This window comes from Mauremys reevesii, linkage group 14 (assembly GCF_016161935.1).
Source record: "Mauremys reevesii isolate NIE-2019 linkage group 14, ASM1616193v1, whole genome shotgun sequence".
Lineage (NCBI taxonomy): Eukaryota > Metazoa > Chordata > Testudines > Geoemydidae > Mauremys > Mauremys reevesii.
The window spans coordinates 42,256,068-42,327,468 of NC_052636.1; the positions used below are offsets into that span (position 1 = coordinate 42,256,068).

A 71,401-nucleotide genomic window follows, 5' to 3' on the forward strand; every position below is an offset into this window, starting at 1 on the left:
GGAACCCACCAGCAACCCCCCGATAATCTCTACCTGAGTTGGCTCCACTGCAGCCATTTCTCTTCCCTGTCCCACGCCAGGCTGGGATGCGCTGGAGCAAAACATAGACGTCATTCTGCAGCCTGTCTGGGGGAGAAGGGCAGTTGTGGGTGTTTCAGAACCGGTTTTAGTTAATTTCACATCATAATTCCCCCAGGCCCTTTCCCTGCAGACAGACACGCTAGATTCTGCCATGCTGGGAAATGCTCAATCTGTTTATTACAATGTAGACCTGGCCCCTGTTGCCAGGCTAAGCCCACAGAGACATTTTTAATCTCCCTTCTCCCTCCCCTCACCCCACCGGCCAGAGAACCCCCACCAGATCTTCATTGCCAGGTTGGGAGTCCCAAAGTGTTTTCCCCCTCCCCCCAAGAGACCCCAAAAGCCAGCGACCCCCCCAAAAGAGACCCCCACTGGGAACTCAGTCCCTCACTGCCTGCCTAGGACCCCCTCCGCCCCTGCCCTCCAGCAGGATCTGCCCTGCCTTTTGCCTGGCACCCCCTCCTCCCCCCTGCGGGATCCCCTGATGCTTTACAGGGGCACCCCCTGGTAGCACCAGGGATTCTCCACACACACTCTGCGCACTGGGCACGGCAGCAATCCCAGGAGTCTGCGGGGAAGCCCAGACAGAGCCCTGGCTCAGCACCAGGCTCCTCTAACCCCTGTCCCGCCTCCCGAAGAGACGCCCACCCCAGCTGGTCTGAAGCCCCCAGCGATACCCACCTCCAGGACCCACAGCCTCAGGGCTGGGCACATCACAACCACCCTCTGAAACCCCAAATCTCCAGAACCCACCAACCTCACTAGGGTCCCCCCTGCCCAGCCACCCAGAGGCCTCCCCACCACAATCCCCTTCAGCTGCTATCTCCCCACAGCTCCACCCCCCCCCCCCCCCCCACACAGTTACCTCACCGAGCCTGAGAAGGGGCTAGAAAGTTACCACCCCCCCCAGCTGGCCAGTCACACAGGCAGAGGGAGCCCGGGGGGATGCCACATTAACTGGAGAATGGAAGACCTGGAGGGACAAAATAGATAAGAAATGTCCATGGCCTGTCACTGCAAATAATGGCCACCATGGATCCACCCCAGAGGTGGCTGCATCTTAGCACTGCGGGAAGCAACCCCTCACCAAGGCCATTTGCCATGGGGTTTGGGATACTTCTCAACTCACACTGCACTCAGAGTGACCTCATCATCCCGTGCCAGCTGGTGAAAAGGGTCCAGCCAACTCTTCTGTAACTGGTTGGGAACCACTGACCCCCCAAACAGGGGGAGGCCTCTGGCTTTGATGTGTATTAAATATCTGGCTGGTCTCTTTCTTTGGCAAACATTTTAACAGAGGTAAAGGAGGGACCAAATGATTCACAAAGGAGTCGGGAAAGATGATCTCTGGGCAATTTCACCCCCTGCAACCTCCAGGATGGAGAAGAACTCAGGGCAACGGGTTCCCTCGAAGGAAGAAGTTGCTGGGATTTAGAAACACGGGGAACAGCCCCAAACCCGATAGGATTTTTAACTGACATTTGATAATGACACAGAAAGAGGCAAAACCTGAGCTTTGAGAGCAACGTTCAGAAATGAAAGAGTTCCCAATCTGAGAGATTTTGGATCCATTTTGCAAATTATAGAGAGGAAAGTGGAAAATCAGAGGGATTTTATATCAGTTGTTGATAGGAGGTAAAATCTGAGTGTTTCACATCAATATTTGATAAATGAATAAAGAGGAAATTGGCAACATTTGCAAACATTTTATATCCATGTTCAAGAATCTGAGAAAAGGTGTAAATCTGAGATTTTCTTAGTATTTTATAATTAGAGAGACAGGGGAAAAATCTCAGGGCATATTCAATTAGAAATAGACAACTAGAGAGCAGTGGGGCAAATGTTTAGGGTATTTTATATGAATCTTTGAGATTTGCAAAGCAAATGTGTCACAAACTGCATATTTGATAACATGAGAGAAAAACACCAAGATCTGAGGGGATTTTATATTGCTGTTAATGAACTAGTGGAAAAGGGGGACTGTTGGACTGGATTTTATACGACTGTCCAATACATAAACACAAAGTAATGGTTCCCCCCACCCCCACCATTCCCATGGGCAGCAGGGAGCCCTTTGAGGAGCTGATTAAAAGGGCAAGGGAGGGGGAGCTGGAAGGTCCCTGGATAAAGGAAGGGGGCAGCAGTGGGGGATGGGCGGGTGACTGGCAACTGATGGTTGGGGGCAACTGTGCTGGTAGTTAGGGGGCAACAACTGGGATTGGGAAACTGGGGTATGGGCAGTCCCCATGGGGGACACATGCACCTCCCTTCCCTGCCCTGGCAGAGACCCGGCATCTCCTAGAATATCAGGGCTGGAAGGGACCTCTGGAGGTGTCTACCCCAACCCCCTGCTCAAAGCAGGACCAATCCCCAACTAAATCCCCAAATGGCCCCCGCAAGGAGTCAGCTCCCAGCCCTGGGTTTAGCAGGCCAGTGCTCCAACCACTGAGCCATCCCACCCCCACTCCAGGGGCAGCCATGTGCTGGGGAATGACTCAGGGCAACAATTTCCCACCTACACAAGGACAAATCGCTGCAGATAAAATGGGTGGGAAAATGCCCCTCACTAGAGAAGATTTTAAACTGACGTTTGAGACTCAAGGGGAGACGGGGGGAAATCGGGGGGGACGGGAGAGCTGATCATTGGCGGGGACCGGGGGGAAATCGCCCCAGATTTTATAGCCCCGTGTGAGATACTGAGAGAGAAAAGGGGCAGAACTAGAGAGAATTTGTATCGGGGGCGAGAGGCAAGTGGCACAAAGGGACAGGAGCCAATTAACCCCCTCCCCTTTGCCCGCCACTCCCCCGGGAATTTCCTGGCTGCCCAGAGACAGTTCAACCCCGCGTCCCACCGACCTTCCCCTCCCTACAACTCCAGCTTCTCCCCTCCCTGCCTGACACCCCCATCTCCCCCACACCACAGGATCCCCACCAGACCCCAGTCTCTGCCCCCAAATCCCACTGGGGCTGAGGCAGCTCTGAGGCTTCTCCCAGGTTCCCCGGGGCAGAGTCACTTTCCTGCCCAGCCCCAGTGCCCCCCCCCCGGGGTCTCTCACTCCCCGGGGGCTCCGTGGGAGGCTGGACACCAGGGATGCAGGACGGCAGGAATGGGGGTGACAGGTCTCCTGTTCCTCAGTCTCACGGCGGGACCGAGGGGGCTCGTCGCTCTCCGGCTCGGGAGCGCTGGGAAGACCCGACCGTGGACGGGCCGTCGCTGGGGGGGGCGGCCCCGTGCAGGCGCTGAGCACGTCCTTATATCACTTCTGTGGCGGGAAAAGTGCTGAGGAGATGGAACGCTGAGGGCTGGTTTTGGCGGGAAAAACCGGTTTGGACTGGTTTGAGCCTGTCCCCTGATGGTAAACAAGTCCCCTCTCAGAGATGGAGTCCAGGGGTCAATAGTTCATATGCTCCAGATTGGATCTTATTTTAAAACCAGTGATTTACCTCATAAACATCTTATTAACCAACTAATTGAACATATTGAACAGTTTATACTTCTCACACTTAACAATGAGATACAAAAAAGGAACACAGACAAACCTTGTCAGTAACGGCTAATGTCCCAACTCTGCGCTTGTTGCAGGGCTGCTGCCCAGGGACGGGAACCTCCTGGCACCCAGCCTCCAAAATCACTCAGGCTGCACTTTCTGCATGACTAGGTGCTGGCTGAGGGGGGCGTGGGAATTGGTGGCCTCTGCTGCAGGTGATGGGAATCGCAGGTATTTAAAGCCATGGCCTAGAGGAGGGAAGTGCCTAACTCCAGAGTCTGCAGCTGCCTAGGGCCAGGGCTGAGGATTTAGAGCCCCTAGTGCTGCCGTTGCAAGGTTCAAGCAGGCTCAGCCCTGCCATTGCCACCCCTCCTGCGGCTAGTAGCTGCAGCTGGCTAAGGCTGGCCTCTGGGAACTGGCCCCATGGCTGTAGCCAGAGAAGCTGCAGGTGGCTCTGTGACTACTGGGGCCATTAAGCTAGAGCAGCTAAAGACACTGGAGTTCACCTCAAGGAACAGAGGTCACCAGTAGGACAGGAATGTCAAGGGGAGCAGGGAAGGAGGGAGCAGGTCAGGCTGGCAGAGGGAGCTTCCAGCTGGGTGGGAGCATGTCCAAAGTAGAAAGGAAACAAGGGTGGGGAGAGGTGGTGGTGACCAGGTAGCAGACTAGCATGTAGATGGGAGCAGAGGGAGAGAGGCTGGTGGCTTCAGATTCCCAAGGGCTAAGTCCTGACTTTGGGGAGATGGTGTTTGCAGGTGGCTGGCTCACATGGCAGGATGGGGGCTGAGGGGGGGATCTGTCAGAACTGAGCAGGTGTCTGCTGGCTTTAGAACTCTGAGCTGAGACTAGGACCACATGCCGTGACTGGTGACATGGGGGGTACTGGAGACATGGCTAGAGAAGGTCTGAATGAGGAAGGAGATAAATCTGTGGGGAGTTTCCTTGATCACTATGAAAGTTCTGCTCACTGTGGACACTGGTAAACCCACATGGGTGTACAGCTCAATAAGAAAACCCAGGGGCTGAGGGAGCTGTGTATGGCAATGCGTACAGTCATGGAGAGGTGTGTGATCAAAATGAAAAATGTCTCTGAGGTTCAGTAGCGGGTATGCTATGGCACCAATGGCACTGCCCCACCAGGCCCACACTCGGAGTCCACAGTGACTACATACGGCCTACAAATATGTTTGGTACCAGGACCCACAGAAGGTTAATCCGGCGCTGATTGCCTGAGCACTATTTCAGCCCCACATTTTTGGGTGGACCTCCCACAGTGGGAGCTGCAGAGCCCTCCCCCGCAACACACACACACACACACACACACACACATATCCCTCCTGGTGTTGGGAGGGGAACAGGAGAAAGAACAAAATAAGCAAGAGAAGAAGAGAAAGGAGGGAGGGATGGATGGAGGAAAAGGTGAAACAAAAAGGACAAACCCCAATGTCTCCAGTGATTCTAAGGGACAAAATCCCAGGTGCGCAATAAAATTCTGCCTCCTTAAGCTTGTGTTTTCCATGCCTAGAATTCAACTGTCACCACATGGCTCAGACTGAACAGGTTTTACACCTCCAGGAGGCTCTTACCTTCTAAACAGGGACGGCTGTTTTCTAGTAAAATCACCGAAAGGGAAGGAGAAAACTCGAAAGAGGTTCCTCCTGGCGCTCACGTCCGTGAACCCGAATACTCTCTCAGTCCTCAAAGAGAGACCTGGAGAAGGAGACTTGCTGAAGCAAAGCCACAGGGGTCTCTGAGGTTTCCCTGGCCCCTCGCCCCTGTCCTGCCTGGCTGATGTCAACATCTCTCTGTGAGGTCACCACCTCCCCACCACCTTGGACCAATAGTCTGAGGTCCTGCAAAAGGCCTTTGTGATGTCACTGCCACACCCCTCCCTTGCTGTGCCAATGTCCTGCCCCTGGCCAGGCACTTTGGAGGTTTGAGCTACTCCCTGTGGATCACCCCACTCAAGGAGCGTTCGTTCTAGGCAGCAAGCCAGCTAGACAGGGAAACATCAGATGCTGCTCCCAATGCTACACTCAGTTTTTCAGAAATTAGTCGACTTTATGGCCAGAAGAGACCATTAGAGCATCTAATCTGACCCCCTGCATATCACAGGCCTCCTGTAGGACACCATAGCTACTTTTGGGGCAAACACATTCCAGAAAGGCATCTGGTCTTCATAAAATGACATCAAGAGATGGAGAATCCATCACTTTCCTTGGTAACTTGTTGCTGTGGTGAATCATCCTCACTGTTGAATATTTGTGCCTTTGTTGTAATATGAATTTGTCTCTTTTCACCTTCCAGCCATTGGGTCTTGTTGTGCCTTTCTCTGCTCGATTAAAGAGCCCTTTAATACCCAGTCCTTTCTCTCCATTAAGGCACTTCAGCACTTCAATGAAGTCACCTTTCAATCTTCTTTTGATAAGCTAAATAGGTTGAGCTCTTTCAATAGCTCACTAGAAGGCATTTTTCTCCAGCCCTCAGAATATCTGGTGGCTCTTTGCTGCCCCAGCTCCAATTTCATTGATGCCGTGTCACCTCCTATGACATTATTGACATAATCTGTAACTGTATAGATCACCGTTGCGACCACTGTTCTATATTCGCAGCCAATATTGTAGAAAGGTTGTTGTGTAAGGGGTCTATGGAGCGGTTCTGACTGACTGATTATAATTATGCTATCTCTAACTGTGTATCATTTTTGTAGTTGATGTTATGAATATTGGCTCTATGCTGCCTGTATTTCAAACTTGTGCTCTGCTTCCAGGGAACACCCCAGCCAGACAAGTTGGTGTCAGTTCTGCCTAGCCTGCTTGATGGCCCATTACAGACCATCAGCTATACAATAGACCCACTGAAAAAAGGCAGATACGCCTTGTGACTCAGCAAGCTATGCAAGGACCTGCCTATGGACAGATCTCTAAGGTTTTTCTATGCCATGTGCTTAGGGAGACGTATTTTCCATGCCCTGGTTCCTCGCTGACCCAGAGAGAACAAAGGAACACGAGAACAAAAACCTTCCCCCACAGATTTGAAAGTATTTTCTTCCCTTATTGGTCCTTTGGGTCATGTGCCAACCAGGTTATCTGAGCTTTTTAACCCTTTACAGGGTATTTTATGCTACCCATAGCCAGTGGTGAGCTGCAGCCGGTTCGCACCGGATCGCGCGAACCGGTTGTTAAATTCAGAAGCCCCCTTTAGAACCGGTTGTTCCCGGAGGGACAACTAGTTCCAAAAGGGCTTTTAAATTTAAGAAAAGCTGTAGCAGCTCCCTGCCCTTCCCCCGGCCCCAGCTCACCTCACTCCGCCTCCTCTTCAGAAGCTTCTGGCTTCTCCTCCCCCTCCCAGGCTTCCCGCGAATCAGCTGTTCGCGTGGGAAGCCTGGGAGGGCTGAGAAGAAAGCAGCGGCTTCCTGCAGGTGAGCTTGAGCTGGGGCGGGGAGCGGGGATGCCAGCGGGAGGGGAGGGCTCCAGGCGCTGCGCCGCCCGGCGAGGTCGCGGCCAGACCCTGGGGATGGGCGGCGCGGCTCCTGCTTCCCGGGTCCAGCTGTGACCTCTCCGGGCAGCACGGAGTGGCTCCTGCCCGGCCCCCAGGTCCAGCCGGGCGGCGCAGCTTCTGCCTGCCCGGGTCCGGGTCCAGCCGTGGGGCTTGGCTCCTGCCTGCCTGGGTCCGGGTCCAGCTGGGGCGCGGCTCCTGCCTGCCCGGGTTGGGTCCAGCCGGGGCGGCTCCTGCCTGCCCGGTCGGGTCCAGCCGGGGGGGCGCGGCTCCTGCCTGCCCTGGTCCGGGTCCAGCCGGGGGGGGGGCGTGGCTCCTGCCTGCCCGGCCCCCGGGTCCGGGTCCTGCAGGGGGGGGGCGGCGCCGGCCTGCCCGGCCCCGGGTCCGGGTCCAGCGGGAGGGGCGGCTCCTGCCTGCCCGGGTCCAGCGGGGCGGCTCCTGCCTGCCCTGCCCCCGGGTCTGGGTCCAGCGGGGGGGGGGCGGCTCCTGCCTGCCTGGCCCCCGGGTCCGGGTCCAGCCGGGCGGTGCAGCTCCTGCCTGCCCGGCCCCCGGGGTTGGCCCCGGGTCCAGGTAGGATGGTAAGGGAACAGGGAGGGTGTGTTGGATAGGGGCAGGGAGTTGTGGGGGAATGGATTAGTGTCAGAGCGGTCAGAGGGCAGGGAACAGGGGATTGAACGGGGCAAGCGGGGAGGCAGTCAGAAAGGAGTAGGGGTTGAAGGGGGCCGTTTGGGGTCGGGATTCCAGGGACAGTCAGGGGACAGAGAGACGGGGTGGTTGGATGGGGTAGGGGTCCCAGGGTGCCATCACGAATCAGAGAAGGGGTGGGATGGGGTGGCAAGGGGCAGTCGGGACAGGGAAGGGGTGGATAGGGCATGGGTCCTGGGGTGGGGCTGTCAAGGAACATGGCGGGGTTGGATGGGGCAGGAGTCCTGGGGGCATGACCCTCATGGGGTGAGGAGGAGGGACCCGGTTGTTAGCATTTTGGCAGCTCATCACTGCCCGTAGCTATACATTTATGACACCCTGTAAATAGCAATCTGCAGAATCTGATTCTGAGAAAGGGCAGGGTGAAGGGAAGTGGCTTCAGCAGATTTACTGAGCATGCTCAATGCACCATAAGTAGCAAATTCCTACACACAGCAGTTACTCACACTACACCTGAGGCAGCATGAGGCAGGGGCTCCATCGCTGTCCAGACCCCACCCAAGAGCAGATCCCCAGGGGCTGCGAGACCCTCAGCTTCTGGGACCTGTGTGTGGAGTCTCTCTTCTGCCCCCCCAGGGCTGACCCTGGGATCCCTCTGGCCCCTGGTGCCTGCAGCCTCTGGCCACTGCTCCAGCCCCTTCCTGGCTCCTTCAAGCCCAACCCAGGCTGCAGCTGCCACACTCACCGGGCCAAGGACTTTCTGAGGTGGGAACATCCGATGAAGTGGGTTTTAGCCCACAAAAGCTTATGCTCAAATACATTTGTTAGTCTTTATGGTGCCACATGTTCTCCTTGTTCTTTTTGCAGATAAATTAATGGAGGTTAAGTGCATTAATGGCTATTAGCCAGGATGGGTAAGGAATGGTGTCCCTAGCCTCTGTTTGTCAGAGGGTAGAGATGGATGGCAGGAGAGAGATCACTTGATCATTACCTGTTAGGGCACCTGGCATTGGCCACTGTTGGCAGATAGGATATGGGGATGGATGGACCTTTGGTCTGACCCAGTATGGCCGTTCTTATGTTCTTATGAAGGGAGGGGCAAAGCCCTGCAACAGAGTTTCTGTAGTGTAGTGGTTATCACGTTTGCCTAACACGCAAAAGGTCCTTGGTTCAAAACCAGGCAGAAACATGATGGCTTAATTTTTCCCAGCTCCTAGTGGCCTGTCCCTGCTGTTGTAGGAGCAGCAGTGATTTCTATGCTCAATAGGTGTGTTATACGTCCCCCATTCCCATTTTTGTCTCCTCTCCCTCTCTGAATGCCTGTGAAGTGGCTTTCCCCCTCCCCCTCCCGCTCCCTCCTGCAATGCTTGTGGGATGAAGGGGCTGGTTGAACAGCTGGAAGAGCAGAAGAGCTCCTAGATAGAGAAGGTGTCTGGGACTCTCATTAGGCAGCACGCACACACCCAGAGCAGGGACACTGCATGGACACTGCCCAAGGTGGAGTGTGACCCACCAGATGCAGCCAAGTCATCTCCAGTCGCAGGCCATGAGGAGCAGGTCCTTAAAAGGGGAAGGGGCCCTGTGCTCAGGAGTCACTCACAAGCTTGTACCTCCAGTGAATGCCCTTCGCCCCGACCGCCTGGCCAGTGGTTCGCTGCATTGCAGTTCATTGTGCCTCAGGAAGACTTACCTTCATCGCACCGTCCATCGCGGCGCTGGGGGACACTTACCTGGCAGAATCCTGTGCCTGCCTCTTGGCTTCCCAGGGATGGCTACTTGCAGCCCAGGAGAAGAAGGATGGTTCTGGTGAAAGGAAAACAAGCAAAGCTCTGGGAGGAAATTTGGGTGTGGGCTCTGCGCTGGGGGTGGGGGGTGGGGTGCAGGAGGGGTGGTGCAGCTCCCAAAGTGACCGGTACACACAACCCTCTGGCAGCAGCTCCTAGATGAGTGGGGCCAGGGGATCTCCATGTGCTGCTGTCTGCAGGCGCTGCCTCCAGAGCTCCCATTGGCTACAGTTCCTGGCCAATGGGAGCTGCGGAGTTGGTGCTCGGGGCAGGGGCAGCACGTGGAGACACTCCCCCCCACCCCAGGGGATGCTGGGACATGCCAGCCACTTCTGGGAGCGGCACGGAGGGACGGATGTAGAGTGGGCATGGAGCCACCTTAGTGCTGCTGGCACATCTCTGCACACCCATTGGGGGAGGGGAGCAGAGGCCTCCATGTGCTGCCTGGGGTAGGGGCAGAGCACGGAGCTGCCTCCCCTCCCGGGTCTATTACAGGAGTGGGTGGGTGGGGTCTTTTGGCCTGCAAGGTGCAGCAGGTCGGACTAGATGATCACACTGGTCCCTTCTGATCTTAAAGGCTCTGAGTCTAAAAGGGAGAAGGAAGTAAAGGAAATTAAAAAAATAAAATAAACCAAGCACTGTAATACCTGGATGACTCCAACTGCTCATTATATAGTCCCACCCCTTTCTTCCTCCACTGGGTGTTTAATGACCTGTTGGGCTTTGGGACACTGATTCTCTCATTCCATTGATAAGCTGAAACAACGTGACTGAAATTAAACCAATTCCCAGTGGAGGAATCATCACATTGGCTGGGAATCAAACCCAGGTCAATTGCTCTGAAGGCAGCTATGCTCACCACTATACCACCGGTGAAAGTCTCTGATTTTTCACACTTAGTGTCTGGTCACCTTACTTCTCAGCATGAGGCAAATGTCTCTGTGGTCTCTGCCGTTCATGGTGGGGAGTTTCCCCACGGATAACAGTTCTTGCTGGGTCGGGGAGGGGAGAGAGAAGAGGCCTTTATTCTGTTTCATTCCTCTCCATTTTCTGTTCCTCCCATTCCCTTCCAGGGTCCTCCCTTCCATTTCAGACTGTGCAGTGACACCCTCCCCACACCCAGGACTCTCGAGCCTCTGGAGCAGCACGATCCCATGAGATCCTCAGTGACCAAGGGTCTTTTCCAACTTCCAGGAGACCCAGCTTGAGTCTAAAGGAAGCTCTGTTCCTTCCTGGGGATCCTCTCTCCCTTCATGGAGATCAAGAGCATGAAGCCTCTGCCTTGCCTCCTGGGTCTGAATTAATGTTCCATTTCCCACTATGTGCTCGAAAGAAACAAATGTTTCTAACCCAGGTGAGCGGCGTTAATTCAGCCGGAATCCTTCACTCACATTCCTTAGGCAATACAGACTCTCTGTGACACAGACTGACTGGGGTTCATCTCTGCATGTCCCCAATGGGGAAGGAAAGACACTGAGGGGGAAGGAAGAAGATGGACAGAAGGAGTCAAATGGGGCTAGACCAGAATAGGACATTTTCTGCCTGTTAAAATGTACTAGACTCTAATTGCTTAAAACAAAACAAAAACCCACCAGCTTCTGTTTGAACCATCAGCTTTTCACAGAGCAGCCAAAGTGGTGAAGTACAGACACACATAATCACCTACAGCCCAAGTTTGTCTAAGAAGCACCTATAGTGGCTCATGCAGGGGGAAATACAGCTGTGGGTGTGAGTTCAGGCCTCACCCAGAGCGTTGGTTTTCATTAGCCACGGAGCTTCCCCCACTTCCTTTGCCCAATTCACATGGAAAGTGCCATAGGAGGGTGATGAGAGTAAATTCTAAACTCTGAAATGCGGAGGTTGGCCCAGAGATTGGGATAAGGGGTTTGAAGAGAAAAAGCTCTAAGAGTATAAAACCAGACAGTCTCCAGGGGCAGGTCCGGTACAACGCCTCAACAGGGAGCCATTTGGGGGGGTTCACTCCCTCTGTTCAATGTCCTGAGAGGTATTTGAAGATGAAGATAACACCATGGCTAACAGGTGACTGGCATGTCCTGGGTTAAAGAAAGGGACCTGGGTTAATAGTCTGAAGATTTGCGTTACCGTCACTGTCTGACCCCCCTCAGTGTGGAGCAGGTGTGTATGTTGCTGGGTGGAACGCACAGACTCCTGGAGAGCAGGGGCAGCTGTTTCCATGGCAGAGAGCCTGGCACTTAGGAGACTTTCTACACTTGCTGTTTTGAAGCAATTCAGTAAAATAACAGTGGAGCTACAATGTCTGGTCCAAATTTTCAGCCCCCCTGGTGCAAAAACGCTATTTTAGGATCTACATCGGAGGCTCCCGGCACTAGGACACCTGACCAGAGAGCTCAGTGGGGGCGTAACAGCTGCTGACTCTGAGGGTCCCGGGCTAAATCCACTTGCAGGGGAAAGTGTTTTGATTTATTTGATGGATAATGAGCACCAGCTACCAGGGGAGAAGCCCTAAGAGTCGCTGCCACTCCAGCTGCTGCTAGGGCAGGGGGGAGCCCCAGGGGGCCAGCTGCTGCTCTGGCCACCCCAGAAGTGCTGCCAGAGTTCACCAGGCTGTGGCTGCTCCTGCTGCCCTCGGGACCACTGGACAAGTGGTCCCCGGGCCAGCCGCATTGGCCGCTGCTTGGGCGGTCCCAGGAGCTAGTTGATTGAGTGGCCCTGGAGTCAGCCACTGTGGCCACTGCAGAAGTCACGGAGGTTGCAGGAAGTCACAGAATCCATCACTTCAACCACCTCCGTGACAGACACGGAGACAAACCCCTCCCTGCTGTGACTGCAGTTCGTGGAAGGAAAGAGAAGAACAGAAAGTGAAGAGAGAAAGAAAAAGAGAGATTCCCTGTCACCTCTCTCCCTGCTGCCTCCCCCCTTGTATTCTGTAACCCCATCTCACTGGGTTCCCGGTGCTGGTGCCATGGGGGTGACACTAGAGTTCTGGGGATTTGGGGGGAGGGGAAGGGGGCTCTTCACTTCTCAGCATTTCACACAAATTTGTCTTTGGGCTGAAATTTCTCCTGTTAGGCCTCTCAGTCAGAGCTGTACCCGACCCTGTTTGCGGTGAGGGGGGGGAAGAGGGGAGATGTAAATTGCAGAGCAGGCAGAGAAGTCGCTCATAAAGGGTCATATTGATCTGGTGACTGGTTCTGACCGGGGTCACACGTCCTCTGACACAGGCTCATGTGCAGAACATGGGAGCTCTGGCTTGTCCTAAATGCTGTAGAGTGTGAGTTCCTGGAAAGGGCAGGGGAGAGGGAGCAAGAGGAGAAAGGCAGAGACATTGGAGATGAGGAATTGGGGGAAGAAGAAGGAGAGAACAGAGAGACAATAAATGATTGAAGCAGAACAGGTGTCCCAACTCCATCTTGCTCATCACAGGTGTTCAGAGAGACAGGTAGTTTTCCAGTGTCAAGTCTGAACTTTGATTCTAACAATGTGCATTGAAATATCAAGGGGATCTCCACATACCTGATCTCTTCCCTCTCCCCGTTTTTAGTATTAATTTTTATTTTGACGTGTTTGGCTTAACCGTGATCGTCTCTTTCCCCACCTGTATTGCAATTTGGGGGTTATGTTTATTTTGCCTCCCTGTTGTTCATGTCATTATAACAGCAAAGGAATCTGCAGGAGCAAAAACTGACTCAAAACTTCATTTCCCCACCATGCAGGAACATCATACAAACAGCTCACGGAGCTGGAATTATAACACGCAAGGCCAGGGGATGGGAGATGCAGGTTTCCAAGTGTTCTGTCTTTCTCAGATGACACATTCCAGCCCCTTGTGTGCCTCCATCCTGTATGACCTGCTGGACTTCGACACATTTATTGTCTCATTCTATAGATAATGTGATTGTAACACAATGTGAGTGAAATTAAACCACTTCCAGATGAGGAAACAACAGAAGAGAAAAGCCATTATTGCATTGACTGGGAATCAAACCCAGATGAATTACTTGGAAGACACCTACGCACATCACTATACCACCAACGCATCTGGCAGGAGTAGCTTTCCTGCAGGCTCTGTGTGCTGGCAATGGGGTGACATATGACTATGGAGGTAGTGAGCAGGGTGGTTGGGCTGGAAGCTGCCTGACAGCTGGGAGCAGAGTTACCATCCCAGAGTGACTGAAAGGGGGCAAAGGTGAAAACAGATCTCACTGGGAGCTGGCCCCACACCAGCCCTGCCCCAGGAGAGGGGAACTGAAGCTCAACTTCAATCACAGAAAAATCTTCCCTGAGGAGGAAGGGGACAGCTTGTTTTAAAGACCAGGTTTGTGTTTGTTCCTGCTACATACGGAGGGGCTGGGTAGTGCTGATTCCAGCCCCCAGACTCTGGGAGGATAAGGAACAAATTCAGGCTGCCAGTGACCTGCAGGAGGGAGATGATCTTTTGACAGTGACAGACGCCTCGTCCTAAAGGCCTTTGTCTGCCCCCTTCCAGTGACTGTTTGGTACAGGAATGCAGCCCCCACTCCTGAGTCTCTCCTGGGGAAATAATGTTTCTGTGCAAAACACCTTTTAACAGCAAGGAAGAAGAGGAAATGGCCACATGATGGGACTAGGACATAAGGAATGAAACACACATGGGCGGCGAGTTATATACCCACATGGTGCCCGGGCACCAGCAATATTCAGAGCCCTGGGGCCCAGCTCCACCAAAATTTGGGGCCGGGTCTCCCCTCTGGCCCCACCTGCCACCCCCCGTGCTTCCCTCGAGTGTCCCCCGGGCCCCCTTGCTGGCCCCATGCATGTCCCTGGGCCCCGGAGGGAGCAGAGCGTCTCTGCCTCTTCCATGCAGCTCCATGCTGCCTCCCTGCAGCAACTGCTGCCACAGGGTCCTAGTGCCCCCCCTTCCCAACTCGCTGCCAGGGCAGACTGACTCTGAGCCTGCCCTTCCACCTCAGACCCTTCCCTTTTCCAGCGGGACCCTAAACCATCACAACCCCCCCCACGCAGTCACCACTCCTGCCCCATGTTGGGCAAGGAGACAGCCCCATCCCCCACCCCCAGTGAGGCTACAGTCAGGGGCAACAGCAGGGGAGGAGGTGCATGCAGCACCCCCCGGCACCCATAATGGGGGAGGCGAGGGAGATTCCTGGACCTGAGAAGGGCCCTAGGAGCACCTGCAGTGACAGTGGTGGGAGTGAGTGTGCTGCTGGGGGGGGGAGAATGAGGGGTTCCTCCCCCAGAGCTTGCTGCTGCCAGCAGGGAAAGGGCTGGGGGGAGTCCTCCTTTCTGGCCCTTGTCCCGGAGCAGCCTGCCTGCACCCCAAACTCATCCCCAGCCCTGCCCCACCCCAGAGCCCACACCCCCAGCCAGAGCTTTCACCCACCCACCACATCCTCAACCCTCTGCCCGAGCCCTGAGCCCCTCCCACACCCCAAACCTCCCATTCCCAGCCAGAGCCTTCATTCCCCCCCCACACCCCAACCCTCTGCCCCAGCCCTGAGCTCCTCCCACACCCCAAACCTCCCATCCCCAGTTCCAGCCAGAGTCCTCATCCCCCCCACACCTCAACCCTCTGCCCCAGCCCTGAGCCCCCTCCAACACCACAAACCCCTCATCTCCAGTCTCAGAGCCCTCACACACCCCTGCACCCCAACCCTCTGCCCTAGCCCTGAGCCCCTCCCACACCCCAAACACCTTATCCCCATCCCAGACACAACCCTCATCCCCCTGCACCCTAACCCTCTGCCCCAGCCCTGAGCCTCCAACACCCCTAACCCCCCAGCGTCCGACAGAGCCCTCCACCCCCTCACCTCTACCCTCTGCTCTAGCACTGAGCCTCCCCCACACCCCAAACCCATCATTCCCAGACAGAGCCCTCATCCCCCTGCACCCTAACCGTCTGCCCCAACCCTGAGCCCCTCCTGCATCATGAACCCCTCATCCCCAGCCCCACCACACAGCCATCACCCCACACCCCAACCCTCTGCTATAGCCCTGAGCCCCCTCCCACACCCCAAACCTCTCATCCCCAGCCACACCCCAAACTCACTCCCAGAACCTTGGGCAGGTGGGGGGCGGAGTTTGGGCAGGTTCTGGGCACCACCAAAATTTCTACAAACCTACCGCCCATGGAAAAACAAGATGCTTCTCCCATGTGCATTGACTTTTAACCTTGTTTGTGGTGGTGTTGTATCCATGTTGGTCCCAGGGGTCCTCTGGGGCGCCGGGCATTGGCCACTTTCGGGAGAGTGGGCTAGATGAACTGGTCTGACTCAGTGTGGCTGTTCTTATGTTCTAACTGCTGGTTATGGAAGAGACGAGCTTCCAGGCTACACAGAACTGAAGAAGGGTGCTGAGTTAGCTCCACAGCTTGTCTCTTTCACCAACAGAGGTTGGTCCTCTGCAAGGTCTTACCCTCACCCGCCTTGTCTCTCTTGGACTCTGAAAAGTGCTTTCTCTTCACTCCCCTTGGAGAGAAGTTAAGTTTCCCTTTGGGCAACTATCAGGCTGAAGCAATTGTATTGACTGTGACACTAGAATTGAAGATTTTATATTATAAATAAATGAGTCTAAACCTGAGGTTCTGGTTTTCACATTGGTTTTTCTAACTCCGTTCCCAATTCTCTTCTAGAAAGGCCTCCAGGCTGCCTGCCCAGCCCAGCAAAAGTGGCCAGGAGAAAGCCCACACTGCTGCTCTTTCAGGTAGTTGAAGGCTGCTATCAAACCCCCCTCACTCAGTCAGTCCCCAGTCTGTGGCAGTGCATAGGATTCTTCCATCCTAAGTGCAGGACTCTGCACTTCTCCTTGTTGAACCTCCTCAGATTTCTTTTGGCCCAATTCTCCAATTTGTCTAGGTCACTCTGGACCCAAACCCTGTCCTCCAGCGCTTGGATTCTTTACATGCTTTCACAGAGCAAAGAGCACATGTTCCATGATTTCATAGGGCAGAGTTTTGTGCTATCGGGAGCTTTCCCTGTGTGGATTTGACAGGTGGATCAACACAGAGACACATTGTGACCTTTCTCGGGGTGCTGAGGACTGTGAGTCTCCTTGTTGCCACCTGCCACAAGGAAGAGGGAGTTTTGCATTTGGCAGCTGGATGTTAGTGACCAAACTCACCAGCCTGCTGGAACTCAAGGACCCTCCTCTGAGCTACAGCAGCCACCTTAACCCTTGAGTTCCTTCAATGTGTCCCCCTCTGGGGTCCAGCCTGGATCACCAGATACTCGGTGAAATCCCAGATCCTCTCTTCCCCAACTATCCCAGGTTACTAGTTTCACGGAGGACCATTGCTACTGTATCTCACACAGCACCTGAGTACAGTTATCGAACAAGCAAAAAATTTATTTCACAACGGATATTGATTTAAACAAACATGAATGATGGAAACCAACTGTTACCACTAAACAAAGGCAGAAAGTGATAGAATAGAAAGGCCAGCACAAAAAACAGAGAGAGGAACAATAAGATTCTAAAAGGATAATGGTTGGAACTCTCCATTTCTCTCAGTCTTTGGACTGATGGGTAGTAGAGCTGTAGCAACAGTTGAGGAACCAAGGTAAATTAAATCTAAGGTTTGAGCTGCTAGTGAAGCATTTCCCACACTCACGGCATTCATAGGGCCTCTCTCCTCTGTGGATTGTTTGATGACTAATAAGGTGCGAACTGCGATTGAAGGTTTTCCCACACTCACGGCATTCATAGGGCCTGTCCCCTGTGTGGATTCTCTGATGTACAGAAAGGGCTGAGCTGTGAGAGAAGGTTTTTCCACACTCCCTGCATGTATTTTTTCTCTTTCGCCTGAGGATATCCTGCTGTGTTGTAGTTTCCATGAGGACCTTCTGAGTTCCCCAACAGGAAATAAATTTATCCACTTTCTTCCCTGCCTGGTTTCCTTGATCTGTTTTTGGTCTGTGCTGAATCTCCCAGGACTTTCCCTGCTCATGACTCCTGGACACATTCCTTTTCGATCTTTGAGATAATGCTCTGTTTTTACCCACTGGCTCAACATTTCCAGGCTGAGAATTCTGCTCCTCTTTCTCACATGCCATTGCATCACCTGCTGTGATAGAGACAGAAACCTCAAACAGGGATGGAAAGGGGAAGACCAAACAAAAACAAGTGCTGAAGACAGGTCAAATAAAAATCAGGAGCTGAACTCCCCCAAACTCTTCCCCCAAATAGGAGAGGAGGGGATGAATTCAGCCTTCACATCCCATCCAAATACGCAGGGGGAAGGGAGGAAGCTACTGCCTGGTGTCTGCTAGGATCTATAGGAAGCCATGAACTATATTTACCCTGAGGATACGACCCCTGCTAGGGATAATAATGAACTGAGAGACCTCCCAAGGGCTTTGTTGGGCATCCCAGATGTTTCCTTCAGGCACTTACAGATTCTGAGGAGATTTAATGTTTCCTCACCTGTGCAGGAGATCTCAGGATCTCTCTTTCCTCTGACCGCTGGAGGTCTGGGACCCATGGCTCTTCCCCTTGTTCCAGCTGGGAGATCACAACACATTGGAAAACTAGAAACCCTGCTCAGATGAAAGAAAACAAAGGAGTTCAGTTGATTTCATAAGACTTGGTCATAAAAAAACATTCTATTAATTTAACTTCAGAGCTTGGTGTGACCTGGTGGGCCAGGGCAGTTCTCACTGAAAATGCGAAAAAGTTAGGGCAGGCTGAAAAAGGGAGAGCAGATGCTCCCAAAACTGCTGGTTAACACTGAAGTTAAACTCACCGACCAGTCACAAACTGTGCTTCTGATCCCCCACATGGGTTATCGAGAAGCTGAAAAAAGAAATCACGCAGCCCCCATTATTGCATCCCTGTTCTCTGACTCCCAATCAGCAACTAGGTCCAGTACAGTGAGAGGTTATTTAAAAACTCTGCTCACATAAACAAAGTGTTCCTCTGACCCCAAAGGCTCACCCACATCACCAGGTCAGTATAGGTTTGGATATTACCCAAAATTCCATCCTTCCAGACAATCCTTTAGCATCTAAACTAAAGGTTTAAACAAAAGAAAGACAGAAAGAAGTTAAATGGGAAAGCAGTCAGATACATTCCAAAATGGATATATCAGGTTCTTAGCAGTATTGGTGAGTTGCTGGCTTGGAAGTCCGTCTGGAACACATCCATAGCTTGGATGGGTCATTCAGTCCTTTGTTCCAGGGTTCAGTTTGTAGAGAAGTTGCTCCAGAGGTAGGAAGGGGGATTGAAGACAAAATGGAGATGATGCAGCTGCCCTTTATATTCCTTTTGGCATGTGGCCTGTACTTCCTGTGTCCCAAACACAAGCTTCACAGCACGTGGCATGGAAAAGCCTTGGAGTTCTCATTACACAGGCATACCCCGGCATGTCTTGCTGACTCAATAGGTGTATCCCCTTGGTCCTTTCCATGGGCTCATTGTACAGATGATGACCCTGAATGGGCCATCAAACAGGCTAAGCAGTGTTTATGCCAATATGTCTGGGGGTGTCACCCAGAAATACTGCACAAATCTGGAAATACAGATATACCCCACATATCTATAACTCACAATACAAAGGTGATACAAACATAGAAACAAAATTACCATACTTGGCAAATCATAACATTTTCACTGACACTTGGCATGGCATATCTAGCACGATTCATTGCAAATTTATCAGATTATATTATTATTTTTATTATTAATACCAAAGTGTCTCACAATTCCATACAGTGTCACACTTGGTAAACCAGTGAATTCCCAGGACCAGTTCCCCAGGTCCTTGAAGATGCCGAACACTGTGCTTATGAGGGATTGAAATACCCACATATCTGCTGGGAACACACACACAGACACTGTCATTCTATACCCCCGTGTTCACTCTTCTAGAAAATTATGATCAATTTTGTACACAGTATGGCTTGTGAGGTATCATTTGAAAATGCATAATCTACTGAATATTATCCTCCTGTTAAAATGTGTAGTAACACTGTATGTAAAGTTATGAGATTTTAGAGTATGAGATTACTGAAAAAGTTACAATTCTGGGGAACACCCACAGAGCAGTTCCTCAGAGACAGCAAGGCAAACAGCTGGTCAAACAGCCATTCTCCTGCAGGGGGAAGGTGTGAAGAAGACATTTACATTCCATCACAGGGACCTCTTGAAGCTGTTGTGGAAAACGACCACACGATTGATTTTGAATCAGCTCATCCTGAGGTTCTTTTCTTGGTTAAAAGTGCGCAGGGGGCAACAGCTATTGGAATACTGTCCCCCTGAGCTAAAAATCACACAAGCCTTTTAAAGCTTAAAACCCCAAACAATGACACATAGGTTGCACGTTAATTTCCTTATTTGGAATATATTGCAAAATATGATGCAGGTCAAAAGCAAGCTGAACAAGCAGTTTTCCATATTCGGCCTTTCCTGTTATTGTTATTACACCTGGTGATATGGGAGCAAGACTCTGCATGTCTCAAGAAACGTCACTACCAACCTAGGACATTTTCACATGCTGGGGTGCAATCCAGAGCAGTGAGGAGTTGTGTCATCTGTAATCCTGGGTGAGATTCAGTGTTCTGCTGCTGGAGATCCCCTGTCTGGATACCCTCAGCCAGCATTCAAGGACGCACAGAGTGTTTGTGTGATAAGTAACTCTGGACCAGCAGCTCTGACTCCAGCTGCCTGCTTGTTACACTCCAAGCACATTCTGGTTTGGATAGAGAAGCCTCACGGTTTGAGAGAAGGCCGGGGGTAGGAAGCTTCTGTTCATTATGCTGGACCTAACCCCCAGTTTTACTTGAGTAAAGAGGAGCTATTTGACACTGTGTGATACTGCTCCTCTGCTGTGTTCCCGAAGTGTTTTGCAGCATGGGAGGGTCTCTGGTAGTGTGTGTGTCACTGGCATATTGGGGTGATGCAGAAACAGGACAGAGTAGAGGTGGCATTGTGGGGCTGGCGTGAACCTTTTCTCTTCATTTCCCCTTCCAAGAACCGAGGGGACAGGAACCCTTACCCAGCGAGGTCACAGTCTCATAGTTCTCCTGCATGACATCCCAGTAGAGGGCTCTCTGAGTGGGGTCCAGCAGAGCCCACTCTTCCCTGGTGAAATGGACAGCCACCTCCTCGAAGGTCACCGGCCCCTGAAAGAGCAAGAGTCCAACACTCAGGATCTCTTTCCCCACTCACAGTCCCACTATTTGTGGCAGAGAGGAGCCAATCAAATGGAAGCTGTGGGTGGATCGCACTCAGAGTCCCACCCCGACCCAGCTCAGCGTATCCAGCAAATACCAGGGTGAGGGGACGAAGAGAGAGCCCCTTGTCTCTCCCAGCAGATCCATCACACCCCTACTGGCCACCGACCGATACAGGAGATGGAGCCCCTAGCAGGGTCCAGGGAGAGCTCCCTGGTAGGAAGCCCAATAACCTCCTCATTGTGAGGAGCGGGATATGAAGGGAGAGGCAGCTCCAATAAGCCTGACTCATGGGTGCCCCCTTCATATCTCACAGCAGCCGCTGGTTAGTGAGCTCAGACTGGTTAGTGAGCTCAGGCTGAGTTTTACCAGCCCCATGTAGGTGGGCTATTTTCTTTCTTCACAAATTAGGGCATTTCCACCTCCCAACCTCCTGGGTCTGTTCCTAGAATCTAGGCCACTTATTAAATAACTCCCAGCAGGTTTGCCACACCCTGGCGTCCTGCTTTCCCCACCCTGTGCATTTCCTGCCCCGCTCCAACCTCCAAACCAGACTGTGCAAACCTTCCCATCTCCGGTGTATTTGCTGTCCCTCTCCTCCAGCAGGAACCCACCAGCAACCTCCCGATAATCTCTACCTGAGTTGGCTCCACTGCAGCCATTTCTCTTCCCTGTCCCATGCCAGGCTGGGATGAGCTGGAGCAAAACATGGACGTCATTCTGCAGCCTGTCTGGGGGAGAAGGGCAGTTGTGGGCGTTTCAGAACCAGTTTTAGTTAATTTCACATCAGAATTCCCCCAGGCCCTTTCCCTGCAGACACCCTAGATCCCGCCATGCTGGGAAATGCTCAATCTGTTTATTACAATGTAGACCCGGCCCTCCTGCCAGGCTAAGCCCACAGACACATTTTTAACCTCCTTCTCCCATCCCTCACCCCTAACAAAGTTTCTGAACTCAAGGCTAGAAACCAAAGGAGTCACTGTGGGGATCCTCGGACACTGACCCCACGGCAGTCACACCCCAGCAGGGGGAATATGGAGTCAGGAACTGGCTTTTCCTCTGTCTGATCCTTGTTTTGTCCACTGGAAAGTGGTTCTGTCCAGGGATGCAGCAATACATGTGTCTCGGTGGACTAGAGAGCTGGAAATCTCTCCCCCACCTCATTTCTACCACTGCCCCTTTCAGTCTCTCCTTCCCGTCCTCTCTCCCTGCCCCTCTGGCTGGGACAGTCCCATTCCTGCGGGCTTTGCTCTCCCATGGCTGGATTTTCTCCTGGCAATTGCTAATGGGAGGAGAAATGAGGAGGGGCTGTTTGTGCAGAGTCACTTTCTTGCCAGACCCCAGCACTTTCCCTGAGGTCTTTCAGTTACCTGGAGACTCTGGCTCAGAATTTAGTATTAACAGGGCCCAGGGCTGCCCTAGGGGGCTAGGACCAGCTGGAGAAAGTCATCCCCTGGGCCGGGCAGAGAAGCAGCTTTAATTAAGGTCACTTCCCAGCACAGAACCCCACTGGGGGAGCAGCAGCTGCTAAGCCTGGTCTCCCAGATCACAATGGAGGCTGCAGCGTCTGACCCAGGAAGCTGAACCCCAATCTCCTGAGCAGAGTGAGACAGAGCGTTTGAGCAGCTTCCCTCCTTTAGCTCTCTGGGGAGAGCAGCTAATGAGAGCCCCTCCTCACAGGGAGAATTGCTGATCTCATTTGCCCCACTGTCCATCCGGAGTCACTCCTTGTCTTTCCATACCGTGACTCTGGATTAACAATGGTCTCAGTGAAACCAGAGTTCAGAAAGAATGAGTCCAGAACGCTGTGGAAGAGACCATTGTGCGGCAGTGCTGACCCCCTTCCCTCCTCCCTCACCCCCAGATCCAGGACAAGGACTGGACAATGGACTGGACAATCTAGAACAATGGAACTGGAAGTTCCTGCAGTTTTCAAGAGGGGAGCAGAGCAAAAATCTGTGATTTCACCTCACAGTGTCTGATAAGTGGCTAGAAAGTTATCACAGTGACTGGGCCTGGCCAGGGAATGTCGGGCAGTGCTTGGAGCCAGGATTCTGGCATAAGCTAATCAGGGAGAAGAAGCGAGGTCAGGAGCAGCCCCTAGAGCCCCAGCCCCCCCCCAGATACTCCCTGGGACCCAGCCTCCGGAGTCCCTGGCCAGGGAGCTCAGATACCCCTCAGAGCCCCACCGGCCAGAGAACCCCCACCAGACCTTCATTGCCAGGTAGGGAATCCCAAAAGGTTCCCCCCACCAAGAGACCCCAACAGCCAGAGACCCCCAAAAGGACCCCACTGGCAACTCAGTCCCTCACTGCCTGCCTAGGATCCCCCGCCCTCCAGCAGGATCTGCCCTGCCCTTTGCCTGGCACCCCCTCCTCCCCCCTGCGGGATCCCCTGGTGCTTTACAGGGGCCCCCCCTGGCCTAGCGCCGGGGATTCTCCCACACACACTCTGTGCACTGGGCAGGGCAGCGATCCCAGGAGTCTGCGGGGGAAGCCCAGACAGAGCCCCTGGCACAGCACCAGGCTCCTCTAACCCCTGTCCCGCCTCCCCAAGAGACGCCCACCCCGGCTGTTCTGCAGCCACCAGGCCCCCCGCGATACCCACCTCCAGGACCCACAGCCTCAGGGCTGGGCACATCACAACCACCCCCTGAAACCCCAAATCTCCAGAACCCACCAACCTCACTAGGGTACCCCCTGCCCAGCCACCCAGAGGCCTCCCCCACCACAATCCCCCTTCAGCTGCTATCTCCCCGCACAGCCCCACCCCACCCAGCAACACTGTTACCTCACAGTGCCTGAGAAGTGGATAGAGTGACCACCGCCCCTGCTGGCCAGTCACACAGGCAGAGGGAGCCCTGGGGGATGTCTCTGGAACAGGAGAATGGAAGGCCTGGAGGGACAAAATAGATAAGAAATGTCCATGCCTGTCACTAGCAAATAATGGCCACCATGGATCCACCCCAGAGGTGGCTGCATCTTAGCACTGTGGAGGGGCCGTCGCTGGGGCGGCGGCGCAGGCGCTGAGCACGTCCTTATATCACTTCTGTGGCGGGAAAAGTGCTGAGGAGATGGAATCCTGAGGGCTGGTTTTGGCGGGAAAAACCGGTTTGGACTGGTTTGAGCCTGTCCCCTGATGGTAAACAAGTCCCCTCTCAGAGCTGGAGTCCAGGGGTCAATAGTTCATATGCTCCAGATTGGATCTTATTTTAAAGCCAGTGATTTACTTCATAAACATCTTAATTACCAACTAATTGAACATATTGAACAGTTTATACTTCTTACACCTAACAATGAGATAAAAAAAAAACAACACAGACAAACCTTATCGGTAACAGCTAATGTCCTAACTGGGAAATCAGCAGCGGTTTGTAGCAGGGGGAGCGCACAGTCTGAATGTGTATGACCCGACCCCAGCCCCCAGCCCCACATAGCAGTGGGGCTTGGCACTTTCTGTGCATTGGTGTGGTGGCTGAGTGGTTCACCAAGCAGTGACAGTCCAAGGAGGTTCCCTGAGTCAGTCTCACTCCTGAGGAGATTCTGCACCAAAAAAATTCTGTGCACAATATTTTAAAATTCTGCAAATTTTATTTGTCAATAAATAAGTGTGGAGGCTCCAGCATGGCAGTGGGGAGCACAGGCTGCTGGATGCACAGAGGTGGGAGCAGCAAAGAATCCTGTGGCACCTTATAGACTAACTGACGTTTTGCAGCATGAGCTTTCGTGGGTGAATACCCACTTCGTCGGATGCAAGAGGTGGGAGATCACCCTGCAGCCCCCACTCTCCTCCAGTGAAACAGACTTGGTGGTGAGGCTGCACCTCTCTGCTGCCTACTCCAGGAGCCCTAAAAAGACTCCCCAGAACTGCTCATGAGGGGCACAAGTGCCTTCCCTTTGCTTCCCCATCAGGAAGTCAGAAAGCCTGAGCAGCTGGCCCCGGATGATTTGAAAGGGCCTGGGGGCTCCTGCCACCACTACCGGCAGCACAGCGGGACTAAAGTGGATTCCTGCCCACCCTCCCTCCGCATGGCGCACCACTCCCAGAAGCACATCCCTGCAGCCACCGTGGGGTGTGTCTCTCGCACGCTGCCCCCACCCCAAGTGCCAACTCTGCCATTGGAACTGCGGCAATGGGAGCTGCAGGGGTGGTGCCAGCAGGCAGTGGTGCCAGGAGACCCACACTCCCCGGGCCTCCTCCATGTAGGAGTTGCTGCCAGATGGGGGTGTGGGTCACTTTCGGGAGCTGCCCAAGATAGGTGCCACACCTAACCCTCTGCCACAGCCCAGATCCCACACCCCGCCCACACCCAAACTCCCTCCCAGAGCCCACCACTGCCCCCCAACTCCCTGCCCCAGCCCATAGCCCACATCCAAACTCCCTCCCAGGGTCCACCCCCTGCCTCCCCTGCCCCCCAACCCCCTGCCCAGCCCAGAGCCTGCACCTCATGTACCCAAACTCCCTCCCACAGCTTTGGGGGGGGGGCGAGGAAGGACGGGCAGGACTTGGACCAGTTCTGGGCATCACCAAAAGTTATATAAACCTGGTGACGCTGAGCTGGAGCCCTAGTCACTGCACATCTCTCTCCTTACACAGGGGGACTCCGTGGGGCAGGGCGCTGCTGGGGGTTGATTCCTTCCTTTAATGGCTGTGGAAGGGGGAACAGGGAGAGAATTTGCTCCTCTGTTCTCTGCGGAACACGTGCAGGCAGCGGGATTATCTCCAGGGCTGTAACAAAACTCAAGCTAGCAGAGGGGGGGAAGGGATTTCCTGCATGATCTATTCCCAGTGCAGCTCCCAAGCTGTGCCCTGGCGAGCTGTGCCCAGGGGATTTAGATGCTTTATGTAAGGGGACTGTTGCCCCCTTACTAACATTCAGTGGGGGTGTTTGGTTGCTAGCTCCCGGCACTAAAAAGGGAGGGGTCGATGGGAAATCAGGAGCCTGAGACTGACAGTCCCCAGGAACAATGTGGAGAGGCCAATGCTCCAGGTCAGCCTGATTGACAGGGCGGGCAGGTTATTCAAGGAGTCAGGAGGCCAGGGGGGTCCCGTCCTACCTGTGAGCTGGAATTGTCTGAGTCATATGGAGTGGGGCCGAGCTAAGGAGAGAGCAGGGGACCCAAGCTGAGCTGATGGTAGCAGAGCTGCAGCCCCAAAGCCAGAGCACAGCCCAGAGAGAGCAGCCCTGCCCTGGGAGCAGAGCTGTAACAACTGGAGCCAGAGAGGCCAGACAAGCAGCCCAGGGATCTGAAGGCAGAGCAGCAGCAGCAGCCGTGCTGAGGCAGAGCGGAGCTGGAGCAGTCCGGAGCTGGGTGCAGTGAGCAGCTGGGGAGAGCGAGGGGGACCCTGGGCAGTGGGCCCAGCACAGGGAGACGCCTCAGCCAAGAGGCCCTGCAGGACAGACTTGGAGGGGGATCGTAACCCTGACAGGACGGGGGTGATGCTGGGGAGAAGGGTCCTGCCACCCAGAGCCTGAGAGTGTGTGGCCACCGCCAGAGCAAGTGTCCAACCTGCAGCATCCCTGCAGCACAGCCAGGGCCTGAGGAGGCGGCCTGGGACCTACAAGGAACAGACTGTGAAGTGCCCTGATGTCCAGAGACACTTTTTGTGATGGTCCCTGCCCCAGAGCGGGGTGATGTGTTTTCCTTTAACCTTTCCCATTTTTTCTTATTTTTAAATTTTATTGTTAATTAAATAACTTGTATTTGCTTTAAATTGTATGATGTGATCAGTGGGTCAGGGAGGGGCGCAGTGCAAAGAGAGGGACACCCTAGCACCTGTCCTGGGTGACCACAGCAGGGTTGGGGGGGTCGAGTCCCCCAGGAATCCTGGGCCCAGCCTTGTTGGGGTTACGAGGACTCTGCCAGACAGGAGAGTGGAGGGGAGTCCTCAAGGGCAGGGAGGCCTCTGGGTAAAGGAAGTGGGAGCGAGGACTCAGATCCTTTCGCCAGCCCACTTCACCGGGTAGTGCAGAAGACAGGAAAGTTCCCCACAATAGCAGGACCATTCCCCCACTTACATCTAGATACAGTACCAGGCACATAGGAGGATTTCCCCTTCTGAGTCATGGAAGCAGAAATTGACTTTTCCTTTCCAGATTCAGCTAATGTTCAGAAAGAGACTCTAACACCTGCCTTCCAGATCTGAACACCTCAAAATCCAGGAGTGCTCGAGCTCAATTTGGGCACCTGTTACTTCATTTCTCCCAAATCAAATATACTGATCCACTGTTATTTGCTGTACAAAAAGTAGGATAAAATTGAGCAAGAAATGCTTCCCAGGGGTTATTAGGACTGGAATTGCTATTTTCAACAGCCATTGCCATTTTTTTCTAGTTTTGTTTGTTTGAAAGGAAGACAGTGATATTGCACTGGCAAATTCCCCATAGAAACAAAGAATAATAAAGGCACCTCAACTTTTCCTCATTTATGGAGTACAGTCTTATAATATGCATCCAGGTATCCTCCAATCACACAAGCTGAAAATTGTTCCATTTTCCTGCAGTTCTGTAACCATATGGGAACCAATCCTGTCTGTGTTCTGTGCACATCCAAAATTCCTGCTGAATGAGCCATCCTGGGAGCAAGTTACCAGTGACCCAGGGCTGGGGTGGAAGGAGGGTGCAGGTGGGGGAGAGCACCCAGGCCTGGGGCGGCAGGGGGTGTGTGGGTTGGGGAGCATTGTTGGGGGGGAAGGGGAGAGCCCAGATCTGGGGCAGCACAGGATGTGGGGAGCCCAGGCTAGAATGGCAGGGGGTGTGGGTTGGGGGAAGAGCCCAGGGGTGGGGTGGCAGGGGGTTGCAGGTGTGGGGAGGCCCAGAGCTGCGGCGGCAGCGGGTGCAGGTTGGGGGGAGCCCAGGGCTTGGGCAGCAGGAGGGTGTAAGGGGGAGTCCAGGGCTGGGATGGGGGCAGCCAAAATTGTTTTTGCTTAGGGCGGCAAAAAACCTAGAGCCGACCCTACCTCCACGCACTGTGAGGTAGGTAGGAGCGGATCATTATTATTCCTACTTGAAAGAGGGAGAAGCTGAGGCTGAGAAAGGAGAATTGACTTGTCTTAGGTCACAGAGCCAGTCAGTGGCAGAGTTGGGAATAGGACCCAAGAGCCCTGATTTTCAAACTAACCATTGGATCTTGAATTTCAGACATTGAATGACCTGAATAAAGTGCTCTCAGATGAGCTCCAGACCAACAACAGTGCACAGTAATTATTCAGCGAGTATTTGAGGAGAACTGCAATGTTAGAGAGAATCATGAACTGCTCAGAGACAATTAATGCAGAGAAGCAGCAAATTCATCAAACATAGAACTGGTTCTGACTTATTTCCTTGGTCTGAAAAGAGAACAACAAGACCTGAGTCTCCTCCCTGTCAATAACCCCCTGCTGAGCCAATCAGGGTAGAGACTGAGGACGGGAGGCTGAGGGTTCTCACCACAGAGCCCAAAGGATGGCCCAGGTCATTGGTGGGGATCACTGCCCGAGCACTATTTCAGCCCCACATTTTTGGGTGGACCTCCCACAGTGGGAGCTGCAGAGCACTGTCCCGCAACGCACACACCCACACACCCACACCCCTCTCCTGCTGTTGGGAGGGGAACAGGAGAAAGGACAAAAGAAGCAAAAGACAAAGAGAAAGGAGGGAGGGATCGATGGAGGAAAAGCGGAAACAAAAAGGACAAACCCCAATGTCCCCAGTGATTCTAAGGGACAGAATCCCAGGTGCGCAATAAAATTCTGCCTCCTTAAGCTCGTGTTTTCCATGCCTAGAATTCAACTCTCACCAGATGGATCAGACTGAACAGGTTTCAAACCACCAGGAGGCTCTTACCTTCTAAACAGGGACGGCTGTTTTCTAGTAAAATCACTACAAGGGAAGGAGAAAACTCGAAAGAGGTTCCTCCTGGCGCTCACATCCATCAACCCGAATACTCTCTCAGTCCTCAGAGAGAGACCTGGAGAAGGAGACTTGCTGAAGCAAAGCCACAGGGGTCTCTGAGGTTTCCCTGGCCCCTTGCCCCGGTCCTGCCTGGCTGATGTCAGCATCTCTCTGTGAGGTCACCACCTCCCCACCACCTTGGACCAATAGGCTGAGGTCCTGCCAAAGGCCTTTGTGATGTCACTGCCACACCCCTCCCTTGCTGTGCTAATGTCCTGCCCCTGGCCAGGCACTTTGGAGGTTTGAGCTACTCCCTGGGGATCACCCCACTCAAGCAGCGTTCGTTCTAGGCAGCAAGCCGGCTAGACAGGAAAACATCAGACGCTGCTCCCAATGCTACACTCAGTTTTTCAGAAATTAGTCGACTTTATGGCCAGAAGAGACCATTAGAGCATCTAATCTGACCCCCTGCATATCACAGGCCTCCTGTAGGACACAATAGTGAGTTTATTACGCAGGGTCCACCCCTCCCTCAATGTGAATAGTACATGAACCAGCTTTGTAAAGGAGCTGAGATTTCCTAAGAACTTCAAGCAAAATACACCAGTTTCATAAAACAGATTTATTAACTACAGAAAGATGGAGTTTTAAGGATTATAAGTGGTAGGCATAAAAGATCAAAGTAAGTTACCATGGAAATTAAAGATAAATTCACAATCTAAACTTTACACCTTATTACGCTAGGCCGTAGTTCGGTTATGCCACAGTGTTAGGCCTGAATAAAGATGTAGCACAAAACCAGTTGTGCCAACCTGACTAAAAATCAGGCTAGCAGAGGTCTCTGGGTAAACTCAGAGTGAAATACTGAAAAGCAGCATTGTCTTACAAAGCCCTGGGAAAGAGTAAGATAAGTGGGGGCGCTGGTGCCAGCTGTGTTGTGTTAAGACACAGTGTTTGAAGGACCGATAAGAAACACAAGCATCTCACAGTTCTGACTAACTCCCTGATTTAGTGTTCGGTGTGTTTTTAACTCCCTCACATTCCTAACCTTTGGCGCTTGTTGAGATATTAACAATTCAATATTGTAGAGACTAGGCATGCGTATATATTAAAAGGTGTAAATCCTCTGCTAAAACCCTGGCAAACACACCCGGGGCTTCCACATAACCCTGGGGCATTCTAGTCCAAGTGAGTTGTCCCGGGGGGCCAGACCTTGCATCCCTCCATCCTGCTGTGCCAGGAACCCCCCAAGTAAAGGCAAAAAGATACTGTTTCTCTGGGGCCACTGGTACAGAGAAAAAGGCGTTTGTCAAGTCTATACACGTAAACCATTCTGCTTCAGGTGGCACCATTGCCAAAATAGTACTCGGGTTTGGCACCACAGGGTATTCTGGAATCACATACCTGATTAATAAGCCTTAAATCCTGTACCATTCTATATACAGGTTTTCCATCAGGGTCAGGCTGTGGCTTCTTTACAGCCAGAATGGGAGTATTACATGGGGAGACACAGGGCACTAAAATCCCTTTGTTCTTAAAATTCTGCACAAGGGGCTCAAGTCCATGTATAGCCTCAATTTTAAGGGGATATTGCCTTTGTGCTGGGGGAGGCATGTCAGCCTTTATCACTGGGTTTAGAGGTGAGGCAGATTTTACCAACCCCACATCATACTTTCCTCCCCACACTATAGGGTTAACTTCGTTCTGAACTCGAAGGGGAAGCATTTCACAGCTGCTGTGAATCAACTGCGTTAGCAGATAAGCTTTCTCTGCTGGGAATCGGAGGGAGATGCTTTCAGGAGTACAAAAAATTTGAGCATGCAGTTTACACAACAAATCCCTTCCCAGCAAATTCACTGGACCATTCATTAGCAGAAAGGAATGCTGAACTGAAATAGGACCCAGAGTAGCCATACAGTCATTTGTCATGAAATGCCATTCGGACTTTCCAGTAACTCCTATTACGCATTTCTCAGTTCTGCTTTTCGGTGCCGCTCCCTCAGGTAAAGCTGAATGAGTGGCCCCCGTATCCACTAATAATTCAAAAGTCTTTTGTCCTAACTTCAGGGGAACCACTGGAAATCGTGCATCACACTTAAACTGTACCATGCCAGCCTCATAAACCTCAGGACCCCAGGGGAGCGGCGCCTCCCTTCATTCATGATCCACGGAGAACTGGCCCACTCCCTCAGGTTTGCAGTCAGCTTTCAGTTTGAGGGGGCATTCTCTCCGCCAGTGTCCTTCCTCACCACAATAGTGGCATCCAGTATTACTGGGACTCATGCTTTCACCCCGTCTGCGTCCCCTGTAGAATTTACCCCCTCGTCCTCCCCTGAAGCCACGATTCCAGCCTCGGCCCCTTCCTCTACCTCCCGACATAGCTACTGCCAACAGCGATACTTGATCCTTCAGATCCTTTTTTTTTTCCTGCCTCCTTTCCTTTTCTTTTAGCTCTTCTCGGCCATTAAACACTCTAGTAGCAATGCTAACTACCTCAGGCAAACTTTTTCCTTGCATACCGTCTGGATGCTCTCGAAATCTCTTAGCAATATCCTCTGCACATTGTGACATAAAAACCATTTTAACCATCTCCTTTCCATGATCAGTGTCAGGGTTCAAGTTCCCATGCTTTCTAACTTCACTAATTAATCGAGCACAAAAATCAGAAGGGTGTTCGTCTGGACGCTGAACACAAGCAGTCACCTTGCTCCAATTTGGAGTAGCTTCCCTGCGTCCCTAATACCTTTCAAAACAGCTTTCAAAAAATTATCCAAACTTGTCTTGTGAGCTGAATTGTTGGGATCCCACTTAGGGTCGTCACTTGGCCAAGGTGCATTCAAATGGGTTGCAGATTTTTCTTTCACCTTTTGTCTTTCATCCTCTGTCAGGAGAGTGTCTAATAACTGATTTACATCTGCCCAAGTGGGCACATGAGTGGAAAAGATTGTATGGAACATTCTTTCCACTGCCTCAGGGTTGTCTCGTAGACGAGGCATAGTGCGCTGCCAATTAAGCAAATCTGAAGTAGCAAACGGAGTATGAGTAAAAACCATCTCATGTCCCCCAGCAACCAGTGGAACCGGATAAGTTCTCAACGGGGCTTGTAATATCAAGGGTGTCTCAGAAACATCCCCCCCCACGGGGTTAAGCGACCTGGAGGGGGTCCGCAAGGGTGAGGATGAGGGCTGCTGTAATATTGGGAGTGTGTGAGAAGTAGCCCCTGACCAAGTTTGCAAAAGACTGGCCGGAGGCTGCACAGAGGGGATGAGGCTGCCTGATCCCTCTGAGGATGAGGCAACATCACCCTGAGCCCTCCCTTGATTCTCCTCTGTCCCTGAACTCTCCCTAGCCTGCTGTTCTTGAATCCTTAAACTCCGCCGGATAGGGGGACGAACAGGAACAAAGTCGTCCTCCTCCCGGTGTGACTCTGGGGCATATGGTGAGGAACTTTTACAGGAATTCTCCATACAAACAGCTGCAATAGCCACTCGTCCCTCCGTGGGTTTATAATTATACCATACAAATAAATAATCCATTTGTCCTGGCCTAAGATCAACCAAAGTATCCCTTAAGGAATTCATCCTGTCTGTGGAAAAAGTTCCACACTCTGGCCAATCTTTAGTCGGGGACAAATGAGCAGTAAAAGAAGGCCATTGAATTTGACATAAATTTCTCATTTTAGATTTAACCAGACCAGCGGTTCCAGAAATCTCCTTCCAATCTCTAAGTATCAGAGACAATGGGGCGTCCCCCGGGCACTTACTACCAACTTGTCCCATTTTGTAAGGGGACTCTAACCCCTCTTCCCCGCGTCAAGGTAAAGGGACTCTAACCCCCACCTCCCGCGTCGAGCGCTCACTTACCTCTCCAGGGGACTCGAACACCTGGACTGGGACTCAAACCCAGGCTGGGACTCTAACCCAGACTACTTGGATCCTGTGCAAACCTGGACTGGGACTCTAATCCAGACCTAAGTTGTCAGGGACTCTAACCCCGACAATCTGCACTGGGACTCTAACCCAGGCAACCTTAACCCTACTCAACGGGTAGGTGGATGTTGCTGGATTTCTACGAGCTTCAGCTGGTTCACAGAACTCGCCTTATCGCCGACGCAGAGATCAGATTACCAGGCAAGGCTCCTCTAAATCAGAGGATGCGCGCTGCGTTGCCTCAGAGTCTGATCCCCCGCCGGAGAGTCAGACAAAGTCCCGGCGGAGTCGCCAAAGATGTCGGGGACTCTAACCCCAACAGCGAAGTTCGTTGTCTGACCGCAGAGAGACCAGGCAACACCAGCAAGGTCCGATAAAAAGTTCTTTATTGACAAGTGCACGTATCAGTAAAGAACAGCTCGTATCCGAAAAGAACCAGCCCCCCCTTTACAACTTAGTATAGCTTATATAGACAGTTTTATTACCTCATAAATCATTCACTAGAGCAATCCACCCCTTTGTCTAACAACTAGAAATTAGACACCTTTTAATATATACGCATGCCTAGTCTCTACAATATTGAATTGTTAATATCTCAACAAGCGCCAAAGGTTAGGAATGTGAGGGAGTTAAAAACACACCGAACACTAAATCAGAGAGTTAGTCAGAACTGTGAGATGCTTGTGTTTCTTATCGGTCCTTCAAACACTGTGTCTTAACACAACACAGCTGGCACCAGCCCCTCACTTATCTTACTCTTTCCCAGGGCTTTGTAAGACAATGCTGCTTTTCAGTATTTCACTCTGAGTTTACCCAGAGACCTCTGCTAGCCTGATTTTTAGTCAGGTTGGCACAACTGGTTTTGTGCTACATCTTTATTCAGGCCTAACAACAGGAAGGCTTCATGCTCGAGCTGCAGCACATGCTGGGCAGGCTTAAGGCTGGGCTCCCCATGGCAGGAGAGAAGAAGAAGACTCGGCCCCTGGAGGGCAGGCTGGGGCTTCCTGGATCCCATTTGCTCACAGTCAGCGCCCTGCCCCCACTCCCAAGTCATTAATGGCTCCCCCAGGTCAGCCAGAATGGAGCAGCGGTTTTCACTCCACCCAGTCCACTTATGGCTTACAGGCAACTCCCAAACCCCCCACAGCCCACCATGTCGGCCAGAAAGGAGCCCACTCAGCCTCGCCATTGCTGCTTTTCCTTCCCCCCAGAACCCCGCTTCTCCTGGGCTGCAAGGAGCCACCCCTGGGATGCCAACAGGCAGGCACAGGGTTCTGCCTCCCAGCAGCCAATCGCACCTCCCCCGGCTTTGCAGAACGAATGGTGACGCTCTACTAACCCCACTTAGCCACAATGATGTGCTTACTTTCTGCCCTGCCTTTCTCAGCTCCACTTTCCTCTTTTGCCCCATTCCTGCCTCACTTCCTCCTTTGGCAAGTCACGCAGAGGAGGCCAGCAGGAAGAGCCGGCCTCCACCGGCCAACCTCCAACAGCAGAGGAGGCCAAGCCACAAGCCTCCAAAAGGTGACACGCCGCACTCCTCTAGGTTCTCCAGCCTGATGCCAAGGTGCTTTCTCCACTGCTGTCAGCACCCTCTGTCATGCAGGGGTTGGAGTTATCCCAGGGACAGGCCAATAGGAGAAGGAGGAGGCCTTCCTGAACAGCAAGGGGATCTGGGAAAAAGAAGCCAGCATGTTTCTGCCTGGTTTTGAACCAGGGACCTTTTGCGTGTTAGGCAAACATGATAACCACTACACTACAGAAACTCCATCTGGTTGGCTCTTACTCACCCTGGCACAGACCGATGGACAAACCTGGAGAAAGTGGTGGCAGCCCTTCAATAGGTCAGCTGGCAGAGCAGAGGACTGGAGCGGGCACTCAGGAAGTCGTCCTTACGTCGCCCTTGTGACTCCAGCTTGAGGGAGAGCTTCTTTTTCTTCCCCTTGCTGACAAAGAGCAAGAGAAGAATGAAAGGTCAGGTGGGCCAACTCGGTGCAGAAGCCCATGCTGCCTTTTCCTGCTGCATAGCCTGAAATGAGGGACTCGTGGCAGTTAAAGGAACTGCTGCACTTTCAGAAAACATCCCACCCGTGCACAAAGGGGGATAGAAGAGCCTGTTAGTCTAGCACGCTCCCAACTGAACTACTTCAGCAGCTGCTCGGTTTCTTTTTGGCCTCCTGCTTTTCTGTCTGGGATGTTGTTGTCAGCTGTGGCACAGAAAAAGGACATCATTGCGAGCGGCCCATGAAGACAAGATTCACTTTTGCCTTCCTTGCTCGGCTTTATTTGCTTCCTCGCCCTATTTCTGCCTCAGTTCCTGGGTTACCTGAAGGTGACGGGGGGCCAGCAGTACCAGGAGGAAGTTGGGCAGCTAGACCCTGGTGGCAGAAGTCCTGCCGCCACTTGCCACCCCACTCTCTTCTCCCAGCGTCACATATTGGCCACCAGGGACTTGGGGACCAGCAGCGCAACGGAAGGCAGTGGACAGAGCCACCCTCGCCTTGAAACTCCGGCTCATTAAACCACATCTTCAGTCGCTGATGGCTAATGAGAGACAGACATCGCTTGCTATTTTAGCACTTGGAAATGTCATTGGTCAGTCATTGATCCCTGTAATGCTGTTACAGAACAAAGGAAAATAGAATCTCAGTGTGACATACTATACCTTTGGGAGCGGCTGTAACCCCATAATCCTCATTTTCATATCATTGAGATCCTACATATAGAGCATGACTTGTAAGGTATCAGGAAAGGCTATGATCTGCTGAAAGTCATTTCTCTACCCATAGATGTTTACCATGCATGCATATGAAGTTATGAGAATTGTGCAGTGTGGTTGTCACTGTGCTGCAAGGTCAGGAGTCAGCCAAATATTAGCTCCCAGTGGCAACAGCAAGGAAAGTAACCAACACCCGGACAGGGTGTCAAACAACCCATCGACAGCCATTGTCCAGCAAGGGAGCTACAATGCAATGACTCACCTGCATGAGGACACCCCAGGGGAATTGCTCAGACTTGCTTGGAGAGACGCAGTGATGCTCACCTGACTCTGAAGGGGGGGGGCAAAGCCATGAGGGAAGAAAGGACATGATAAAAGGAGAGACATTTGCCAGGCTTTATCTCTCTCTGTCACCTACATCTACAGACACCCCCCCACCAAGCAACTGAAGAGCTGATGAAAGGAGAGCCTGGCTGAAAAGCCACCAGCCAGCCTGTGGTGAGAAGCATCTAAGTTTGTAAGGGTACTGAAAGGGTTAAGATCAGCTTAGAATTAAAAGCAATGAGGAGTCCGGTGGCACCTTAAGGACTAACAGATTTATTTGGGCATAAGCGTTCGTGGGTAAAAAGCCCACTTCTTCAGATGCATGGAGTGAAAATTGCAGATAGAGGCATAAATATAGATTGGAACATGAAGTGACGGGAGTTACCGTACAAGGGGAGAACCAGTGTTGAAGGCTAATTCAGTCAGGGTGGATGTGGTCCTCTCCCCATAATTGATGGGGAGGTGTCAATACCAAGAGAGGGAAAATTGCTTTTGTCGTGAGCCAGCTACTCCCAGTCCTTATTCAAGCTCAAATTAATGGTGTTAAGTTTGCAAATCAATTGTAACTCTGCAATTTCTCTTTGAAGTCTGTTTTTGAAGTTTTTTTGAATGGCTACTTTGAATTGTTGGGTGTGAATGTGTAAAGGTGCTATTGACTATACAAGTCCCCTATGGGCTCGTGATCTGGATTCCTGGTTTTCACCCAGGTGGCCGGGGTTCAGTTTCCAGTGTGGGAACAATGGAGAGCTTTCGCTCAGAGGGGAGGCAGGAAATGAAATAAATAGGAAGGGATCCTGCCAGCAGGAAGTTGGACAGTGTTGGGAGGGGACCCCAGAAGTGGGGGTGGGGCAGTGGTCTGGGGAGATGAGGAAGGATCCCAGCTCTGTGGGAAGTTGACATTCTGGAGAGCACAGGCCTGGCATGGGGGGTGGGAAGAGTGAGTGTGTCCCTCTAAACTCACCACCGGCAGAATTACGTATTTGTTGGTAAATGTCAATTTCTGTGTAAAAACACAACCCAATGGCAAAATCTTTCCATAGATAATAATCAAACCTAACAGATGGGCAAAGTAAGAAACGTGTTGCTTGAGAACTTATCCTATTCTAATCCTCTAGGGTTCCCTTTGCCTTAGGCACCACCATGTGGGCATTTCATATCCCTCCTCATTTTCACACAGACACACAATTTCCTTTGCACAGATCCATTAACAGCAAAACTCCCTGTGTCTATTGTCTGAGCCAGGGCATTGATTCCACTCAGGGGCGGCTCTACAAATTTGGCCGCCCCAAGCAATCATGCCCGGGAGGCGCCCCCGAGCCGCGGGAGCAGCGGACCTGCCGCGGGCATGACTGCGGAGGGTCCGCTGGTCGCACGGCTCAGCTGGACCTCCCGCAGCTGCGGACGGTTCGCTGGTCCGGCGGCTCCGGTTGAGCTGCCGCAGTCATGCCTGCGGGAGGGCCAGCCGAGCCGCGGGCCCCGCGAACCGTCCGCGGGCCTGCCTGCGGCAGGTCCGTCGTCCCGGGGCTCGTGGACCTCCCGCAGGCATGACTGCGGCAGGTCCACCGGCCCAGCCTGCCGCCCCCCTGGGAAAGGGCCGCCCCAGGCGGGTGCTTGCCCCGCTGGGCTCTAGAGCCGCCCCTGATTCCACTGAAACCTTCTCTCCTGCAATGGCAATGGTCAGACAGAGGGAATGCATCCACCTTCCCCCTGGCAGTGAGATATTCACTCTCCTCTTCATGCTGCTGTTGTTATTCCATGAGTCATCAAGGGTGGAATAAAAAGTTGAGTTTACTCCAGGGTGAGGAAAGAAAGGAGCCACCAACGCCCTCAAAAATCTCAGTGCCCAGAGAAAACCTGCCTCTGTTATTGGACTCACAGAGGTGCTGGAAGTACAACGGGAAAAGGGACTGTCTGAATTGCCAGGGCAGGGAATGAACAATCTACAGCAACATCATTAACCACAAACACACTCTAATCATGCTCCAGACAGTAGGGAAATGGGCAGGAATTCTTGCTGTTCAGCCATGGCCACACGTACAGAGCTGCACAGCAGTGAGTGTGCTGGGGAAGCTGGTCTGAGCAAACAATTTGTAATGACCCTTCAGTGAGAACAGAACCAGAGTGTAGAAAGGCCCCTGTGTTAAGTGGTTGTGGCTGAGGCCTTAGGTAGCTGGGCTAGAAAACCATGGGTGTCTTTCTGTGAAGGTTTGATCCTTGCCAGCTAGGCAAGGCTGCTGTGTGGTGTCTCCATGGCTGTACTTCCAGGCTCTGATCACAACAGTGCCATAGGGAGCCAAGCCTAGACATATTCAGAGGCTAAGGCCAGGTCAATGTTTCAAACAGTGAATCTATGCTGCTGCAGCTCAGTAATGGAGATGCTCTATGCCAGGGTTTCTCAAACGTCCTTTCACTGCAACCTCCTTCTGCCAAAATAACTTAATACGTAGCCCTGGAAAGAGGGACCAAGCCCCTCCACTCGGGGCGGGGGGGTGCCAAAGACTGAGCTCCAGTGCGGGTAGGGCAAAGCCTGAGGGATTCAGCCCTGGGTTGGGGGGCTCAGACTTTTGGCTTCAGCCCCAGGCCCCAACAAATCTAATGCCAGCCCTGGTGACCCCGTTAAAACAGAGTCACGACCCACTTTGCAGTTCTGACCCACAGCTTGAGAACCACTGCTCCATGCTGAGGGGGGGAGAGTTTTCCTGTTGGTGTAGTCAATCCACTTCCCCAGGAGGTGGCAGTTCTGTCATGGGGAGAAGCTATATTGGTGGATGTGCATGTTGTGGTGTTTACCACATTTAAGAAGTTTAATCAACCCCCATTTTTAAAACCACCTGTGGTCTGGGAATGGCAAAGGAGCTCGATGAAGCAGGGTCTGTCCTTCAAAGTCCTGGAGATCATGATTCCATACTCCTATTGTAATGGGGGTATAGCTCAGTGGTAGAGTGTTTGATTGCAGATCAAGTGGTCCTTTGTTCAAACCCAGGTGCCCTCTTAAAGAAAAACATTTTCATTTCCATTCTCCATTATGTTCAGGAGCTCCACCATACGAGGATGCTTGAAATGAATGTGAACACTCAACATTCTGCTGTCCAAATGCATAAAAACCTAGCAAACCTGTCCATCAGCTGAAATCAGTTCCAATCCTCTAAGTGTTTAGTTTATGTTTTCATCAATTAAACAAAGGTATCATTCCCTGAAGCAGAGCACAAGTTTGAAATACAGGCAGCATAGAGCTAATATTCATAATGTCAACTAAAAAAATGATACACATCTAGAGATAGCATCATTATAATCAGCCAATCAGAACCTCTCCATAGACCCCTTACACGACCACTTCTCTGTAATATTGGCTGCAAATATAGAACAGTGGTCGCAACGGTGAGCTATACAGTTACATATTATGTCAATAACGTCACAGGAGGTGACACGGCATCAGTGAGACTGATACTGGAATACGGCCTCCAGTTTTGGTGTCCTCGTTTGAAAAAGATGTTGTGAAATTGGAGCTGGGGCAGCAAAGAGCCACCTAATGTTCTGAGGACTGGAAAAAATACCTTCTAGGGAGTTATTGAAAGAGCTCAACCTGTTTAGCTGATCAAAAGAAGTTTGAAAGGTGACTTCACTGAAGTGTTGAAGTGCCTTAATGGAGAGATAAGATTGGGTATTAAAGGGCTCTTGAATCAAGCAGAAAAAGGCCTAACAAGAGCCAATGGCTGGAAGGTGAAAAGAGACAAATTCATATCACAACTAAGGCACAAAAATTCAACAGCGAGGATGATTCACCACAGGAACAAGCTACCAAGGAAAATGGTGGATTCTCCATCTCCTGATGTCATTTCATGAAGACTAGGTGCTTTTCTGGAATGCGTTTGCCTCAAAAGTAGCTATGGTGTCCTACAGGAGGCCTATGATACGCAGGGGGTCAGATTAGATGCTCTAATGGTCTCTTCTGGCCATAAAGTCAACTAATTTCTGAAAAAGTGAGTGTAGCATTGGGAGCAGCGTCTGATGTTTCCCTGTCTAGCCGGCTTGCTGCCTAGAACGAACGCTCCTTGAGTGGGGTGATCCACAGGGAGTAGCTCAAACCTCCAAAGTGCCTGGCCAGGGGCAGGACATTAGCCCAGCAAGGGAGGGGTGCGGCAGTGACATTACAAAGGCCTTTGGCAGGACCTCAGACTATTGGTCCAAGGTGGTGGGGAGGCGGTGACCTCACAGAGAGATGTTGACATCAGCCAGGCAGGACAGGGCGAAGGGCCAGGGAAACCTCAGAGACCCCTGTGGCTTTGCTTCAGCAAGTCTCCTTCTCCAGGTCTCTCTTTGAGGACTGAGAGAGTATTCTGTTCACGGACGTGAGCGCCAGGAGGAACCTCTTTCGAGTTTTCTTCCCTTTCAGTGATTTTACTAGAAAACAGCCGTCCCTGTTTAGAAGGTAAGAGCCTCCTGGAGGTTTGAAACCTGTTCAGTCTGATCCATCTGGTGACAGTTGAATTCTAGGCATGGAAAACACGAGCTTAAGGAGGCAGAAATTTATTCTGCACCTGGGATTTTGTCCCTTAGAATCACTGGGGACATTGCGGGTTGCCCTTTTGTTTCACCTTTTGTCCTTTCTCCTGTTCCCTCTCAACACCAGGAGAGGTGTGTGTTGCGGGAGAGTGCTCAAAATGTGGGGCTGAACTAGTGCTCGGGCAGTGATCCCCACCAGTGACCTGGGCCATCCTTTGGGCTCTCTGGTGAGAACCCTCAGCCTCCCGTTCTCAGTCTGTACCCTGATTAGCTGAGCAGGGAGTTATTGACAGGGAGGAGACTCAGGTCCTTGTTGTTCTCTTTTAAGGCTAAGTAAATAAGTCAGAACCAGTTCTATGTTTGATTAATTTTGCTGCTTCTGGGCCCAAGCCGCCTACTCCTTGGGCACACTTGTTCCCCATTCACAGTGCCACCCCCCTCTCTATTCTCAGCAAGCTGCAGCATGAGGTTTCAGCTACTATACTCCCACCCCCTCCCTTTCCTGTTGATAGCAGCCAAGAGAATGCTGGGAAATTTGGTTCTTTCCCTGCTCCAGGGCTGGCTCTATAGGCAGGGAGCTAACCAAGGAACTACAGCTCCCAGGGCTCCCTGTTGGTTCTCAGCTCCCAGGCTGGATCCCTGCCGGCTGCCGCCCCTGCAAATGGGCTGCTCCAGGCACCTACTTACTTTACTGGTGCCTAGAGCCACCCCCACCCTGTGCCCCTGCCCGGAGCCTGCATCTAGCACCCAAACTCCATTCTAGAGCCTGCACCTGACTCCATCCCAGAGCGCAACCTCTCAACTATCCTACACTCCAATCCCCTGCCCCAATCCAGGGCCTGCACCCCAGACCTCCTCCCCCCACTCCAACTCCCTGGCGGAGCCTGAGGCAGGTGTGGGGTAGTGTTCGGGGGCAGGCTCTGAGTGGTTTGGGCACCACCAAAACTTCTACAAACCTGCTGCCACTGATACTTGGGGCGGGGTGAGGAGGCGAGACAAGTCGGTGCATGGAGGGGGGGCGCCATTTTCAGTATTTGGTACTGCAATGATCGACTGCTGTGTGCAGTAATATAGTGACCCCGGGGGGGTCCATACTCGGGGGGGGGTGAGGAGGTCAGCTGCGAGTCGGCGGATGGAGAGGGGCAAATCTCTCAGATTCAAAATCTGGGACTGTGTCTGTTGGTCCTTTTTGCTGCTTTTCTCTGGGCTGGGGGTTGTCCCAGTGCTGCACAGAGGGGGTTCCCACAGGAAGGTGCTTGCTCCTAACCCCCGAGACCGTCAGTGTGTTGGCTCTTCTCTAGCCAGCCCACTTGCCATGTCTGATTGGCCTTGGTCGGGCTCCCAGCCCCTCTCCAAGGGGTGCAGCTGTCTGGAGGTGCTGCCTTCCACGCCTTCCTCAGTCCCACCTCATTCACTCCACAGGGCAACTGATTACAAAGTGGGGGGAAGATCTTATTCTACTTCTAGCAAAAAGACATTTTTCTATTACCTTAATTACACTACCTTAGGGGCCCCCTATAACATATTACCAAGGTTCAATACAAAGTCATAGGCAAGTTATACAAAAATGCATAATGCAGAGATTTATCTACAACTGCACTGAGTGACTGCTGTGTGCAGTAATATGGTGACCCCTGGGTCTTTGAATGAGGCTTTATACTGGGGGGCGGGCGAGTCGGAGGCGAGCGGGTGGGCAAGTGGCAGGTGGGCACAGAGGTGAGCAGTGAGCCAGCAGGGGCTCAAGGGGCAGGGATGGGGGTTTCTGGCCGGGGAGGGAGGAGGTGAAAGGAGGCGAGTGGTGGGTGGGGGACTGACTAGGAGGAACGCAGCAGGCCAGCGGGGAGCTAGGGGTTGAAGAGGGGTGTGATGATGGGGACGAGCGGGGAGGGGGCAGGTCCTATTTTACTGCTGTGATCTGGTCACCCTATGGGGGCCATTTCTTCCCCCTCCCCCCAACCTTCCTTTTTGGCCCACACCTGTTTCAGTGGGGCGGCGCTGGGGAAGGAGGGTTTGTTTCTTTGGGGCGGGCGGTGCTGGGGACATTGTTTCCACAGGGCTGGGCAGCGCTGGGGAGGTGTTTCAAGGGGGCTGGGTGGCACAGTGGGGGGAGGCACTTTTATATTCTTGCTTTGAGTGCAAAAATAGCTAGTTACAGCTCTGGGACCCCATATTGCGCTAGGTGCTGTACAATCCCTGGCCAACACTGGGACACCCAGGGGGTTCCCCTCAATCTCCCTGAGCCTCTGCAGCCCAACTTCTTCTAACTCCATCTGGATCACACACACACACACCCCGGCAAAAAAACAAACCAAACTGGGCGGGGCAGCTCCTGGGGGCGGGGCTTTGGCACAGATCGGGGGCGGGGCAGCTCCTGGGGGCGGGGCTCTGGCCCAGCCTGGGGCGGGCAGCTCCTGGGGCGGGGCTGTGGCGCAGAGCAGGGGCGGGGCACTAGCACAGAGCAGGGGCAGGGCAGCTCCTGGGGGCGGGGCTCTGGCACAGCCTAGAGGCGGGGCAGCTCCTGGGGGCGGGGCTCTGGCACAGCCTCGGGGTGGGGCAGCTCCGGGGGGCGGGGCTCTGGCACAGCCTCGCGGCGGGGCAGCTCCTGGGGGCGGGGCTTTGGCAGAGATGGGGCTAGTTCCCACCTCAGAAAGTCCTTGGCCCGGTGAGTGTGGCAGCTGCAGCCTGGGTTGGGCTTGAAGGAGCCAGGAAGGGGCTGGAGCAGTGGCCAGAGGCTGCAGGCACCAGGGGCCAGAGGGATCCCAGGGTCAGCCCTGGGGGGGCAGAAGAGAGACTCCACACACAGGTCCCAGAAGTTGAGGGTCTCGCAGCCCCTGGGGATCTGCTCTGGGTGGGGTCTGGACAGCGATGGAGCCCTGCCTCATGCTGCCTCAGGTGTAGTGTGAGTAACTGCTGTGTGTAGGAATTTGCTACTTATGGTGCATTGAGCATGCTCAGTAAATCTGCTGAAGCCACTTCCCTTCACCCTGCCCTTTCTCAGAATCAGATTCTGCAGATTGCTATTTACAGGGTGTCATAAATGTATAGCTACGGGCAGTGATGAGCTGCCAAAATGCTAACAATCGGTTCCCTCCTCCTCACCCCATGAGGGGTCATGCCCCAGGACTCCTGCCCCATCCAACCCCGCCATGTTCCTTGACAGCCCCACCCCAGGACCCATGCCCTATCCACCCCTTCCCTGTCCCGACTGCCCCTTGCCACCCCATCCAACCCCTTCTCTGATTCGTGATGGCACCCTGGTACCCCTACCCCATCCAACCACCCCTTCTCTCTGTCCCCTGACTGTCCCTGGAATCCCTACCCCTAACTGCCCCATTCAACCCCTTCTCCTTTCTGACTGCCTCCCCCCCGCTTGCCCCGTTCAATCCCCCTGTTCCCTGCCCTCTGACCGCTCTGACACTAATCCATTCCCCCCCACAACTCCCCTGCCCCCTATCCAACACACCCTCCTGTTCCTTACCATTCTACCTGGACCCGGGGCCACCCCGGGGCCGGGCAGGCAGGAGCTGCACCGCCCGGCTGGACCCGGACCCGGGGCCAGGCAGGCAGGAGCCGCCCCCGCTGGACTCCAGACCCGGGGCAGGGCAGGCAGGAGCCGACCCCGGCTGGACCCAACCCGGGCAGGCAGGAGCCGCGCCCCCCCCCCAGCTGGACCCGGACCCAGGCAGGCAGGAGCCAAGCCCCCCCCCCCACGGCTGGACCCGGACCCGGGCAGGCAGGAGCCGCGCTCCCCGCTGGACCCGACCCGGCAGGCAGAAGCTGCGCCGCCCGGCTGGACCTGGGGGCCGGGCAGGAGCCACTCCGCTGCCCGGCGAGGTCACAGCTGGACCCGGGAAGCAGGAGCCGCGCCGCCATCCCCAGGGTCCGGCCGCGACCTCGCCGGCGGCGCAGCGCCTGGAGCCCTCCTCCCGCTGGCATCCCCGCTCCGCCCCAGCTCAAGCTCACCTGCAGGAAGCCGCTGCTTTCTTCTCAGCCCTCCCAGGCTCGCGCGAACAGCTGATTCGCGGGAAGCCTGGGAGGGGAGGAGAAGCCAGAAGCTTCTGAAGAGGAGGCGGAGTGAGGTGAGCTGGGGCTGGGGAAGGGCAGGAGCTGCTACAGCTTTTCTTAAATTTAAAGCCCTTTTGGAACTAGTTGTCCCTCCGGGAACAACCGGTTCTAACGGGGGCTTCTGAATTTAACAACCGGTTCGCGCGATCCGGTGCGAACCGGCTGCAGCTCACCACTGGCTACGGGTAGCATAAAATACCCTGTAAAGGGTTAAAAAGCTCAGATAACCTGGTTGGCACATGACCCAAAGGACCAATAAGGGAAGAAAATACTTTCAAATCTGTGGGGAAGGTTTCTGTTCTCGTGTTCCTTTGTTCTCTCTGGGTCAGCGAGGAACCAGGGCAGGAAAATACATCTCCTAAGCACATGGCATAGAAAAACCTTAGAGTTCTGTCCATAGGCAGGTCCTTGCATAGCTTGCTGAGTCACAAGGCGTATCTGCCTTTTCTCAGTGGGTCTATTGTATAGCTGATGGTCTGTAATGGGCCATCAAGCAGGCTAGGCAGAACTGACACCAACTTGTCTGGCTGGGGTGTTCCCTGGAAGCAGAGCACAAGTTTGAAATACAGGCAGCATAGAGCCAATATTCATAACATCAACTACAAAATGATACACAGTTAGAGATAGCATAATTATAATCAGTCAGTCAGAACTGCTCCATAGACCCCTTACACAACAGCCTTTCTACAATATTGGCTGCGAATATAGAACAGTGGTCGCAACGGTGATCTATACAGTTACAGATTATGTCAATAATGCCATAGGAGGTGACACGGCATCAATGAAATTGGAGCTGGGGCAGCAAAGAGCCACCAGATATTCTGAGGGCTGGAGAAAATGCCTTCTAGTGAGCTATTGAAAGAGCTCAACCTATTTAGCTTATCAAAAGAAGATTGAAAGGTGACTTCATTGAAGTGCTGAAGTGCCTTAATGGAGAGAAAGGATTGGGTATTAAAGGGCTCTTTAATCGAGCAGAGAAAGGCACAACAAGACCCAATGGCTGGAAGGTGAAAAGAGACAAATTCATATTACAACAAAGGCACAAATATTCAACAGTGAGGATGATTCACCACAGCAACAAGTTACCAAGGAAAGTGATGGATTCTCCATCTCTTGATGTCATTTCATGAAGACCAGATGCCTTTCTGGAATGTGTTTGCCCCAAAAGTAGCTATGGTGTCCTACAGGAGGCCTGTGATATGCAGGGGGTCAGATTAGATGCTCTAATGGTCTCTTCTGGCCATAAAGTCGACTAATTTCTGAAAAACTGAGTGTAGCATTGGGAGCAGCGTCTGATGTTTCCCTGTCTAGCCGGCTTGCTGCCTAGAACGAACGCTCCTTGAGTGGGGTGATCCACAGGGAGTAGCTCAAACCTCCAAAATGCCTGGCCAGGGGTAGGACATTGGCACAGCAAGGGAGGGGTGTGGCAGTGACATCACAAAGGCCTTTGGCAGGACCTCAGACTATTGGTCAAAGGTGGTGGGGAGGTGGTGACCTCACAGAGAGATGCTGACATCAGCCAGGCAGGACAGGGGCGAGGGGCCAGGGAAACCTCAGAGACCCCTGTGGCTTTGCTTCAGCAAGTCTCCTTCTCCAGGTCTCTCTGAGGACTGAGAGAGTATTCGGGTTCACGGATGTGAGCGCCAGGAGGAACCTCTTTCGAGTTTTCTCCTTCCCTTTTAGTGATTTTACTAGAAAACAGCCGTCCCTGTTTAGAAGGTAAGAGCCTCCTGGAGGTGTAAAACCTGTTCAGTCTGAGCCATGTGGTGACAGTTGAATTCTAGGCATGGAAAACACAAGCTTAAGGAGGCAGAATTTTATTGCGCACCTGGGATTTTGTCCCTTAGAATCACTGGAGACATTGGGGTTTCTCCTTGTTGTTTCACCTATTCCTCCATCCATCCCTCCCTCCTTTCTCTTCTTCTCTTGCTTATTTTGTTCTTTCTCCTGTTCCTCCCAACACCAGGAGGGATATGTGTGTGTGTGTGTGTGTGTGTTATGGGGAGGGCTCTGCAGCTCCCACTGTGGGAGGTCCACCCAAAAATGTGGGGCTGAAATAGTGCTCAGGCAATCAGCGCCGGATTAACCTTCTGTGGGTCCTGGTACCAAACATATTTGTAGGCCGTATGTAGTCACTGTGGACTCCGAGTGTGGGCCTGGTGGGGCAGTGCCATTGGTGCCATAGCATACCCGCTACTGAACCTCAGAGACATTTTTCATTTTGATCACACACCTCCATGACTGTACGCATTGCCATACACAGCTCCCTCAGCCCCTGGGTTTTATTATTGAGCTGTACACAGATGTGGGTTTTCCAGTGTCCTGATTGAGCAGGACTTTCATAGTGATCTAGGTATCTCCCGACAGATTTATCTCCTTCCTCATTCAGACCTTCTCTAGCCATGTCTCCAGTACCCCCCATGTCACCAGTCACGGCACGTGGTCCTAGTCTCAGCTCACAGTTCTAAAGCCAGCAGATACCTGATCAGGTCTGACAGATCCCCCCCTCAGCCCCCATCCTGCCATGTGAGCCAGCCACCTGCAAACACCATCTCCCCAAAGTAAGGACTTAGCCCTTGGGAATCTGAAGCCACCAGCCTCTCTTCCTCTGCTCCCATCTACATGCTAGTCTGTTACCAGGTCACCACCACCTCTCCCCATACTTGTTTCCTTTCTACTTTGGAAATGCTCCCACCCAACTGGAAGCTTCCTCTGCCAGCCTGACCTGCTCCCTCCTTCCCTGCTCCCCTTGACATTCCTGTCCTACCGGTGACCTCTGTTCCTTGAGGTGAACTCCAGTGTCTTTAGCTGCTCTAGCTTAATGGCCCCAGTAGTCACAGAGCCACCTGCAGCTTCTCTGGCTACAGCCATGGGGCCAGTTCCCAGAGGCCAGCCTTAGCCAGCTGCAGCTACTAGCCGCAGGAGGGGTGGCAATGCCAGGGCTGAGCCTGCTTGAACCTTGCAACGGCTGCACTAGGGACTCTAAATCCTCAGCCCTGGCCCTAGGCAGCTGCAGACTCTGGAGTTAGGCACTTCCCTCCTCTAGGCCATGGCTTTAAATACCTGAGATTCCCATCACCCGCAGCAGAGGCCACCAATTCCCACGCCCCCCTCAGCCAGCACCTAGTCGTGCAGAAAGTGCAGCCTGAGTGATTTTGGAGGCTGGGGTGCCAGGAGATTCCTGTCCCTGAGCAGCAGCTCTGCAACAAGCTCACGTGCTTCCCAGTTAGGACATTAGCTGTTACTGACAAGGCTTGTCTGTGTTCTTTTTTTTATCTCATTGTGAGGTGTGAGAAGTATAAACTGTTTAATATGTTCAATTAGTTGGTTAATAAGATGTTTATGAGGTAAATCACTGGCTTTAAAATAAGATCCAATCTGGAGCATATGAACTATTGACCCCTGGACTCCATCTCTGAGAGGGGACTTGTTTACCATCAGGGGACAGGCTCAGACCAGTCCAAACCGGTTTTTCCCGCCAAAACCAGCCCTCAGCGTTCCATCTCCTCAGCACTTTTCCCGCCACAGAAGTGATATAAGGACGTGCTCAGCGCCTGCGCGGGGCCGCCCCCCCCCAGCGACGGCCCCTCCACGGTCGGGTCTTCCCAGCGCTCCCGAGCCGGAGAGCGACGAGCCCCCTGGGTCCCGCCGTGAGACTGAGGAACAGGAGGCCTGTCACCCCCATTCCTGCCGTCCTGCATCCCTGGTGTCCAGCCTCCCACGGAGCCCCGGGAGTGAGACCCCGGGGGCACTGGGGCTGGGCAGGAAAGTGACTCTGCCCCGGGAACCTGGGAGAAGCCTCAGAGCTGCCTCAGCCCCAGTGGGATTTGGGGACAGAGACTGGGGCCTGGTGGGGTCCCCTGTGGTGTGGGGAGTTGGGGGCTGTCAGGCAGGGAGGGTAGAAGCGGGAGTTGTAGGAAGGGAAGGTCAGTGGGACGCGGGGGGTTGGACTGTCTCTGTGCAGCCAGGAAATTCCCGGGGGGGGGGGAGGGGCGGGCGGGGGGAGGGGGGAGGTGAGGTAATTGGATCCTGTCCCTGTTTGTGCCACTTGCCTCTCGCCCGATACAAATTCTCTCTAGTTCTGCCCCTTTTCTCGCTCAGTGTCTCACACGGGCTATAAAATCTGGGGCGATTTCCCATCCTCCAATGATCAGCTCTCCCGTCCCCGATTTCCCCGTTCTCCCCATGAGTCTCAAACGTCAGTTTAAAATCTTCTCTAGTGAGGGCATTTTCCCACCCGTTTTATCTGCAGCGATTTGTCCTTGTGTAGGTGGGAAATTGTTGCCCTGAGTCATTCCCAGCACGTGGCTGCCCCTGGGGTCGGGGTGGGATGGCTCAGTGGTTTGAGCACTGGCCTGCTAAACCCAGGACTGGGAGCTGACTCCTTGCGGGGCCATTTGGGGATTTAGTTGGGGATTGGCCCTGCTTTGAGCAGGGGTTGGACTAGACACCTCCTGAGGTCCCTTCCAACCCTGATCTTCTATGAGATGCCGGGTCTCTGCCAGGGCAGGGAAGGAGGCGCACGTGTCCCCCATGGGGACTGCCCAGACCCCAGTTTCCCAATCCCAGTTGTTGCCCCCTAACTACCAGCACAGTTGCCCCCAACCATCAGTTGCCCGTCACCCGCCAGTCCCCCACTGCTGCCCCCTTCCTTTATCCAGGGACCTTTCAGCTCCCCCTCCCTTGCCCTTTTAATCAGCTCCTCAAAGGGCTCCCTGCTGCCCATGGCAATGGTGGGGGTGGGGGGAACCATTACTTTGTGTTTATGTATTGGACAGTCGTATAAAATCCAGTCCAACAGTCCTCCTTTTCCACTAGTTCATTAACAGCAATATAAAGTCCCCTCAGATCTTGGTGTTTTTCTCTCATGTTATCAAATACGCAGTTTGTGACACATTTGCTTTGCAAATCTCAAAGATTCATATAAAATACCCTAAACATTTGTCCCACTGCTCTCTAGTTGTCTATTTCTAATTGAATATGCCCTGAGATTTTTCCCCTGTCTCTCTAATTATAAAATACTAAGAAAAGTTCAGATTTACACCTTTTCTCAGATTCTTGAACCTGGATATAAAATGTTTGCAAATGTTGCCCATTTCCTCTTTATTCATTTATCAAATATTGATGTGAAACACTCAGATTTTACCTCCTATCAACAACTGATATAAAATCCCTCTGATTTTCCACTTTCCTCTCTATAATTTGCAAAATGGATCCAAAATCTCTCAGATTGGGAACTCTTTCATTTCTGAACGTTGCTCTCAAAGCTCAGGTTTTGCCTCTTTCTGTGTCATTATCAAATGTCAGTTAAAAAACCTATCGGGTTTGGGGCTGTTCCCCGTGTTTCTAAATCCCAGCAACTTCTTCCTTCGAGGGAACCTGTTGCCCTGAGTTCTTCTCCATCCTGGATGTTGTAGGGGGTGAAATTGCCCAGAGATCATCTTTCCTGACTCCTTTGTGAATCATTTGGTCCCTCCTTTACCTCTGTTAAAATGTTTGCCAAAGAAAGAGACCAGCCAGATATTTAATACACATCAAAGCCAGAGGCCTCCCCCTGTTTGGGGGGTCAGTGGTTCCCAACCAGTTACAGAAGAGTTGGCTGGACCCTTTTCTTTTCTCCAGCTGGCATGGGATGATGAGGTCACTCTGAGTGCAGTGTGAGTTGAGAAGTATCCCAAACCCCATGGCAAATGGCCTCTGTGAGAGGTTGATTCCCACAGTGCTAAGATGCAGCCACCTCTGGGGTGGATCCAGGTGGCCATTATTTGCTAGTGACAGGCATGAACATTTCTTACCTATTTTGTCCCTCCAGGCCTTCCATTCTCCTGTTCAAGAGACATCCCCCAGGGCTCCCTCTGCCTGTCTGACTGGCCAGCAGGGGGCGGTGGTCACTTATCCACTTCTCAGGCACTGTGAGGTAACAGTGTTGCTGGGTGGGGTGGGGCTGTGGGGAGATAGCAGCTGAAGGGGGATTGTGGTGGGGGGAGGCCTCTGGGTGGCTGGGCAGGGGGTACCCTAGTGAGGTTGGTGGGTTCTGGAGATTTGGGGTTTCAGGGGGTGGGTGTGATGTGCCCAGCCCTGAGGCTGTGGGTCCTGGAGGTGGGTATCGCTGGGGGCCTGGTGGCTGCAGAACAGCCGGGGTGGGCGTCTCTTGGGGAGGCGGGACAGGGGGTTAGAGGGAGCCTGGTGCTGTGCCAGGGGCTCCGTCTGGGCTTCCCCGGCTGGCTCCTGGGATCGCTGCCGTGCCCAGTGCGCAGAGTGTGTGTGGGAGAATCCCCGGCGCTAGGCCAGGGGGTGCCCCTGTAAAGCATCAGGGGATCCCGCAGGGGGGAGGAGGGGGTGCCAGGCAAAGGGCAGGGCAGATCCTGCTGGAGGGCGGGGGATCCTAGGCAGGCAGTGAGGGACTGAGTTCCCAGTGGAGGTCCCTTTGGGAGGTGTCTGGCTTTTGGGGTCTCTTGGGGTGAGGGGGGGAAACCCTTTGGGATTCTCAACCTGGCAGTGATGGTCTGGTGGGGGTTCTCTGGCCGGTGGGGCTCTGAGGGGTATCTGAGGTCCCTGGCTACAGACTCTGGGGCTGGGTCCCAGGGAATATCTAGGGGCGGGGCGGACTGGCGCTCTGGGGGCTGCTCCTGACCTCGCTTCTTCTCCCTGATTAGCTTATGCCAGAATCCTGGCTCCAAGCACTGCCCGACGTTCCCTAGCCAGGCCCAGTCACTGTGATAACTTTCTAGCCACTTATCAGACACTGTGAGGTGAAATCACAGATTTTTGCTCTTCTCCCCTCTTGAAAACTGCAGGAACTTCCAGTTCCATTGTCCTAGATTGTCCAGTCCATTGTCCAGTCCTTGTCCTGGATCTGGGGGATGAGGGAGGTGGGAAGGGGGTCAGCACTGCCGCACAATGGTCTCTTCCACAGCGTTCTGGACTCATTCTTTCTGAACTCTGGTTTCATTGAGACCATTGTTAATCCAGAGTCACTGTATGGAAAGACAAGGAGTGACTCCGGATGGACAGTGGGGCAAATGAGATCAGCAATTCTCCCTGTGAGGAGGGGCTCTCATTAGCTGCTCTCCCCAGAGAGCTAAAGGAGGGAAGCTGCTCAAACGCTCTGTCCCTCTCTGCTCAGGATATTGGGGTCCAGCTTCCTGGGTCAGATGCTGCAGCCTCCATTGTGATCTGGGAAATCAGGCTCAGCAGCTGCTGCTCCACCAGCGGGGTTCTGTGCTGGGAAGTGACCTTAATTAAAGCTGCTTCTCTGCCTGGCCCAGGGGATGACTTTCTCCAGCTGGTCCTAGCCCCCTAGGGCAGCCCTGGGCCCTGTTAATACTAAATTCTGAGCCAGAGTCTCCAGGGAACTGAAAGACTTCAGGAAAGTCCTGGGGACTGGCAAGAAAGTGACTCTGCACAAACAGCCCCTCCTCATTTCTCCTCCCCGTAGCAATTGCCAGGAGAAAATCCAGCCCTGGGAGAGCAAAGCCCGCAGGAATGGGACTGTCCCAGCCAGAGGGGCAGGGAGAGAGGACGGGAAGGAGAGACTGAAAGGGGCAGTGGTAGAAATGAGTGGGGAGAGATTTCCAGCTCTCTAGTCCACCCAGACACATGTATTGCTGCATCTCTGGACAGAACCACTTTCCAGTGGACAAAACAAGGATCAGACAGAGGAAAAGCCAGTTCCTGACTCCATATTCCCCCTGCTGGGGTTTGACTGCCGTGGGGTCAGTGTCCGAGGGATCCCCCACAGTGACTCCTTTGGTTTCTAGCCTTGTGTTCAGAGACTTTGTTAGGGGGTGAGGGGTGGGAGAAGGGAGGTTAAAAATGTGTCTGTGGGGCTTAGCCTGGCAGGAGGGGCCAGATCTACATTGTAATAAACAGATTGAGCATTTCCCAGCATGGCGGGATCTAGGGTGTCTGCAGGGAAAGGGCCTGGGGGAATTCTGATGTGAAATTAACTAAAACTGGTTCTGAAACGCCCACAACTGCCCTTCTCCCCCAGACAGGCTGCAGAATGACGTCCATGTTTTGCTCCAGCTCATCCCAGCCTGGCGTGGGACAGGGAAGAGAAATGGCTGCAGTGGAGCCAACTCAGGTAAGGATTATCGGGAGGTTGCTGGTGGGTTCCTGCTGGAGGAGAGGGAAAGCAAATACACCGGAGATGGGAAGGTTTGCACAGTCTGGTTTGGAGGCTGGAGCGGGGCAGGAAATGCACAGAGTGGGGAAAGCAGGAGGCCAGGGTGTGGCAAACCTGCTGGGAGTTATTTAATAAGTGGCCTAGATTCTAGGAACAGACCCAGGAGGTTGGGAGGTGGAAATGCCCTAATTTATGAAGAAAGAAAATAGCCCACCTACATGGGGCTGGTAAAACTCAGCCTGAGCTCACTAACCAGTCTGAGCTCACTAACCAGCTGCTGCTGTGAGATATGAAGGGGGCACCCATGAGTCAGGCTTATTGGAGCTGCCTCTCCCTTCATATCCCGCCTCACATGAGGAGGCTATTACTTCCTACCAGGGAGCTCTCCTGGACCCTGTTAGGGCTCCATCTCCTGTATCAGTCGATGGCTGGTAGGTGTGTGATGGATCTGCTGGGAGAGACAAGGGCTCTCGCTGTCCCCTCACCCTGGTATTTGCTGGATACACTGAGTGGGGTCAGGCTGGGACTCTGTTGACTGCGATCCACCCAGAGCTTCCATTTGATTCGCTCCTCTCTGCCACAAATAGTGGGGTTGTGAGTGGGGCATCAGGTGCTAAGTGTTGGACTCTTGCTCTTTCAGGGGCCGGTGACCTTCGAGGAGGTGGCTGTTCATTTCACCAAGGAAGAGTACATTCTGCTGGACCCCACTCAGAGAGCCCTCTACTGGGATGTCATGCAGGAGAACTATGAGACTGTGACCTCGCTGGGTAAGGGTTCCTGTCCCCTCCGTTCTTGGAAGGGGAAATGAAGAGTTAAGGTTCACGCCAGCCCCACAATGCCACCTCTACCCTGTCCTGTTTCAGCATCACCCCAATATGCCAGTGACACACACACACTGCCAGAGACCCTCCCCTGCTGCAGAACACTTTGGGAACAGAGCACAGGAGCCGTATCACACAATGTCAAATAGCTCCTCTTTACTCAAGTAAAACTGGGGGTTAGGTTCAGCGTAATGAACAGAAGCTTCCTACCCCCGGCCTTCTCTCAAACCCTGAGCCTTCTCTACCCAAACCAGAAAGTGCTTGGGATGTAACAAGCAGGCGGCTGGAGTCAGAGCTGCTGGTCCAGGGTTACTTTTCACACAGACACTTGGTGCGTCCTTGAATGCTGGCTGAGGGTATCCAGACAGGGGATCTCCAGCAGCAGAACACTGAATCTCACCCAGGATTACAGATGACACAACTCACTGATCTTGATTGCATCCCAGCATGTGAAAATGGCCTAGGTTGGTAGTGACATTTCTTGAGACATGCAGAGTCTTGCTCCCATATCACCAGGTGTAATAACAATAACTGGAAAGGCCAAATATGGAAAACTGATTGTTCAGCTTGCTTTTGACCTGCATCATATTTTGCAATATATTCCAAGTAAGGAAATTAACGTGCAACGTATGTGTCGTTGTTTGGGGTTTTAAGCTTTAAAAGGCTTGTGTGATTTTTAGCTCAGGGGGTCAGTATTCCAATAGCTGTTGTCCCCTGTGCACTTTTAACCAAGAAAAGAGCCTCAGGCTGAGCTGATTCAAAATCAATCATGTGGTTGTTTTCCACAACAGCTTCAAGAGGTCCCTGTGATGGAATGTAAATGTCTTCTTCACACCTTCCCCCTGCAGGAGAATGGCTGTTTGACCAGCTGTTTGCCTTGCTGTCTCTGAGGAACTGCTCTGTGGGTGTTCCCCAGAATTGTAACTTTTTCAGTAATATCATACAGTAAAATCTCATAACTTTACATACAGTGTTACTACACATTTTAACAGGAGGATAATATTCAGTAGGTTATGCGTTTTCAAATGATACCTCACAAGCCATACTGTACAAAATTGATCATAATTTTCTAGAAGAGTGAACACAGGGGTATAGACTGACACAGTGTCTGTGTCTGTGTTCCCAGCAGATATGTGGGTATTTCAATCCCTCATAAGCATAGTGTTCAGCATCTTCAAGGACCTGGGGTACTGGTCCTGGGAATTCACTGGTTTACCAAGTGTGACACTGTATGGAATTGTGAGACACTTTGATATTAATAATAAAATAATAATATAATCTGATAAAATTGCAATGAATCGTGCTAGATATGCCATGTAAGGTGTCAGTGAAAATGTTATGATTTGCCAAGTATGATAATATTGTTTCTATGTTTGTATCACCTTTGTATTGTGAGTTATAGATATGTAGGGTATATCTATAACTATATCTATACCGAATGGCTGGGCAGCAGTTCTGCAGAAAAGGACCTAGGGGTTACGGTGGACGAAAAGCTGAATATGAGTCAACAGAGTGCCCTTGTTGCCAAGAAGGCTAATGGCATTTTGGATTGTATAAGTAGGGGCATTTCCAGCAGATCGAGGGACGTGATCATTCCCCTTTACTCAGCACTGGTGAGGCCTCATTTGTAGTACTGTGTCCAGTTTTGGGCCCCACACTACAAGAAGGATGTGGATAAATTGGAGAGAGTCCAGCGGAGGGCAACAAAATGATTAGGGGGCTGGAGCACATGACTTATGAGGAGAGGCTGAGGGAACTGGGATTGTTTAGTCTGCAGAAGAGAAGAATGAGGGGGGATTTGATAGCTGCTTTCAACTACCTGAAAGGGGGTTCCAAAGAGGATGGATCTAGACTGTTCTCAGTGGTAGAAGATGACAGAACAAGGAGTAATGGTCTCAAGTTGCAGAGGGGGAGGTTTAGGTTGGACATTAGGAAAAACTTTTTCACTAGTAGAGTGGTGAGGAACTGGAATGGGTTACCTAAGGAGGTGGTGGAATCTCCTTCCTTAGAGGTTTTTAAGGTCAGGCTTGACAAAGCCCTGGCTGGGATGATTTAGTTGGGTTTGGTCCTGCTTTGAGCAGGGGGTTGGACTAGATGACCTCCTGAGGTCCCTTCCAACCCTGAGATTCTATGATTCTGTATTTCCAGACTTGTGCAGTGTTTCTGGGTGACACCCCCAGACATATTGACATCAACACTGCCTAGCCTGTTTGATGGCCCATTGAGGGTCATCAGCTGTACAATGAGCCCATGGAAAGGACCAAGGATACACCTATTGAGTCAGCAAGACATGTCAGGGTATGCCTGTCTACTGAGAACTCCAAGGCTTTTCCATGCCACATGCTGTGAATCTTGTGTTTGGGACACAGGAAGTACAAGCCACATGGCAAAAGGAATATAAAGGGCAGCTGCATCATCTCCATTTTATCTGCAATCCCCCTTCCTACCTCTCTACAAACTGAACTCTGGAACAAAGGACTGAATGACCCATCCAATCTGTGGATGTGTTCCAGATGGACTTTCAAGCCAGCAACTCACCAATACTGCTAAGAATGGGGGGAGGGATAGCTCAGTGGTTTGCTAAACCCAGGGTTGTGAGTTCAATCCTTGAGGAAGCCACTTAGGGATCTGGGGCAAAAATTGGTCTTGCTAGTGAAGGCAGAGGGCTGGACTCAATGACCTTTCAAGGTCCTTTCCAGTTCTAGGAGATTGGTATATCTCCAATTATTACCTAACCTGATATATCAATTTTGGAATGTATCTGACTGCTTTCCCATTTAACGTCTTTCTTTCTTTCGTTTAAACCTTTAGTTTAGATGCTAAAGGATTGGCTGGAAGGATGGAATTTCTGGTAATATCCAAACTTATACTGACCTGGTGATGTGGCTGACCCTTTGGGGTCAGAGGAACACTTTGTTTATGTGAGCAGAGTTTTTAAATAACCTCTCACTGTACTGGACCTCGCTGCTGATTAGGAGCCAGAGAACTGGGATGGAATAAAGGGGGCCGTGTGATTTCTTTTTTCAGCTTCTCGATAACCCATGTGGGGGATCAGAAGCACAGCTGGTGACTGGTCGGTGAGTTTAACTTCAGTGTTAACCAGCAGTTTTGGGAGCATCTGCTCTCCTTTTTCAGCCTGCCCTAACTTTGGCATTTTCAGTGAGAACTGCCCTGGCCCACCAGGTCACACTAAGCACTGAAGTTAAATTAATAGAATGTTTTTTTATGACCAAGTCTTATGAAATCAACTGAATTCCTTCGTTTTCTTTCATCTGAGCAGGTTTTCTAGTTTTCCAGCATGATGTGATCTCCCAGCTGGAACAAGGGGAAGAGCCATGCGTCCCAGACCTCCAGGGTTCAGAGGAAAGAGAGATCCTGAGATCTCCCTGCACAGGTGAGGAAACATTAAACCACCTCAGAATCTGTAAGTGCCTGAAGGAAACATCTGGGATGCCCAACAAAGCCCTTGGGAGGTCTCTCAGTTCATTATTGTCCCTAGCAGGGGTTATATCCTCAGGGTAAATATAGTTCTTCTTCGAGTGCTTGCTCATATCCATTCCAGTAAGTGTGCACGCGCTGCGTGCACGCTCGTCGGAAGATTTTTAGCCTAGCAACACTCGGTGGGTCGGCTGGGCGCCCCCTGGAGTGGCGCCGCTATAGCACTGGATATATACCCCTGCCGACCCATCCGCCCCTCAGTTCCTTCTTACCGCCCGTGACGGTCGTTGGCACTGTGGAGAGCGGCTTTGCTGACCTCCACATCCCTAGCTTCTTGGAGTTATTTACTCTTTATCGTGTATATAGTTCAAGTTCTTGTAGTTATAGTTAGTTTTAGTACATTTTTTCATAGTTAGTGTATATAGTTAAGCGGGGGATTGGGGGAGTAGCCCCCTCTCCTCCAACCCAGTGCAGGCTCATGCCCAAGGCACCGGGATTTAAACCCTGCTCGGCATGCGAGAAGCCGATGCTGGTGGGGGATCCTCATGACTCCTGCCTAAAGTGTTTAGGAGAATCCCACCTGACAGACAAGTGCCGAATTTGCAAGTCGTTCAAGCCAAGAACGAAGAAGGAGCGGGACTTCCGACTAAAGGAGCTCCTTATGGAATCGGCCCTTAGTCCCACGGTGCCGGCACCGACCGCCCAACAGACTGCATCGGTGAGGAGCGCACCTTCAGCACCAGATCGTTCCGGTACCGAGAAGGACTCCTGGCACCAACATCTGCCAGCACCGGCTCCCAGAACCGCTCCCTTTCCCGACGGGCAAACGACATACTGCTCCGACCCCATCCTTGCAGAAGGAGCAAGCATCAAAGTCCATCCGTTGGTGTCACGGAGTGTCGGGAGTCCGGCCCTGCACCCTCTTCCTGGGACCCACAGTGACTCTCAGCCAGCCAGTAAAACAGAAGGTTTATTGGACAACAGGAACACTGGATACAGCAGAGCTCGTGTTCAGAGCCAGGACCCTCACTCTGGCCTCTTTGGGGTTCAGGTGTCTGGATTCCAGCACAGGTTCCCCTGAAAACCCACCACCCCGGTCCCAAAATCGAAGACTGGCCCCCCCCCTCTCCCCTCAGCTCCTTTTATTTTGTCCAGCTCCAGGGCCGAGGTGTCACCTCCCCTCCCCCAGGCCTAGCTCATGTTACAGTCTGCATACCTGCCTCTCACCTAAAATCCTCCCTGCTCTCCCATCCTCCCTGCTTTCCCATCCCCCACACAGACAGCCCCTACTCCACCACAGTTGGACCCCAGTAATGGCTGCGGCACCGTCAACACCGCACCGCAGTTGGCAGCTCCTCCTAGCGCGGCACCGTTTATTCTGGTACCGCAAGGGCCATTGAGTCCGGTGCCACATAGCTCCCCGGCTCACGCTGTAGTCGAGCTCGCTCTCCCTTCTACGCCGGAGACCTTCTCAATGGCAAGAGAGCTCATTGCGCTGACGGAGTCGATGCAGCCTCAACCCCCGGCACCGCCGGTGGGGGTTATCCAATCCATCGGCAAGCCGGCCCTCATAAGGCCTCCTTCCTCTGGTCCACCGGAGAGACGTCTTTTCAGATCTCAGTCTCGGAGATGTTGCCGCTCCTACCGCTCTCGATCCGGTACCGCTGCAGTCCCGGCACCGCTCTCCATCACGGTACCGGTCATACTCGCGGAGACATTCAAGATCTCGATCACCGGACAGATACTCCCGGTACCGATCCGGCTCTCGGTACCGATCAGACCAGATGGCGCGGCAGGAGCAATCGGCGGAGACAGTCTGGCCCTCAGGGAAACCAAAGTCAAGCGCCCCCTAAACCACTTACGGGACCAAAACAAAACTTTTGATGGGACGTCCGAGGATGGCCCACCAGTTTCCCTGCTGGATCCTTCTCCCTCCTTCTTCAACCGCCTCTCCCATTTCCTCCCTGCATGGTCCCAGTTCACCTCCGACCGTTGGGTCCTTCGCACGGTGGAAACAGGATACCACCTCCAATTTGTTTCTCCACCCCCATCCCACCCTCCCCACCCATCCCTCTTCAGGGACCCCTCTCACGAGCAATTCCTCTTACAAGAGGTCCATGCCCTCCTAATGCTGGGAGCCATAGAGGAGGTGCCAGAGGATACGAGGGGCAAGTGGTTCTATTCCGCCACTTTTAATCCCCAAGGCAAAGGGTGGTCTACGACCGATCCTCGACATGCGAGAACTCAACAAATTCATGATAAAGCTCAAGTTCCGCATGGTATCCCTGAGGACCATCATCCCATCCCTGGATCTGGGAGACTGGTATGCCACTCTCGATATGAAGGACACGTATTTCCATATTGCCATTTACCCGCTGCACAGACGGTTTCTCTGTTTTGTGGTCAACCAACAGCACTTCCAGTTCACGGTGCTTCCCTTCGGTCTTTCTACGGCCCCGAGCGTCTTCACCAAATGTATGGCCATTGTAGCTGCCTCCCTCCGCCGTCGTCGGATACACGTCTACCCGTACCGCGACGATTGGCTCATTCGAGGGACTTCCCAGGCGCAAGTATCACAGCACCTGTGTGTCGTCAAAGACCTCTTTGGGGGGCTCGGCCTCATGATCAATGTAGAAAAGTCTACCCTGACTCCAACGCAGAGAATAGACTTTATTGGAGCAGTTCTGGACTCCAATCTGGCCAGGGCCTGCCTTCCTCTGCCACGTTTTCAGTCAATGTCTTCGATCATTCGAAGTTTTCAATCCTTCCCGACAACGTCGGTGCACACCTGCCTCGGTCTATTAGGTCACATGGCGTCCTGCACCTTTGTGACCAAGTACGTGAGACTGCGACTTCGGTGCTTCCAAACCTGGCTTGCTTCTCTATACCGTCCACACAGAGACAATATAGATTTGGTGATCACTATCCCCAGGACGGTTCTCGACTCCTCACTTGGTGGCTGGACCTCACTGTAGTTTGCGCAGGGATGCCGTTCCACCCTCCTCAACCCTCGGTGGCACTAACCACAGACCCATCATCTCTGGGTTGGGGTGCCCACCTCGGGAACCTTCACACTCAAGGCCTCTGGTTGCCCCAGGAGCTGACCCTGCATATCAATGTGCAGGAGCTGAGGGCAGTCCGTCTAGCATGCCAGGTGTTTCGGGTCCATCTCCAAGGCCACTGTGTATCTGTGTTCACAGACAACACGACGACCATGTATTACATAAACAAGCAGGGCGGGGCGTGCTACTCCCTACTTCGCCAAGAAGCCACTCACCTGTGGAACTTTTGCATAGCCCACTCAATCGATTTGGTAGCGTCTTTTCTCCCAGGAGTCCAGAACACTCTGGCAGATCGCCTCTGCAGATCCTTCCTGTCTCACGAATGGTCGATCCGTCCTGACATCATCCATTCTGTTTTCCGGAGGTGGGGCTTTACCTGCATAGACCTCTTTGCCTCCCGAGAGAACAGGAAATGCCAGGTGTTCTGCTCCTACCAAGGACGCTCCCCAGGCTCCCTCTCAGACGCATTCCTCCTCCCGTGGACAAGGCACCTATTTTATGCCTTTCCGCCGTTTCCCCGTGTTCACAGAGTCCTGCTCAAGCTCCGCAGGACAGAGCCAACCAGCTCCTCATTGCTCCAGCAGAGCCGAGGCAGCACTGTTACACCCTGTAGTTCGACCCCTCAGTTGCGGCTCCGATTCCCCTGCCACTGTGGCCGGACCTCATAACACAGGACTTCGGCAGGCTTCACCACCCAGACCTGCAGTCCCTTCATCTCACTGCATGGCTCCTGCGTGGTGGAACCAATCCGAGCTCTGCTGCTCTGCTTCGGTACAACAGGTCCTCTTGGGAAGTAGGAAGTCTTCCACCAGGACGACTTATCTCGCCAAGTCGAAGCGTTCTGCACTGGTGTGATCAGAGTAACTTGGTCCCAGGACAGGTTTCCATCCCTACTATCCTGGATTGTCTCTGGTCTCTCAAAGAGCAGGGCCTGGCGGTCTCTTCTATAAAGGTTAATCTGGCAGCTATTTCCGCCTTCCACCCAGGTGAAAGTGACTGTTCAATTTTCTCTCACCCCATGGTTTCCAGGTTCCTTAAGGGACTGGAACGGTTGTACCCCCAAGTCCATCACCCAGCCCCACCTGTGATCTAAACCTGGTGTTGACCAAGCTTATGGGGGCCCCTTCAAGCCTATTGCCACCTGTTCCCTGCTGTACCTTTCCTGGAAGAAAGGTCGCTATCACCTCGGTGCTATCACCTCAGCGAGGCGAGTCTCGGAGCTTCGTGCCTTGACGGCTGATCCCCCTTATACGTCTTCCATAAGGACAAGGTACACCTGCGGCCACACCCCTCTTTACTCCCTAAGGTGGTGTCTGCTTTTCATGTCAATCAAGACATTTTCCTCCCAGTTTTTTCCCCAAAGCCGCACTCATCGCGCAGGGAATAACAACTACATACTTTGGATGTCCATAGGGCTCTCGCCTTTTATATAGAGAGAACAAAACCCTTCCGGCGTTCACCTCAGCTCTTTGTAGCGGTGGCAGACCGCATGAAGGGCATGCCAGTCTCTTCCCAACGGATCTCATCTTGGGTAACATCCTGCATCAGAACGTGCTACAAACTGGCTCACGTTCCCGCTATCCATCTCACTGCCCATTCTACACGGGCGCAGGCCTCTTCTGCCGCCTTCCTGGCTCATGTCCCCATCCAGGAAATACGTAGGGCGGCTACCTGGTCATCGATTCACACCTTTGCCTCACACTACGCATTGCTCCAACAATCCAGCGACAATGCAGCCTTTGGCTCAGCAGTTTTGCATTCTGCGACGTCTCACTCTGACCCCACCGCCTAGGTAAGGCTTGGGAATCACCTAACTGGAATGGATATGAGCAATCGCTCGAAGAAGAAAAGACGGTTAATCACCGTTGTAACTGTTGTTCTTCGAGATGTGTTGCTCATATCCATTCCGCACCCGCCTCCATCCCCACTGTCGGAGTAGCCGGCAGGAAGTAACTGAGGAGCGGACGGGTCGGCAGGGTATATATCCGGCACTATAGCGGGCCACTCCAGGGCACCAGCCGACCCACCGAGTGTTGCTAGGGTAAAATCTTCTGACGAACGTGCACGCGCACGCGCGACACCTAACTGGAATGGATATGAGCAACACATCTCGAAGAACAACAGTTACAACGGTGAGTAACCGTCCTTTTTTGGGAGCAGGAAGAACTGGGCTCGCAGGCGCAGGGAGCTCTACTGGAGTGAGGGCTAATGGACAGGCACAGGAAAGGAAACTAAAGCGTTTTCTACAGCAGCATGGCTCAGGGCATTCGCCAGTATGGACTATATTGTCTTCTTCGCTTCCCTGTGCTAATCTAAGGACTTTCCAATGCTGCGTTTCAGTTGACTAATAAACCCTGCTATGTTTTAAAGTCTGCCCAGTGTCACAGCAAAACTTGCTCTGTGCATTGACTGAGGAACCGTCACTGAACAGAATTCAGTTCTTAGACTGACGTAGATGCTTTCGTTCCCACCCAGACGCACCGACACCTTGCAAACTCTGCAGGTCTCGATCCAAGATCCGCAGGAAAAACCCCACCCCAGGCCACATCCGTTGACCAGAGCAAGCACTGCCCTGAAACTCCCCCCTTTGGTTCAGCTTTCATCTCCCCCTCCACTTCGGGTTCTGGGTCCCTCATCTGCCACTGCGGCACTTGCCACCTCGCTGACAGCACATTCCTATGCCACGTGACCAAGCTCACCGCCAAGTTAAGGACTCGGAAGCATTTTAATAGCGGTTTTGGACCGTCAGTATTGCAGCAGCATCCACAAGAAGTTTCAAACTGAACAGGAGTGTCGTTCAGCTGGACCTGCTGGCAGAGCTCACAGGTTGAAGTAGGATTGTTGAAGCCAGAGGCTCAGTTTCAGGTGTTGAAGCTACATGGCCTGTCCTTGTGGAAGAGTGGGACCCCTTGGGGGTCTAGTGCACTCAAGGGGCACCTCCCAAGGACGGTTTAAAAGCCAGGGCATTGCAGAGATCCTATGGATCCATGACAGTGCCAGAGGTTCAGCCTTTTGGGAAAAGATATCAAACAAGAAAAGGATCTAAATGCATATTTACCATTGCTTCCTGTCAGTCCTCAGAATCCTGATCAGTTCCAGTGTGTATTAAAACCGTCCTCTAAGGCTCACCTCTTGGTTATCAGGTCATGTCAGTTTTGTTACAGGGCTTTCCCTTCACCCTCCCACTTCCCTGGTTCTTGTCACGCAGACAGGAAGCAGTAACAGACCAAGTCGAGCGCAGACAATGCCATGTTTATTGGGGTTAATTTCCAAGCAATCATATTCGAAGCCCTTCACACCAGTCAGGCTTATCTCTTAGTCTGTTCCCCAGTGCTCTGTTCCCAGCTTTGATGGTGCAAAGCATTTACCCCGTGTCCCCCTTACCCGCTCTGACACCACAGAGAGTGTTTACCCTGTGTCCCCATTACCAGTTCTGACACCGCAGAGCATTTACCCCGTGTCCCCCTTACCCGCTCTGACACCGTAGAGCATTTTCCCGTGTCCCCATTACAGTTCTGACACCGCAGAGCCTTGCCTGTGTCCCTGTTCCTGTTCACCCTCCTGTTTGACTCAGTTTATATAGTAATACGCTCAGCTACACCTTTGCTTAACCAATCATTGTACTGAAATGTAACTAACCAATCCTAACACACTGAAACATAATTCTCTAACCAATTGTATCCCACTACCCTAATTAACTTACATCTAGCAAAATTAATTATACAGCAGATAGAAACAATTAGAGAATCAGACTGATTAACAATGTAAAAGTGGTGGCCATAAAGATAGAATAATACGGAAATGAGGGTTTCACAACCACAAGCATAAGTAAGTGATTTCTTGCCAGACAGGCTGCTGTCAAACTAAGTTTTCTTTAACCATCTTAAGATCTGTTTCTTTATCTGGTGGTGATGGGTGCTGTCCAAACAGGATCATCTTCCTAACAGCCCAATAGCACCTTATTTCAGTGTGACTGGTTTGGGATGTGAGGATGTGACCCTGCGCTTCCCAGCTTATGGCTGCCCCTGCTGCTTAGCCAAAGGCCTTAGCCTAAGAACAAGGCCTCAGATGGTCACAGTAAGAGAAGGCCCTTACAAATACAGACAGTGATTTTGATTCTTTGTTTTCATACTCCTGTAAGTAGCTAAGAGATAAAAATACACCTAAGTTCTTAAACTATAGGCTTTACAGGCAGGCCTGAATATCTCTATTCTAACAGTGGGGTCTACCCCTCCCCCCATTCTGTGTCTGTCTTGTCTATTCAGATTGTAAATTCTTCAGGGCATGGGCCATCTACTGTTCTCTGTTTGTACTTTGCCTAACACAATGGGGACCCACTGTTAGTTGGTCCTTAGGCACTAAGGTAATGAATATGATTTATTATAATAACTCTCCTGCCACTTTGAGCCAAGGAAGCTGGCCTTGGGATGTTACTTCTTTAAAATAGTCCATGTTAAAACCATGGACTATTCTTTGTGACAAGTATCCCACAAATTCCACTGACCTCCCTCGTTTTCTTTGCCTGCAGTAGGGTTTCCAAATTCCAAACCTGATGTGATCTCCCAGCTGGAACGAGGGGAAGAGCCGTAGGTCCCAGACCTCCAGGGCTCTGAGAAAGAAGTGCTTCCAAGAGCTGCCTTCACAGGTGAGGACTTGGTTAAACCAACTCAACAACTGTGTGGGAATGCAGGAAACATTTGGGATGCCCTACAAAGACCCTGTGAGCTCTCCAAGTTCAGGATTGTTCCCTGCAGATGTGGAATCATTATGGCAGATGTCACTCATGGCTTCCCTCCTATTCTGACTGACAACTAGCAGCAGATCCCTCCCCGATCTCGCTTTCCCCCAAGTGTTCTCGTGAGATGCAGACCAAAACTGATCCCTTCCTCTCCTCTGTGGAAGGGTTTGGGGAAAATCAGCACCTGATAGGTTTGATCTCTCCCACACATATTTTGGATTGTTCATCCCTTTTACAATTCCTCTCTCTGAGATTTCTTTCTTCCGGCACAGGGTGACCAGTGTCTTGATTCTCTCTGTCTCCCATCAGGTGTTGGGATGGTGAGTGAGAATGAGGAGGAGAAACCCCATCAGGAAGATGCTGAGCAAGGAGAACCACATGGAACTTTATCAGGAAGATCCAAAGGGAATGTTTCCGGGAGTTGTGCAGTCCCAGAAAAAACAAAGCCTGTGAGACCCAGCAGAGGCCAGAGGAAAACTTTAGTAGCCACTCAGACCTTATAACAAGCGACAGAATCAACTTTGAAGAGAGACGCTACATGTGCCATGAGTGCGGGAAAAGCTTCAAGCAGAGCTCACACCTTAGCGCACATCAGAGAATCCACACAGGGGAGACGCCCTACATGTGCTCTGAGTGCGGGAGAAGCTTCAATCGGAGCTCAAACCTTATCACACATCAGAGAATCCACACAGGGGAGACGCCCTACATGTGCTCTGAGTGCGGAAAAGCTTCAATCAGACTCAACCCTTATCAGACATCAGAAAATTCACACGAGAGAACTGTAATAAATCCCTTGACTAGGGCTGGGCAACATTTAAAAAAAATCACATTTCCTAATTCCCACATAGTGATTTTTGCACCATCTTCACCGTGGTCTCTCAGCTCCCCCAGATCAGTTACCTGCTTCTGCCTTTTGCAGCTCACCCTTCTTTGGGGTCAGTCCTGTGATCTTTTCTATCAACTCCTTTCCTTTTGGGCCAGGAATGTTCATCAGCTCCTGGAGGTTTGATCCCAACAAGCTACACTGAGGCAAAAGTATCTGTGCCTTCCATCCACTAGGGCTGTACATGGCGTTGTCTGCTCAAGTTAGTGATCTTGATGTAAAAAGACAATTATAGTTGTAGAACAGATGCCCAGGTGCAGGGGTTGGCATTAGCTTTCCCCTTCAACTGACCTAAATTCCATCACTTTTCCTAGTCTAAACAAACCCTGAGCATCACGGTTATACTGTTCCCCCATTTCAAAGCCATTGTTAGTCATCGAGTTCCCCTTTTGGAAATAAATTGTTTCATTCCCAGTTGCTCTGATGTTGTTTCAAGTTGTGCTGAGAGCAGATATTTTGCTACCATTTTTCTCACTTAAAATATATTGAACTATAACAAAGAGCAGGAACAGGGCAGGGATAGGAAAAATTGTCATTTCACCCTCTGTAAAAACAGTAAATCAGAGGATTCCCAACGAGAGGCGTACAGCTTTCTGCACCGGGACTACAGCCCCGTGGTGCCAGTGTAGACACCCTGGTCGATTACAGTGCTGTGATTGGCCTCCGGGAGGTGTCCCACAATCCCTGTTCTCGCCTCTCTGGTCTTTGGTTTGAACTCTACTGCACTCCCTCAGGTGACGAACCGTGAACCCCACCCTTAAATTCCTTGGGAATTTTGAAAGTCCCAGTTCAACAGAGACTAATTATGGTTACAGACCCATCCTGAAATTAGAGCAGGATATTGTAAAGCTTTATCTCATAGTACAGTAACACAATTCAAACCTGTCGGCACAGAGGAGAAAGCACTCCTTCAGTTCACATTTATTGCTACTGATCTCCCTGACAAACTTCCTTTTCTCAGGGCTGCTCCAGGTGTTTTCCCTCTGTTCCCTCCCAGCTGTGGTTACAGGACTGCAGCAGCTCCCCAGGGCCAGCTTTGCTCTTTCACTTACATCCTTCACTTGTTTGGACAGAGCTGTGTCTGCCCCAGTTTAATTCACATCTGAGAGCTCAGGTACCAACAGATCGTTACAAGGCTAAATTCCCATCACCATCAGTGGGAGGTTATCCTGGGCTGCCAGGGCTGCAGGATTTAGCCCATGGTCAGTCAAGGTGCTACAGCAGCTGCACTCTTACATTGTGAGTCCTGTAGCTTAATACCAAACTGCTCTGCCATAGTCTGCAGGGGCCTGACTTGCTGAGAATCTGGCAGAAGAGAGACCCTGGGTAGAGAAGGAAAATGTCCTCAGCAGTCACAGCTGGCAGGAGCAGGAAACGTTTGGTTTGTTTTAAACTCCTCTCCCTGCTCAAGCCTTTAATCATTCCTGTGGCTCTTCTCTGAACGCTCTGCAATTTACCAGGACAACAACCAACCAACCAAACCAGGCTGTTCTGCCCAGTGTAACAGTCTATTGCCTTTCAAGGCTGACTATAAATCAGCTCGTTCTATTCACCCAAGAGTTCCACTTTAAGGGCTTTTGTTTTCTAATTCCAATCAAACCCTGTGCAACAGCATCACTGTTAACTCACCACTTGGTCACTTCACATTCACAGGGTCACAAAGGGGGCAGGTCTAAGTCTTTCCTCCCACACCAACATGAAAAAAATCAGTGACAGAAAATGCCGTAAAGCGCCTCTGCTGCCTTGCACAACAGCCTGGGGGAACACACGAGGAAGTTCTTTCCTCTCTCCTCCTGACACCAGGTAACATTTCTGTCTGTCCTTGAGATCCTGCCACAGGGACAAGGCTTGAGGATCAAATGACATGTTAAGGCTTCATTGGATTGCACGTTCCTTTACTCCTTCAATAGTGATAAGGGTGCATGAGCTCGAAACAATCCAGCTCTGACTTTCACACCGGAGGCAATTTTCAGGGTCGCAATAAAAAAACAACTTTTTTTATGAGCAAGTTGAATCGAGTCGTTGCGAGATGATAAATCCAGAGCCCCAGGCTGACTTTCTGTCATCACATGTTTTTAGAGTAGATCACATTCACTGGGTGGGGCTCCTGCTGGGAAGTGTCTCTCCAGTGGCAGCACCCAGTGCACATTCCCCACTTACAAACTCATCTTCAGTATATCAGCCACTGAACCTAGCAGGGGAGGGTCCCAGTGGTCGGGCTCCAGCCCCAGATCCCGAGCCTGGCAAGCCCGAGTCAGCCGGCCTGGGCCAGCTGTGGGGTTTAATTGCGCTGCAGACATACACGGGTGTCACAATCCCAGCTTCCTCCTCAGAATCAAGCCCTCGTCCCCCGTGACAGGCAGGAGAGTCACCACTGTACTCGTGAGGTCGGAACTGATGCTGCCCCTGCACAGGGACCCGGGGAGTGGCTGAGGCAGCTCCTTGGCCAGCTGTGGCTGGCAGGAGACCCAGAGAGGCAGGAGCTGCTCTGGGGTCTGTGCAGGGAGATTAACTGGGAGAAGGGGGCAGTTTGTCTCTGATTTACAGGGAGCTTTGCCAGAGTGGAGCCTGTAGGTCACATGCTGGGGGGCTGTGACGGGCACACAGGCTCCGTGCTCTGGAACAGCTCTGAGTCAAACCCAGGCAGGAGCCTCCTCAGTGTGACCCCCCCAGGGGACGCCCTCACTGGGGGAAGCCTCCTTGGCTTCAGCCCCTCCTGGGACTGACCTTGGACCTTTCAGCCCCCCTGGTCCACACCAGGAGCTTCCTGCAGTGAGTCCACCTGAATCGGACCCCTCGGAAAGCCTCACTCCCCCGAAGGGAGTCCTGCACCCAACTTCCACAGTCCCCAGTGACTCTCAGCCAGCGCTGTACAACAGAAGGTTTGTTAGGGGTCTGGGATCCAGCCTGGGAAAGTTCTGTGTTCGCACAGGAAGCAGGAAGATTCAGCAACGTCCATCTTGGGGAGACCCCGAACTCAGAGCCTGGGCTCTCCCCTCGAGTCCCCAACCAGCAGACTCCTTGCTCCCAACAGCCCGACTCAGCCAGGCCCTTTGCCCCTCGTCTGACCTCTGTCCTGTTTCCCTGGCAACCTGCTCACCTGGCCTCCAGCTCGTTCTTTGTTCTCCGACTCCTCCTGGCCAGCTGGCCTCTTGCAGCAGGTGCGCCCCGGCCATCGGTTGCTAGGAGACAGAATTTGTGGCCATTGTCTGGGCCCAGGCAGCCAGACAGCAGCCACACCTGCCCGTTGGGGGTCTCTGCCAAGATTTAACCCCCTTGTCCCACCACCGAGATCCGTGGTCCCAAAACACTTCAGGGTCATGCCCCCCACCCCTGTCCATGCTCCCCCCGGGTCATGGCTGGGAGTGGGGCTGCAGCTAAGGGGGAAGGGACACAGACAGGAGTAAGGGGCTGAGGCAGGGGCCAGGCTGGGGCTGGAGCCAAGAGTGGAGCTGGGTGGCTCCCCCTCCCCATCCCCATGGGGGCTGGCCTGGGCCCAGCTGCATCCCCCTGAATGTTACTCCATTCCCCCTGGCAGGGGGCACCCCACATTTTGGACCTTTAACCTAGATAATCGTGCAACAAATAGGGGAAACTGAGGTACACACAAGATGCAAACAAAACATCCAGAAAATTCCCACTTCGTCAAAGGGGTGTCAGTGGGGTCAGGCTGGGCAGCAGCACAGGAAAGTGGGGAGGTTAAACTGCAAAACATCCCCTGTGTTCCCATAAAAGCCTCTCGTTTATCCCTAACCCCTCCCCATGAAAATCTCCACCTGCCTGGCCCACACAGACCCCTCACTCCAACGCAGATTTTAACTTTTCTTACTTGTCCTTGGCCTTCCACAAACATTGTTCCCATCAAAATGACCCAGGGCTTTTACAACGAGAATGAGAAAACAAACTAAATCAAACCCAAAGAAACACTTCTCGACCTCCCCACCACACACACTTTGGGTCTGAATTTTTCTACTGAAATGTTGAGGCAATAAAACTCTCACTGCTCTTGTCCAGAAACAAACCTAAGCCCCCATGCAGTACCTGGGGCATCTATGTCTGACCCACCAAGGCTTCAGCTCCTTTGGGAGATTTCCAGCTGCCCAGTCCTGCTGCTATTCCAGGAGCAATTCCTGACTCCTGTCAGCATTTATCTCAGCCCCGTTCTGGGCATCACAGGTTTCTCTGGGAAAGGGCAGCGAGTGGTTCTAGGTCCAGTGATCCTCCTCCAAATCGAGCTAGAACCTGGGGCTCCTTCCCTTCCCAGGCTGTGGGCGGGGAGGCATTTCTGAAGCTCTCGGAGCTATAGCCTGTGGCTAAGGAGAGAAAAAGCCTCCTATCCCCTCTGCTCTGGGGCTGGGTTTCCTCCTGAAGCCTCTGCCCCACCTAGTGCCTATGGCTCATCCCTGACCCTTGCTGCTGCTCATGCTATAGACTGTGAAAGGAGGCGGAGGCAGCTGGGAGCCTTCTGGGGACGCAGATCTGAGGCTTTGGGAGAGACACATTGTCTGAGACATCAGAGCGCTGCAAACCCTGCAGCCACCCCCTCAATCCGGGGCCTGTTCCAGCCCTGAGTCTGGGCTGCCGCGATCCCTCCCCCAGAGCAGGGCGCCCACAGATTACAGCCTGGAAATAGGCGTGTGAGACTAACTCCTGCTTTCCCTGACAGGGCCTCCCAAGTAGCATCCCAGGCAAGACGTGTCTTTGGAACCCCCCAGCCCCGCTCCATATGTTAAACCATTGAATACCTTATTTTTATTGCATTTGTAGCTCATTTCATTATTTTGATGCACAATCTGGATGCATGATTTTCTCTATCATATAAGACAATAAATGTTCATGCTAGGATGTGTAAATCTGTATTTATTCATGCCGTATATAAGCAAATGAAAAAATCATTTATTCTAAGCATATAGAAACTTTTAATTTTGACAGTAACTGAAATGTACTAACATCTAGAAATGGAGCCCTCACCAGCACAGGGTGGGCCGGTATTAAATAGTGGTACAGTCGGAGACAGACAGCATTAGGATATTAACCCCAGGCCCTTTGTTCAAAGGTCACTTCTCTAGCCTTTCCCCCATGAACTGAAGCACAGCAGTTGAGAGATCCAGAGACTAGTTGAGGACGTTTCCAAGGGCTAACATAGCAAGCAATGTCCATCTTGCATTGGCCATTGTTGACTGGAGAGATGGTTTATGGAGAATAAACTTCAAGGTGAGAAGCAGCAGCCCAAAAAGGGCCCCTGCAAGTGCTGAAGTAGCTCAGTTGGGAGAGCGTTAGACTGAAAGTCTAAAGGTCCTAGTTCCAATCCCAGGCTTCAGCAGACTGTTTCATCCCTCTTCATGCAGCAGTGGGCTCTTTCCTGGAAGCACAGCACTACCTCTACTCAATGCAAGTCCCTCATTTTGGGCTTCACTGCAGGAAAAGGCAGCATTGGCTTCTGCACCAGTTGACTCACCAGACCTTTCTTTCTTCTCTTGCTGCTTCTCAGCAAGGGAAGAAAAGATGCTCCCTTCAAGCTAGAGTCACAAAGGTGATGTAAGGACGACTTCCTGATCCCTGGCTCCAGTCCTCTGCTCTTCCAGCTGACCCATCAGAGAGCTGCTGCCAGTTTCTCAGGTTCGCCCATCAGTGTGTGCCAGGGTGAGCACCACCAAAGTGCAGGAATTTGAGGGCAGGGCAGGGTGAGACAGGGCAGTGCACTGTAATGGAGTTTCTGTAGTGTAGTCGTTCTCACATTTGCCTAACCTGCATTAAGCCGGCTAGGCAGAACTGACACCAACTTGTCTGGGATGTTCCCAGAAGCAGAGCACAAGTTTGAAATACGGTGCAAGGCATAGAACCAATATTCATAATGTCAACTACAAAAATGATACACATATAGAGATAGCATCATTATAATCAAGCCAATCAGAACCTCTCACAGGACCCGCTTCACACAACAGTCTTCCTTTATACAATATTGGCTGTAAATATAGAAACAGTGGTTGCAACGGTGATCTATAAAAGTTACAGATTATGTCAATAACGTCACAGGAGGTGACACGGCATCAGTGAGACTGATGGGCTACTGGAATACTGCCTCCTGTTTTGGTGTCCTCATTTGAAAAAGAGTTGTGAAATTAGAGTTTAGCAGCAGTTATATTTCACCACCAAATGTTCTGATATGCTGGAGAAAATGCTCTTCTAGTGAGCTTATTGAAGAGCTCAACCTGTTATTTACTAGTTTATCCAAAAGAAGCTAAAGGTGACTTCATTGGAAGTGCTTAGAAGTGCCT

At 52.3% G+C, this 71,401-nt stretch overlaps 2 non-coding genes across 2 annotated transcripts; one reads left to right on the top strand and one right to left on the bottom strand.

Moving 5' to 3' along the window:
* The first annotated feature begins 8,828 nt into the window (after positions 1 to 8,828).
* On the top strand, positions 8,829 to 8,901 carry TRNAV-AAC. Its single transcript has one exon. It is a non-coding gene; the product is annotated as a tRNA-Val (tRNA).
* Positions 8,902 to 34,135: 25,234 nt separating this feature from the next.
* Positions 34,136 to 34,208, bottom strand: TRNAV-AAC. The gene has a single exon. It is a non-coding gene; the product is annotated as a tRNA-Val (tRNA).
* Positions 34,209 to 71,401: the final 37,193 nt, after the last annotated feature.